The following is a 72,089-nucleotide window of genomic DNA, read 5'->3' as shown; positions in this document are numbered from 1 at the left end:
TTCATACATGCCAAATAAAAAATTCATAACATATATATACATAAATAAATATGAAAAACATGAACAATATTTCATTAACAAGAATAAAGTAAAAAAGTTATAAGTAGCTCATAAAAAAAAAAGAAAGAAAAAATAACAACATAAAATAATTATCTTATTCTAATTATATGTTTAAGAAAAGATTTCCTAAACTTATTTTTAAGGTCAACCGTAAGAAAAATTTTGCTTGTTTTAGGTAAAGGGACACCAATAATTTTATAATGTCTTTTTCTTGTGGACACCTCTATTGAAGCAGTAGTTATCTTTCTAGCACCCCAATTAACATATTCCTCGATACATTTATTAATTGTGAGTTTATATGCTTATTCTTCATCCTAATAAAGCTCAAGCAAGCCTCAATAACTAGGGATTTGTAAGCTTCCCTTAAGAGCATCATACTTTTCTTTATTTTTTAAAAGACCTCATTTCTATACAATTTTTTCAATCTTTACATTAATTTTAGTAATATGGTTTACTAAAAGTTCAACTTCAATTTGTCTTCCACTCTCCTCCATATAAATATTTTTTAACTCGTATATCATACAATTATCTCTTTCTCTCTATTAAGGAGTCCTAATAGCCACATGAGTTCTTATCATTCTCACAATTAATTTTTCTGTAACATATACAAAAAATAAAAATGAAATAATAAACTATATCTATAAGTTAATTAACTAATAACTAATTCATATAAAGTAGCTATTATAATAAATACATCAATTAATAATTAATCTATTTAAATATAAAAAATTAATTAATTAATAATTAATGTATTTAAAATGACTATTATAATAAATTAATTAACTAATAACTAATTTATATAACAAGACCTGTCAAAATTGTTTGATAGTTAAATATCAAATTATCATGGTGGATTAATTTTTAAAACTTTACTTAAAAGATTTTTAAGTCTTAGTTTAAAATCCTTGGACATGCAAAATTAATTAATTTTTTTATTATATTGTTCTGAAGGTAAAACAAGAATTTTCCCTATCTTATCTTATACAAAAAAATTGGTGGATCAAATCTTAAACTTTTAGTGTAAGTAAAGTGTCAAAAGATAAAATAGAGAAAAAGATAAAAAAAGCCTTTATCTTCAACCTTTATACGATGGGTAAAAGAAAAACATGAAGAATAAAAAAAAATATTTTTCTTTAAACAAAATCAACTTTAAAAAAATGTATTACTCTTTCATTTTTTGTCCAAAATATCAAATTAAAGCTTTTGGTCTCTACTTTTATTTAAGATGAATAGTGCACCTATTTGAATAATAAAATACAAAATTATTTAGCACAAAAATTAAAAACAAAATTTACATAAAAATTCAATAAAGTATAAATTTAAATAAAATTAAACCTGCAATTAACCAACCTGCCTCTCGTATTAATGTTAAGAATTCATGGAATTAACATATAATCTACAAATAAACCTAATTTTTAAAGATGACTGTGCATAACAATACATACAATCACATTATCAAATAATGAACTATATGAAAATATTCATAATATAAATACCTCTTGTAGATACCCAAGCTCTTGAAGAAAAAATCAATAGAAATTCCTTATTATTCACATAAATCACATAAGAAGAACTTCAGAAAGAGAAAGAGAGAGAAAGCTATTTTTCTTTTTTTGTACTTGCATTCCAAAAAAACATATTATATTAAATAGTGATAACTAACCACTTATCCGATATACTATGGTAAGTATCAGGCAGTTACCACTACTAATTAATAATTAATAATCAATTATTATTAATCTAAACTGAGTCGGATCCCATCATGGGTGACCTATCCGATTAAATTTAATAGTTTACAAAAAAAAATATCATAGAAAAATAAGATTACTCATTGAGTGATAAAAAATGTCTCTCATTATTTGAAAAATATTCAAAGAAATCAAACCAAAGGAGTGATATCGAAAATTGGTCTTGCTTCTCGGGAGTCATAGGTGAAAAACAAAGAACAACATCTATTAAAATGATTTGAAGAATTTCATGTCAAGGGAGTTTGGTGAATTAAAAAAGAGAAAACAAAAAAAAAAAGAAAAAGAGGGAAAATTAAAAAATATAAAAAAAATGAGAAAGAACAAAAATAACAAAAATGAAGAGGCAAAAGAAAAATTCATATAAATAGGACCAAAAAAATTATCTATAGAATTTAACGAAAAATAAATATCACTTAAAGAGGTTCCAAGAATTAGAAAGAAAAGATACACAAGATGGAATAGGGTGACTTAATTGTATTATGGATATCTCAAAAGTATTTTCAAACAAGTGGCAAAATTTGAGGCCTAAAGCAACCCAATCCTTTTACTCATTTTGATGAATGAGTATTCTTGATCAATTTCTTATTTTGATCATTTACTGAGTGTTTCTCAACTAAAAATCTCATGAAATTTTTTTCTGAAATCTAATCATTTAATCCTACATATTTTCCATCGCAAAAGTGTCTTGTTCATAATGATGCCTCTACATTATGTGTAACGGCTCCAGAATTTTAAAATAAAATATGTGTATTAAAAATGTCAAATGCGGAAGCGTAATAAAAATTTTGATTAACATCCCTTACACTAAAACCAAAAACGTGCTCAAAGTATGAAAGAACAAACTAACTAAAAGAGAAACTCGAAAATAAAAGCTATAAATATAACTGCGGAGTCTTCAGGCGTCCCTTTCGTCGTCTTCCTGCGGAACGGGCTCGAGAACCACGTCTTCCTGATCTGAAATGGTTAAGTAAGGAGTGAGCTACACTAGCCTAGTAAAGACATCACTCTACCTCACTGCCACAGGAGTAAGGGTGGGTAGAAAACAAAAACGACCAATGGAGCATAATTTGTAATAAACCCATTTGTTCGTAAAAACGTTTACTTTCCATTTACCTGGTGAGATCCATAAAACAATACACAAGCAACACATTATCATCATCACGTTATCACATAGATTTTATAATACAACATTTATCATGCGTTTGCATTTCAATCTTTAAACAGCATAATTCCTCTTTACCAGCCTAGTATCTATGGGGATCCATAGGGGTCTCGCTACCCGTGAACCCTTAACATTTATAACCTGATTCCAGGGCCGTCCCCATACCCCGTCCGGTATGGGTGCCAAAACCATGAACCTCAATACCTCGTCCGGTATGAGGGTGAAACGGGCCGTCCCCATACCCCATCCGGTATGGGCGCTAAAACACATAAGGTCTCCATACCCCGTCTGGTATGACAGACCACGTTCCCGGTAGGGTTCCCTACGGACCCGGTCCGTCCACCATCTCTCAGGATACCTAGTCAGGCTGTCCACATTATTCGTTTGCCAATTCACATAACTTTTTATCCCTTTTTCTTTAGTCACCATCATCAAGTCACACACAAACATGCAAACCGATAGTTCACGCCAATAAGACAACACACAACATCGGGTTCTCAGTTATTCAGTCCATAATCAATGAAACAGTGATACATGCACACGAAACTATGAAATAAAAACATCAGACATCATACTGCATTTAAAACGGTAAAATAGAACAAACAACAACTGACCGACAAATACACTAGACTCGGGCTCCATTAGCAACTTTAAACAATTTCACACAGCTATTGATTCATGAAATACCATTTTATCATTTATTGCACTTTAATACCGTGATAGGAAATAGGGTGAGGAATCCTTACCTATTTTCGGGACCCGAAATAGGCTTTTCTGAGCGCCTACGGGTTATCCCTAAATTTTCTGGATTTTTTTCCGAAAAACTGAAACACGCTACTGGTACCTGCACATGTCCCAAAAATCTCAGAATCAGACCTAGGGCCCCTTTCGGCCAATATCGCAATTCCGGCACGGCGGCTCTGTCGTGCTCCGGCGAAGGCGCCGCCGCTTGTGCCGGCGATTCACCTAGGGTTGGCCGTTTTCAGCCGTTTCTGGCTGAATTCAGCCACACTTGCATCGGTCCCTGCGATAAAACAACCCTAGGGCCCTCGGGGGGCCAAAAAATTATGAAAAACTGAAGCTTACCGGCGGCCGCGCTCTCGGGTGCGGCGGCTCTCCTGCATGGTCCGTGTTTTGGTGATTTGGCTCCAATCAACCTGTAGAGAAAAGAATGGTGATCACGGTGATATAAAAATTGTATCAAACGGAGGCCGGGAAGGGCCTCATCGGAGGCAAAAATCGAGGAGGGACGCGGCGGCGCCGCTGGGTTTCGGCCGTGTTTTCTGACCGTTTGGCCGGGAGTTTGGCTCCGATTTGGCCACAGGGGAACTCAGCATTGAAAAACGAGCTGGGGGTATGAAATTTACCTCGATTGGCAATCAGAAAACTCCCCGGTGCGGCGGTGGGTGGCGGCGGCCAGCTCCTCCAGCGTCTGGTTCGTCTTCTCCGGCGAGGGCTGGCGGCTAGGGTTTTTGTGGTCAGGTATGGGGGGTTTATTTATATCCTTTTCCTTTTAATCACAGCCGTCCATCTTGATTTAATCTGGGCCGTTCGATCGCGATTTAATTTGGATTAAATCTGGGCCATCCATCTTGATTAAATCTAGACTGTCCGTACTTGATTGAATCTGGGCCATCCGTGCGCATGCATCTGGGCCGTCTGTGCGCGTGCATCTGGGCCGTCCGTGCGCACGCCTGATCTGGGCCGTCCATGCGCGCGGGGACGCATCTGGGCCGTCCGATCACGCGCACGCGGATCGCCCACGTGGCCCGTTCCCGGGTCGGCGTGGCCTTACCACGCGGCAGGTCCTGGTTGGCCAGGGCTGCTGACTGGGCCGCTGACGTGGCTATTGACGTGGTGCTGACGGGGTACAACTTTTTTAAATTACGTTTTGACCCCCGGTTTTCGATTTTCTTTTCAAAAATACCCCCAGAATCCAAATTTTTACCCATTTTTCCCAAAATCAATTTCAATTAAATCCAAATAATATTTTTACCCAATTTTATCATTATTATCAGTTTTATTTTTATTAAATTAAATTGAATTAAATTAAATAAATCAATTAAAATTCAATAATTACAAAATAAACTAAATAAAATAAATTAAAAATTAATAATAATAATAATAAAAATGATAAAATTAATGGGTGTTACATTATGCATTTTTGGTAAGTCTAAAATTTATGAATTAATAAGGTTTTAGAAATATTTATGGTCTAATATTCAAGGTCATTTACACATATGGGTAAATACAAATAGTTTTGCTTATAATTAAATGACAAGTGCACCTATAAATTCATTGGATAAGCTAGATTTTTTAATATCAATTATGGTAGAAATCCTTTTGGACACCTTAATTAGTAGGTGGTAACCTGAACATAAATAAAAAAACGACATAAGGGGAACATGGGATGTAAAAAAAACAAAAAAAGAAAAGGAAAAGTAGAAAAAATAGAAAGAAAAAGGAAAAATTCAAAAAAAATAGAAAAATGAAGGGAATAAGCAATTGCAGTTGCAAGCTTAAAGGTAAAAATTTTATAAATAATAAACATACATGAAAAATTGTCAATTGAAACCAAAAAATTGTGACAAAAAAGTTATTTAGACAAGATGAGTTCCTCTTGTGCAAGCATGATCTATTGAGAACTCCAAGTCTCAAGTGATAAATAAAAGCATTAAGAGAAACATAAGACCTAGTAAAACTCTCATTCTTTTTAAATATGAAAGATGTCCTATGGAAAAATTATTGCAAAAATTTAGTTATTCAAAAAATAAAATTTAATTTTCTAAAAAATGTGTTTTGAAGTATAGAGCTATAAATTCATGTTAATCCCTTTTATTGAGTGTGTAATGACCCCAAAAATTCCAAAGGAAATAGATTATAAATTAAGTGCAGAAGCGAAATAAATAGTTAGGGTTTACATTCCTTAAACAATAACTTAAAGTATTAGATAGGGCTACGGGAATGACCATTTGAGAGAAATACGAGAAATTAAAGAAATAACCAGAAAATAAATAAAATTGACATTCTACTTGTAACCCTCTTGTGGATTGGGTTTTGGATCCTGGTCATCTTGATCTGAAATGGTTAATAAAGGAATGAGTTACACTACCCCAGCAAGAATATCATGCTACTCACCAACACATAAATGAAGGTTGGTAGAAATAATAAAAATAACTAATTGAGCTCTTAATTTAGCAAAATCGTTTATCATAAATAAAATAATTTACCGTCTACTTATCGTAACGAGATTTACAAAACAACTTATAGAGACAATAACATAACACAACTTAGGATTTCATATGTAATTAATTGGAACAACAATTTTCTCTTTTATCAGCCTACTGGTATCAATGGGGGTTCATAGGGATGTCCCTACAACGCGTGAACCATTTTCTTTAACATTTTCAATTAACGAGCCGTCCCCATACCCCGTCCAGTATGAGCGCTAAATTACAAAACTTCGATATCCTGTCCGGTATGAGAGTGAAACGGGTCATCCCCATGCCCCATCCGGTATGAGCACTGAATTACTAAGCCTCGATATCCCGTCCGATATGAGGCAACATTCACGGTAGGGTTCCCTATGCACCCGGTCCGTCCGCCATCTCCCAGGATATCCAGTAAGGCTGTTGTTTCGTCCATTTACTTAATCACACAAATTTTCATTTACCTTTAATCTCTAATTTTCTAATTCAACTGTAATCACATAAAATAAACACACCATGCATAAGGAAATGCAATCACATCTTGGTTTCCCAATTTAACAATAGTCACATAAGGTAGCAATACATACATTCAAAATCATCAAATCGATCAATCAGATATTATCATACATTCAAACTGTAAAATAAATTAACAGAGAATAATTTCTGATTCTGGCCCATTAATAGCCCGTAATTAATTATAGATATTTTTCTAAATTACATAAGATACTGTATTATTATTAATTAGACTTCAATTCCATAACAGAGAATAAGGTGAGGGATTTTTACTCAAATTGATACCCGAAAAGCTAAACTTGTTGACTGCGCCTACTAGCGGTTCCCAGGTTCCTTAAATTTTTCTTCGGGGATTAAAACGCGTTACAAGTACCTACAAATATCCTAAAAAATTCAAAATCGGTGTTAGGACCCCTTTTTGGCTAATTCAAGAATTCCGACGCGGCGACTCTGTCGTGCTCTGGTGACAGTGGTGGTTTGCCTCAGATCGGCCATTTTCAACCGAATTTGGCAAGTTTTGCATCAATTCCTGCAAGAAAATACGTTAAGGGGTCTCGATTGATCGAAAAAAAATAAAAAATTGAAACTCACTGGCGACGGGGTTCTCCGGTGCGGCGGCTCTTCCAGCTCACCTTTGTAGTTGGGTGTTTTGCTTCAGTCAAACTGTAGATGAAGAAATGGTGGTTACAATGGTGAAAGAATCACACCGAATGAGAATCGAAAAGAGCTTCATCGGAGGCAGTTTTTAAAATTTCCCGCAGCGGCGCCGTAGGGTTTTGCCTGCAGTTTTGCGATAATCTGCCAGTCTTTTGGCTCCAATTGGGGGTGTTTAAAATTGAATTCCGAGTAAAGAATTTTTTTTTTACCTCTTTTGGCAGTCGGAAGTGGCTCCGGCGCGGCGACGACTCTCCTTCCTGGCGGCTGGGTCTTCTTCTCCGGCAAGAGTGTCTGGCGGCTAGGGTTAGGGTTTGGTGTGAAGAGAGTTATTTATATTTGTTCTCTGTTAATTTAGGTCGTCCATCACGTTTGATCTGGACCTTCCGATCGGGATAAAATAAGAAGTAGATCTACACCGTTGATCGCGTCTGGGGAGTGCTCGCATCTGAGCCGTCCGTGCACAGGGAGCAGATCTGGGCCGTCCGATCGTGAGCACGCGAATTGCTTGCATGGCCTCCCGCATGACATCGTGTCAGTGTCCCTTACCACGCGGCACGTTCTGCTTCACCGGGGCTGCTGATTAGGCGTCCTACATGGCACAACTTTCTTAAATTATGTTTTGACCTCTTATTTTTAATTCTTCTTTCAAAAATACCCTCAGAACCCAAATTTTCACCCCTTTTCTTAAAATTATATTTACAAATTAGTTTTAAATTACATAAAAATTAATTGGGCATTACAGAGTGATCATTTTCAATTGTGCAAGTTCTTTGATTTTAAATTAACGTAAAAAACCAAAGAGGAAGGATAAAAAAGGCAGGCACTCATTGAAGAATGAACTGAAAATCATGGTGAAGATCATTTAAACCGACTTGAAATATGCCCATGTGTAAGACATAACAATCTAAAACAATAAAGTCACTCCAACTTGTTCAAAATATGATTTTCAATATTTCTCTCAACAGTTAGGTCAACATCAAGTGCTTGTCTTCATCCTTTAACTTTAGTTCACTTTGTTTTCATATTGTAATATTTACTTCCGTTAGAGCATTGTTTCCATTTCCTTCCTTCTTCGAGTAGAGCATGATCATCAAAATGATCTTTGATCCACTCCTATATACATTTATTTCTTTGGTGCAAGAAAATCTGAGCAGTAAGTGACTAGCTTTTTTGTTTTACAAAATAAAAAGATGAGATAAAAAGTGTGACATCCCAAATGCTAATTAAGGCATGTGGGTGTCAGATACAAAAATAGAATTACGAGTACATGATAAAAATTATATGTAGCAGAATAAATTAATACCAAATCTCTTACAAATATATGTGTGATATTCCAAGTGCTAATTAAAGCAAATAGGTGTCAGATACAGATTCAAAATAACGAGTGCATGATAAAATCTATGCAGTGAAATTAAACCATAATAAATCCCTTACAAATATATATAATGTTCCAATACATACATAAACTAAGGCCAGAAGTGGCTACAAAATATAAAACATAAGAGCCACTTATTTTACTATGTTACTGATTCATCAGAGTGCAGGGACAGTCATGCACTTAGACTTGTGGATCCATGGAATCCTCATAAACTTCCAATGGTAGGTCTACCTACGGTTCCTCATTTTCTTCCTTATCTAGGGGGGAGGGCATGGAAAGAGTGAGTTCCATATGCTCAGTAAGGAAAATAGTATTAAATTAACATCGTAAGATTTCAAAATTTTATTATTTTATCTTACCGTTTAGCTTCCTTGTTTACCTAACTCACCATTATGAAAACCAATTATTTGAATACGAAAATGGTACGTTAGCACAGAAAATCAAATATACATCATGCCAAATAATTGAGAAAATCAAATAAATCATAAAATGCACAGATTTTTTGTGTCATGCTTCGCGAAATCATTACAAACTTCCATCTCTGAGAGTAGATACAGATTTCGAACTACCCAAGTGGAGTGACCCGATCAGATAAAGATACGACAATTTGTTCATGCCCACTTCCGGTTGGCCAAACCATGGTATGATCTATGACCACGGTCGTACCAACCATAGTGGGCCTAACATAAATCTATAGTCATGATATTACTTAGCCACGAGTGACTCCTACAGATAATGCGATACCACTCTCCTCAGAGGGCATGCCGTCATCCACTAGGAGTTGTCCTTTTACATCTTTTTAGACTAGATAGGGGAGGAAAAAATAGGTATCCTAAAGGATAAAGGGAACAGATTCCCCTCAGAGATAAAAAACCTAACAAGACACTTAATGTAATATGCATGTCAATACAGATACACTTCAAACCATACAGGCTTCATTCAACTTTTCTTTTTTTTTCTCTTTTCTTTTATGTTTTTTACATTTACCGATTATATATTATATTTATTAAATGTAAATTTATCAAGTGTCTGTAATTCACATAGCATGCTTGAAAATCAGAACAATTCAACTCATTTTAACACAGAGGCATCCAAAATAGGCAAAATAACAATCACATTAAATTTACTAATATAAAAATATTCCTTAAGACATCGAAAGTAATACTAGATTCCTTACCAAAACCTTGATGTTTTCTTCTTCACCATTTTCCTCTCTTTCTCTTCTTCTCGTACTAATTTAGTACCTCTATCTCTCTCTCTCTCTTTAAACCTTTGAAAAATAGAAGAAATGGAAGTATTTAGAGGAAAGGAAAGGGAATGGCGATTTATAAAATTTTAGAATCATTGGATTCACGCCAAGTGGCAAAATTTGGTAAAGAGAGAGGAGAAAAAGATTTTTGGCACAAAAAACAAGGGATGGCGCATAGTCCTTCACTTAAGATTACATAACCGATAAAAGAAACTCTATCCAACCAAAAAAAAAACACTTACTTAGTTTTGCATACAGTCGATTTTGGTGGAGATTCTCCAACACTTCAGCCAAATGCACAATGTGTTCCTCATGACTTTTAGAATACACTAGAATGACATCAATAAAGACGATGACGTACCGATCTAATGCATGTCGAAAAACTCAGTTCATTAGGTCCATGAAAGCTACTAGGGCATTGGTTAATCCAAACGGCATCACCCTGAACTCGTACAATCCATATCTATACTGAAAGGTAATTTTTGGAATATCTTCTTCTTTAACTCTCAACTGGTGATACCCAGTTCTAAGATCGATCTACAAAAGACCGTGATTCCTTGCAATTGAACGAAGATATCGTCGATCTGGCATAAGGGATACTTACTTTTAATAGTCACTTGGTTAAGTTCTCCATAGTCTATGCAGTGTCGGAGAGTACTATCCTTTTTTTTTTAGAAACAACACTGGAGCGCCCCAAGGAGAATGGCCAGGGCAAATGAATTTTCAGGTGATAAGATCATAAAGTTGATGTTCCAGCTCTGTTAGCTCAGTGCGGCCCATACGATACATGGGCTTCGAGATCAGCTGGGTCCTAGGCAATAATTCGATCAGGAACTCTACCTCACGTGGGGGAGGTAGACTAGGAAGTTCGATGGGAAAGACATCAAGAAAATTACAAACAATATGTATGAAACACACACCAGGATCAACGTCAATATTTATATTCATTCAATTGTTAGAAAAATGATAACAACAACTTTTATTTCTTTTTTGGGGATCGTAAAATTATAATTTTACTTTACAGTCTATTATACCTCTATACTTTTCAGCCAATCCATTCCTAATATTATATCAAATCCTATAAAATCTAATAGTATCAGGTTTACACATACCTCTATCCCTGAAGTTTTTATCCTACAGTTATTATATACACAATGAGCCTCTAGTAGTTCTTTATAGGGAGTTTCCACTACTAGTATTTTTTCTAAAGCTTATGGTCTAAATTCTAGGTTACAAGTAAACGTATAGGAAATAAAAGAGTGAGTTGCACCAGTATCGATCAAAGCCTTAGTAGAAGTATTATGAATAGAAAGCATACTCTAGATGAGAAAATGAGTAGAAAAGACATTAGATTCATCTAAGTGGTACACTCGACCTTGTACTATGGGTCAGGCTACATCCTTTGATTGCTGAGAGCAATCTTTTATAAGGTGTTGGGTGATTCTGCACTGATAATAGACGTTACTGATACGCCGATAAGGCAGGTCACCATGCGAGCAACCATAAAATTGATAAGGTTGGTTAGCTCGGACAGGTGGAGTTGTAGGTGGGGGCAGGGCAGGAGGAATGGCAATTATGGTTTATTTGTCAGGAGGGTTACTTACTGGGTTAGGTAATTTTTTTCTAAGCTATTGGGGTTGTTGTTGGGTATGAACTTGGGCAAAGTGTTGGTGCTTAGCCGAGATAAGATCTTTGGCCAACTGGGCATGTTTAAACATCTCTGCATACGAGTTGGGTCTTAGCATCATGACCCAATCATAAATATCGGCACAAAGGCCTTTGAGAAATTTTTTAGCTTTTTAACTTTCGAGGTGACCATTAAAGGGGCAAACCTAGACAATTGAATAAATCAGGCTGCATATTGGGCTACAGATAAGCTTCCTTGGCAGAGGTCCTAGAATTCCTCCTCTTTATTTTCTCAAACATAAGCAGGGAAAAAGTTCAAAAAGAAAGCAACCATGAAAACTTCCCAAGTAGTAGGGGTAGGCAAAACTTCTTTCTTAAGTTGCCACTAGTGTTCGGCTTTATCGTTTAACATGAAAGCTGCAAGAGGGACTTTTGTTCTTCGATCAAGTCTAGTACAGAGAAGAGCTTTTCTATTTGTAAGATCCAAACTTTAGCTACTAAAGGATCAGGACCACCCTCAAAGTATGGGGTGTTAAATTTCCTAAAATCCGTTATATTGTGGGAGATAGACTGATCTGTGTTTCAGAATTCAAGGGCAGGGGGTGGATAAGGGTTGGTCTAGTTTTGTCTTACAATTGCAGTTAATCCTTGAATGACTCGAAAAAGTTCTGCAAATTGAGCCCTGGTCGAATGATCTGGGGCTTCATGTCATTCAGCACGCTCTACAGATGGTCTTCCCTGCATCATTCTTACAAAAGAATGGAAGACACGAGTTGGAAGTTTAATCTTTGAAAAGAGGACATTTTTCTTTCCTAGGTACTCTAAAAGATTTATCTACCCTATGCCTTAGTGCAAGGGATTTGTTCCACAAAATTGTGCTCTGATACCATCTGTGACATTTCAAGTGCTAATTAAGGCAAATGGGTATCAGATACAGATTCAGAATAACGAGTGCATGATAAAATTTATGCAACGGAATCAAACCATAACAAATCCCTTATAAATATATATAATGTTCCAATACATACATAAACTGAGGCCAGAAGTGGATATAAAATACAAAAGATAAGGGCCATTCTTTTTCTATGCTATTGGATTCATCAGAGTGCGGGAATAGTCATACACTCAAACTTGTGAATCTACGGATCTTCATAGACTTTCAAGGGTAGATATGCTTGCGGTTCCTCATTTTCTTCCTCATCTGGGGGGGGGGGGAGCATGGAAAGAGTGAATTCCATCTGTTCAGTAAGGAAAACAGTATTAAATTAATATCATAAGATTTTAAAATTTTATTCTTTTATCTTATCGTTTACCTAACTCACCATTATAAAAACTATTTATTTGAATACGAAAATGGTACATTAGCATATAAAATCAAATATACATCATGCCGAATAATAGAGAAAATCAAATAAATCATGAAATGCACAGTTTTTTATGTCATGCTTCACAAAGTCGTTACAAACTTCCATCTCTGAGGGCAGATATAGATTTCTAACTACCCAAGTGGAGTAATCAGATCAAATACAGATACGACAATTTGCTCAGACCCACTTCCAGCTGGCTAAACCATGGTACGATCTATGACCACGGTCGTATCAACCAAGTGGCCCTAACAGATATCTACAGTCACAATATTACTTAGCCACAAGTAACTCTTACAGATAATGCGATACCATTTTCCTCATAGGGCATGCAGTCATCTACTGAGAGTGGTTCTCTTACGTCTTTCTAGACCAAATAGGAGAGGGAGAAACAAATACCTAGAAAGGTAAGGAGAACAGATACTCCTCAGAGATAAAAAGCCTAATGAGACACTTGATGCAATATGCATGTCAATACAAATACACTTCGGACCATATAGGCTTCATTCCACTTTTCTTTTTTTTTCTTTTTTTTTATACTTTTTACTTTTACTGATTATATATTATATTTATTACATGCAAATTCATCAAGTGTTTATAATTCATATAACATACTTGAAAATCATAACAACTCAACTCATTTTAACACAGGGGCATACAAAATAGGCAAAATAACAATCACATTAAATTTGCTTATCTAAAAATACTCCTTAAGACGTTAAAAGTAATATTAGATTCCTTACCGAAACCTTAATATTTTCTTCTTCATTGTTTTCATCTCTTTCTCTTCTTCTCTCACTAATTTACTATCTCTCTCTCTCTCTCTCTCTCTCTCTCTCTCTCTCTAAACCTTTAAAAAATGGAAGAAGTGGAAGTGTGGAGAGGAAGAGAAGGGGAAGGACAATTTATAGATTTTCATAATCGTTGGATTCGTGTCAAGTGACCAAATTCGGTGAAGAGAGAGGAGAAAAATATTTTTGGCATGAAAAATGAGGGACGACGCACAATCATTCACTTGAGATTACATGACCGAGAAAAGAAACTATATCCAACCAAAAAGAGAACTTACTTAGTTTCGCATACAGTTTGCTTTGGCAGAGTGTCTCCAACACTTCGGCCAAATGCACAATGTGTTCCCCATGGCTTTTAGAATACACTAGAATGTCATCAATAAAGATAATGACGTACCGATCCAGTGCATGTCAGAAAACTCAGTTCATTAGGTCCATGAAAGCTGCTGGGCCATTGGTCAATTCGAACGACATCACCCTAATCTTGTACAGTCCATATCTACACTGAAAGGTAGTTTTTAGAATATCTTCTGCTTTAACTCTCAACTGGTGATACCCAGTTCTAAGATCGATCTTACAAAAGTTCATGACTCCTTGTAGTTGATTGAAGAGATCGTTGATCTGGGGTAAGGGATACTTATTTTTAACAGTCACTTGGTTGAGTTCTCTATAATTCACGTAGTGTTGAAGGGTACTCTCCTTTTTTTACAAACAACACCGGAGTGCCTAAAGGAGAATGGCTAAGGCGAATGAATTTTTAGGTGATAAGATCAAAAAGCTGATGTTCCAACTCTGTTAGCTTAGTGCGGCTCATACGATACATAGGCTTCGAGATCGGCCGGGTCTCAGGCAATAATTCAATCAGGAACTCTACCTCACGTGGGGGAGGTAGACTAGGAAGTTCGATTGAAAAAAATCAAGAAAATTGCAAACAATATGTATGGAATACACAGTAGGATCAACGTCAATATTCTTATTCATTTAATTGTTAGAAAAATGATAACAACAACTTTTATTTCTTTTTCAGAGATCGTAAAGTTATAATTTTACTTTCACAGTCTATTATACCTATATATTTTTTCAACCAATCCATTCCTAATATTACATCAAATCCTACAAAATCTAATAGTATCAGGTTTACACATACCTTTATCCCTGAAGTTTTTATCCTACAGTGCTTATATACACAATGAGCCTCTAGTAGTTCTTTAGAGGGAGTTTCCACCACTAGTGTTTTTCCTAAAGCTTCTGATATAAATTCTAGGTTATAAACAAATGTATAGGAAATAAAAGAGTGAGTTACACCAGTATCAGTCAAAGCCTTAGCAAAAGTATTATGAATAGAAAGCATATCTTAGATGATAAAGGGAGTAGGAAGGACATCAGATTCATCTAAATGGTACACTCAACCTTGTGCTATAGGTCGGGCTACATCCTTTAGTCGCTGAGGGCAGTTTTTTATAAGGTGTTGGGTGGGTTGCACCAATAACAGACATTATTGATACGCCGACAGGGCAGTTCCCATGCGAGCGACCATAAAGTTGACAAGGTTGGTTAGCTAGGATAGGTGGAGCTGTAGGTAGGGGAAGGGTAGGAGGAAGGGCAATTTTGGTTCGTTTGTCTGGAGGGTTACTTACTGGGCCTGACAATTTTTTTTAAGCTATTGGGGTTATTATTGGGCTCGAACTCGGGCAAAGTGTTTGTGCTTAGTCGAGATAAGATCTTCAGCCAACTGGGCATGTTAAAAAACCTCTGCATACGAGCTAGGTCTTAACATCGCTACTCGATCGTAAATGTCAGCGCAAAGGTCTGAGAAACTTCCTACCTTTTCAACGTTCGGGGGTGACATCAGAGGGGTAAACTAGGTAATTGAACAAATCGGGCTACATATTGGGCTACAGACAAACTTCCTTGGCAGAGGTCCTAGAATTCCTTATTATTCTTTTCCTGAACATAAGCAAGGAAGAAATTATAAAAAAAAAGTGTCCATGAAAACTTCCCAAGTAGTAGGGCAGGCAGGACTTCTTTTTTAAGTCACCACAAATATTCGATTCGGCTTCACCATTTAACATGAAAGCTACAAGAGGGATTTTTGTTCTTCGGTCAAGTATAGTACAAAGAAGAACTTTTCTATTTGTAGGATCCAGGCTTCGGCTACTAAATGATCAGGACCACCTTCAAAGTGTGGGGGTTAAATTTCTAAACTCTACTATATTGTGGGAGATAGACCGATCTGTGTTTCGTAATTTAAGAGCAGGTGGTGAACAAGGGTTGACCTGGTTTTGTCCTACGGCTGTAGTTAATCCTTGAATGACTTGAAAAAGTTATGTAAATTCAGCCCTGGTCGGATGATCCAGGGTTTCAGATTGTTCAACACGTTCTACGGATGGTCTTCCCTGCGTCATTCCTACAAAAGAATGGAAGACACGAGTTGGAGATTTAATCTTTGAAAATATGACATTTTTCTTCCCCAGGTACTCTAAAAGATTTATCTACCCTAGACCTTACTGTAAAGAATTTGTTCTGCAAAATTCTGCTCTGATACCATCTTTAACATCCTAAGTGCTAATTAAGGTAAATGAGTGTCAGATACAGATTCAGAATAACGAGTGCATGATAAAATTTATGCAACGGAATCAAACCATTTCAAATCCTTTATAAATATATATAATGTTCCAATACATACATAAATTGAGGTCAGAAGTGGGTACAAAATACAAAACATAAAGACCACTTTTTTTACTATGCTACTAGCTTCATCAGAGTGCGGGAACAGTCATGCACTCAAACTTGTAGATCCACGGGATCCTCATAGACTTCTAAGGGTAGGTCTATTTGTGGTTCCTCATTTCTTTCTCATCTGGGTAAGGGGCACAGAAAGAGTGAGTTCCGTATGCTTAGTAAGAAAAATAGTATTAAATTAACATCATAAAATTTCAAAAGTTTATTATCATACCGTTTAGTTTCCTCATCTACCTAACTCACCATTATGAAAACCATTTATTTGAATACAAAAATGGTACATTAGCACAGAAAATCAAATATATATCATGCCAAATAATAGAAAAAATCAAATAAATCATGAAATACATAGATTTTTTGCGTCATACTTTGTGAACTTGTTACAAACTTCCATCTTTGATGGCAGATACAGATTTTCAACTACCTAAGTTGAGTAACCAGATCAGATACTGATATAGCAATTTGCTCAGACCCACTTTCGGCTAGCCAAACCATGGTACGATCTATGACCACGGTCGTACCAACCATATGGTCTTAACAGATATCTATAGTCACGATAATACTTAGTTACGAGTGACCCCTACAGATAGTGCGATACTACTCTCCTTAGAGGGCACATCGTCATCCACTAGAAGCGATTCTCTTACGCCTTTCCACACCAAATATAGGAGGGAGAAATAGATACCCCGAAGGATAAGGAGAACAGATACTCCTCAGAGATAAAAAGTCTAACAAGACACTTAATGCAACATGCATGTCAATATAGATACACTTCGGACCATACAGGCTTTATTCAACTTTTTTCTTTTTTTCTCTTTTCTTTTATGCTTTTTACTTTTACCGATTATATATTATATTTATTACATATAAATTCATCAAGTATCTGTAATTCACATAGCATGCTTGAAAATCAGAACAATTTAACTCATTTTAATAAAGGAGCATGCAAAACAGGCAAAATAATAATCACATTAAATTTGCTTATCTAAGAATACTTCTTAAGACGTTGAAAGTAATATTAGATTCCTTAACGAAACCTTGATGTTTTCTTCTTAATCGTTTTCATCTCTTTCTTTTCTTCTCTCACTAATTTACATTCTCTTTCTCTTTCTCTCTCTCTAAACTTTTAAAAAATTGAAGAAATAGAAGTGTAGAGAGGAATGGAAGGGGAAAGACAATTTATAATATTCTAGAATCGTTTTATTCGCGCCAAGTGGCAAAATTTGGTGAAGAAAGAGGAGAAAAAGATTCTTGGCACGAAAAACGAAAGAGGCGGGCTTCCTCCATCGACAGTGCTCTACCCAAGGTAGCGGCAACGCACTGCCCTAGGTGGCAGTGCTCCGGCCAGCATGCTACATGCCATGCACGCAAGCCTACTGCGCGCATGCCCTAGGCGCACAGGTCTTATTCACGCAGGCCTACTTCGTGACGGCGCGCGCACAATGTGTGGCGCTAGTCCGTGTGCAAGGGGACGCATGGACAACCCGCCTTTGCGCGACAGAACGCGTGCGTAGGTCCTGACCCTGCGCTGTGCCCATGGAAGGGATGTGTATGCTGCGTTATGGCGTGCGGATGGGGCGTGCGCACCATAGCCAATGTGCACACGCACAATTCCCATCACCCGCGAGGGCCAAGTGTATTATTATTATTATTTTTTTTCAAATTATTTTATTTATTTTATTTTGTAATTATTAGAATTTTATTTGATTTTTAATTTAATTTAATTTAATTTGATTTAATTTAATGAAAATAAAAATAAAAATAATGATAAACTTGGGTAAAAATATTATTTGGATTTAATTGAAATTGATTTTGGGAAAAAGGGGTGAAAATTTGAATTCTGGGGGTGTTTTTGAAAAGAAAATCGGAAACCGATGGTCAAAACACAATTTAGAAAAGTTGTACCACGTCAGCACCACGTCAGCAGCCACGTTAGCGGCCCGGTCAGCAGCCCCGGCCAACCAGGACGCGCCGCGTGGCAAGGAAACGCTAACCCGGGGATGGGCCACGTGGACGATCCGCGTGCGCACGATCGAACAGCCAAGATCCGTTCCCGCGCGCACGGATGGCCCACATCAAACGTGCGCACGGACGGTCCATATTGTATCGCGATGGACGGCCCAGATTTAATCCCAATTAAATCGCGATCAAACGGTCCAGATTTAATCTTGATGGATGGTTGAGATTAAAAGGCAAAGGGTATAAAAACCCCCACCCACACCTGACCAAAGAAACCTTAGCCGCCAGTGCTCGCCGGAGAAGAAGAACTAGACGCCGGAGGAGCCAGCCGCTGCCACCCGCCGCCGCACCGGGGAAGTTTTCGACCGCCGATCGAGGTAAATTTTCTCCTCCTTGCTCGTTTTTCGATGCTGAGTCTGCCTATGGCCAAACCGGAGCCAAACCACCGTCCAAACGGCTAAAAAACCCAGTCGAAACCCAGCGGCGCCGCCGCGTCCCTCCTCAGTCTTTGCCTCCGTTGAGGCCTTTCCCGGCCTCTGTTTGATGCAAATTTTATACCACTGTGATCACCGTTCTTTTCTCTACAGGTTGATCAGAGCCAAACATCAAAACACGAGTCACGCCGGAGGAGCCGCCGCACCCGAGAGAACTGCCGCCGGTAAGTTTCGATTTTTCATAATTTTTCAGCCCATCGAGGGCCCTAGGGTTGTTCTATCGTAGGGACCGATGCAAGCGTGGCCGAATTCGGTCGAAAATGGCTAACCCGAGGCGAATCGCCCCCGCAAGCGGCGGCGCCGTCGCCGGAGCACGGCGGAGCTGCCGTACCAAAATTGCGATATTGACCGAAAGGGACCCTAGGTCTAATTTGGGATTTTTTTTGGGATACGTGTAGGTATCAGTAGTGCGTTTTAGTTTCCCAAAAAAAATTCAAGAAAAATTAGGGACCGCCTGTAGGCACACTGTAGAGTCGAATTCAGACCCCGAAACAGGTAAGGACCCCTCACCCTATTTCCTATCACGGTATTAAAGTTCAATAAATGATAAAATAGTATTTTATGAATCAATAGATGTGTGAAATTATTTAAGGTCGCTAATGGAGCCCAAGTCTGGTGTATTTGTCGGTCAGTTTTTGTTTGTTCTATTTTATAATTTTAAATGCAGTATGATGTCTGATGTTTTCATTTCATAGTTTCGTGTGCATATATCACTGTTTTATTGATTATGGGTTGAATGACTAAGAACCCGATGTTGTGTGTTGTCTTATTTGGCATAAACTACTGGTTTGCATGTTTGTGTGTGATTTGATAATGGTGACTGAGGAAAAAAAGGAATAAAAGGTTACGTGAATTGATAAATGGATAATGTGGACAGCCTGACTAGATATCCTAGGAGATGGTGGACGGACCGGGTCCGTAGGGAACCCTACCGGGAACGTGGTCTCTCATACCGGACGGGGTATAGAGACCTTTTGTGTTTTGGCGCCCATACCGGACGGGGTATTGGGACGACTCGTTTCACCCTCATACCAGACGGGGTATTGAGGTTCATGGTTTTGGTGCCCATACCGGACGGGGTATGGGGACGGCTCTGGAATCAGGTTATAAATGTTAAGGGTTCACGGGTAGCGGGACCCCTATGGATACTAGTAGGCTGGTAAATGAGGAAAATGTGTTGTTTAATTATTGAAATGCAAAGGCGTGGTAAGTATTATGTTATATAGTTCATATGATTTCATGATGATGATAATGTTATTGCTTTCATATGTTGTTTTATGGATCTCATTGAGGTAAGTGGACAGTAAGGTTTTTATGTTAATAAACGAGTTTATTATAAATTATGCTCCATTGGTCTTTTTTGTGTTTTCTACCCACTTTTACCTCCGTGGCGGTGAGATAGTGTGATGTCTTTACTGGGCTGGTGTAGCTCATTCCTTATTTAACCATTTCAGATCAGGAAGACATTGTTTCCGAGCCCGTTCCGCAGGAAGACGGCGAAGGGGACGCCTAAAGACTCCGTAGTTATATTTATAGTTCTTATTTTCGAGTATCTCTTTTAGTTAGTTTGTTCTTTTATATTTTGAGCACGTTTTTAGTTTTTGTGTAAGGAATGTTAATCAAAATTTTTATTACGCTTCCGCATTTGACATTTTTAATACACATATTTCATTCTAAATTTCCAGGGCCGTTACATCCTGACCCTGCGCTGTGCCCATGGAAGGGATGTGTATGCTGCGTTATGGCATGCGGATGGGGCGTGCGCACCATAGCCAATGTGCACACGCACAATTCCCATCACCCGCGGGGGCAAACTGCCCTCTCGCGGGATTTTTCCTGCAAGTAGTTTTTTCCTGTTTCGCCGTTTTTCGATTTTTTTCTAAATTTTTCTTTTAATTTAAAAATAAAATAAAATAATTTAAAATATATAAAATAATTTAAAATAAATAAAATAAAAATAAAGATAAATCAAAGTCACGAATCATAAAAAATGTTAAACAATGTAAATTAATTAAATTTAAGGCAGCTAAAAGCCAGAATAAATAAAGTTTCGAAATCATTTTAGCACAGTGATGGGCGAGGTATTACAATATGAGTTCCAATTACATATATAACTGAGGTCAGAAGTGACTGTAAAATACAAAAGATGATCACTTCTTTTACTATACTACTTGACTCATCAGAGTGCGAGAATGATCATACACTGAAGTTTTGTGGATCCATGAGATCCTCATAAACTTCAATAGGTAGGTCAGCTGGGGGTTCCTCATTTTCTTCCTTATTTTGGGGAAAGGGCATGGAAAGAGTGAGTTTCATATGCTCAGTAAGAAAAATAATATTTAAATACCATTTGATTACTTCGTAGACCAATCTTATCTTGTAAAAATAATTTATTTATTAGAAAAAACATCACGTTAATAAAATCAAAATAAACACACATCATACCAGATAATAGAGAAAATCAAATAAATCATGAAATGCTCAAATTTTCGTATCATGCTTCACGAAATCGTTACAACTTCCATATCTTAAGGCAGATATAGATTTCCGACTACTCATGTGAAATGACCATATCAGATACAATTAACGACAATTTGCTCATGTACATTTTCGGCTTACCAAATCATGATATGATCTATGACCACAACCGTACAAACCACAGTGGTCCTATCAAATATTTTATACTTACGATAATACTTAGTCAAAGGTGACCCCTAACAGATATTTGCACCACCACTCTCGTAAAAAAGTATGTTATCATCCATATATAGTGATTCTCTTACGTCTTTTTAGACCAAATTAGGAGGAAAAAACAAATACTCTGGATGAGGTTAGGGGAATATATACCCCTTAGAGATAAAAAGTCTAACAAGACACTTGATGCATTACGAATGTCAATACATATACATACCCGGACCATTCATGCTTCATTCCACATTTCTCTTTTTTTTTGTTTCTTTTATTTTCTAGATAACTTTATCGGTTTCATATTATTTTAATTATATGCAAATCATCAAGTGTCTATAAATCACATAACATACTTGAAGTCAAGAACAGTTCAACTTATTAAACCTATAAACACAAAAGCATGTAAAACAAGCAAAATTACAAATTATTAATTTCATCCTTTTTTTATCTAAAAATACATCTTAAGACGTTTTAAAAAATACTAGATTCCTTATTGAAATCTTGATAATTTCTTCTACATCGTTATGCTTTTCTTCATTTCCTTCTCTCTCTCTTTCTCTCTCTCTCTCTCTCTCTCTCTCTAATTCTTGAAAAGTGGAAGAATGAAAGTGTGGGAAAAATAGGAAGGAAAGACCCCTATTTATAGAAATTGGAAGCTGTTGGATTTGCACCAAGTAGCAAAATCTGGTGAAGAGAGAGAGAAAAAAATGCTCGTCATGAAAAATAGAGGAAGAAGATCTCCTCCACTGGCAGCAATGATGCGCCCCCCGAAGTGGGCGACGACACACTACCCGAGGCGGCAGTGGCTCGCCCGACACACTGCAAGCTAGCCTACAGGCGCACGGCCCACCCTGCTACGCGTAGACCTGCTGCATGGACGACGCGTGCACAATGTGCGACGCTTATCTACGCACGAGGTGATGTGCAGACAGGCCGCCTGTGCGCGACATGACATGCGGAGGTTAACCCTGCTCCGCCTCGCACGCACAGTGCACGCGCGCCCACGTGGACAACCTTTTCATGCGGGATTTTCTCCCGTTTTTTCATTTTTCTGAAATTTGTTTTTAAAAAATAATTAGATTAAAATAAAATTAATTAAAATTAACTAAAATTAAATTAAATTAAATCAAAATAAATAAAAATAGGTATAATTTATGAATTACGATAATAATTTGCAGAGTAAATTAAATGAATTCAATGTGATCTAAACACCCAAATAAAATAGAGTTTTCCAAATAAATTAAGCACAGTGATAGGCAGGGTGTTACAGAAAGAGGAAAGAAAAAAGAAAATAGAGTAAGAAACATTAAAATCGAGAGTTTGTTATTTTGAAAAATATTAAAAATTTTGGGACAAATTTAATAAAAAATATATTTAGGACTAAAATAGTAAATAAATAAAAATTTAGAGATTAAAATAATAGTTTATCTCAAAATTAATAATAAATATTGAAATAATAAATAAATTACATAACAATAAGAATTTTAGTTATTAATCTTTTTTAGTAATTTAAATATTCTTTGAAAAGTATTTCAATTTAATTATTTTATCTCTTTTATGCAATATAACTATTAAGTAGATTAGAAATATTAAGTTTTAAAGTAAATTTATTGTGACAATTATAACAAATATAAAATCTTTAAGAACAAATTAGTATTATATTTCATTTTAAAGTATAAAATCACTCAATTATTAATATATAAACTGAAAAATATACTCAAATATTATTGACCTTCTATGGTAAAAATTATTTTTCTAAAAATATTTATATTTAGTTTTTGACTTGAACTTTTTTACAAGTTAAAAAAGTAGATTCTAATTTTAATTAGAATTACTTTTGTTTGATTATCTTGCGAAATTTTCTATTTTAATAGTAAAGATATAGACAAAGTTCTTGTCAAACAAATGCTTATTCATCGTCCAATTATTTTTATGATAATAATTTTGTAGTTTCTATAAGTACTTTATTAAATATGGAAGGTTAATTAAAATGTAAAAATGATATACTAGTATAATAAAAAGATATTAGTTTATTTAAAAATAAAATATTAAAAAGTCCTTTGTCTAAAATAAGATCTAATTGATATTGTAGTTCATTCTTTATATTGTGATGTAGAAATTTTATTTTATTTTTTTGAGATATGGATTATTAATTTTAATTAAATTTTATCATTCAAAAAATGATTGATATTATATGAAATTTAAAATTTTTTTATGACGATAAAATTTTAAATTTGAGATATGTTTAGGAGCGATAATTTTATGTTTAATAGATATTACACTTATAAAATATATAATTAATCAATGATTATCAAATTTAGATAGTTTTACATCATATTATATTTAATGAATATTTTTTACTATATTTTATCTATTTTGATTCATAGATTGTGTAATCAAGTACCATACATATTAACTAGAGAGACCAATAATTTGTCTAAAGCTGCCATTAGTTCTAGTTTCCATGTTTATATTTCATGCATGTTTTTTTGCATATTTTCTTGTAATTTTTTTTTATAAAATGGATGATAGAGGAAAGAACATAATAAATAGAAAAATGTTCTCTTTTTGTTTGGTTTCCAAGGTGGAGTGATCATGTGTTACACAACAAAATTAAAGGTATAAAATATAATTTTGCCTTATACTTCTATTATTAAATGTAATAAGCATGAAAAGGTTCAATTTTCCAATAATAAAAACAACGTAAGTTATAATAATTTGGTCACATATGAGTATTATAATCAATTAAAAGTTTATTAATAAAAAAGTAAAATTGTAATGTAGTTTATGTATCATTTTAATTTTATTAGATTTCTTCTAATAAAATTATTGTAGATTGTAAATTAATTTATCATAGTATATTGTAATGTTCAGCCGCCAAACTCCGGCCGGTCCGGTCGGCCTCTAATTGAAACTTACGGACCGTTTCGGCTGAACCCGGAAAACCCCATTTCAAACACAAAAACTAGGTTGTTTCGGAGCCAGCGAGGGAAAGAGAAATCAAACGCAGAAACAATGTCAGGTTTTTCGCTCCCATCTCAGTCATCCTCTTCATCACCGTTGGCATTCGGATCTTCCACAGCCAGCAGCGGATTGTCATTCGGATCTTCGTCTTCGTCAAACCCTAGTTCGTCCTCCTCCTCGTCTTCTTTCACATTTTCCTTTGGCACCTCCTCAAACCCTATCTCGGCCCAGTCTCCCTCTTTTGGGTTGGGATCATCTTCCTCTTCATTTTCTTTCGGGTTTGGTTCCACCCCCGCCGCGGCCGGTTCCGCTCCATCTGGCTCATCTTTGTCAACTGCTAGTCCCGCTTCTGCTCTGTTTGGGGCGTCTTCTTTGGCGTCAAGTTCATCTTCGACTCTGTCCAGCTCTGCTTCATCCGCGGCGAGTTTTCCTTCGCCCTCGTTTGGCACATCTAGTTCTTCTCCCTTGTTTGGAACAGCTTTGTCCACTGCAACATCTACGTCGTCTTTGTTTGGGACGGGATCGTTCACCGCGAGCTTTTCTTCGACCTTATTCGGGAATTCTTCGTCCGCGGTGAGTTCGGGTACGTCATCTTTTGGGGCCACTTCATCTTCATCCTCTAGAGGTTCGTTGTTATTCACGGCGGCGAGTTCTCCGGTATCGTTTGGGGCATCATCTTCTGTTTCTGCACAGTCTTCTGCAGCCACTTCCGCACCGTCTCTATCTGGCAGAACTTCCTCTGCTGTGAGTTCAGGTGCATCCTTGTTTGGAACATCTTCTACTACGAGCACTGGGCCTTCTGGTAGTTCCTCTGCATTCTCTACATCAACAACTGCTACATCTACTACTAGTTCTTCGTTTGGCTTTTCAGTTTCTACTACAACTGCTACTCCTCCATTCGGAAATATATTCTCGTCAGCATCGAGTACGGGTTCTGCTTTCTCGGCTTCTACGGGTTTTACTTTCACCAGTACTTCAGCGTTTAATGTTAGCACTGCAAGCTCTTCTTTGACTACTGCATCTACTGCAGTCCCTTCCTTGACACAATCTTCTTCATCGGCTACTTCGGCATTCTCTTTAGGGACGTCCCTCTCTTCCGCTCCTCAATCTTCTTTCGGGGGCAATGCAGCCTCATCTGCATCGGCAGCCTCTATCACGCCTGCTGCTGCGAAGCCCACGTCCCTTTCATTCGGGACATCTTCTGCCTCGTTGTTTTCAACTGTCACCACGACTAGCAGCGCGTCGGCTCCGTCTGCTAGCGGTACATCTGCTTCTTCTGCTGCAGCTTCTGCACCAGCTTTTCCTTCTTTTGGTGTGACTCCTGCTTCGTCCTCTGTAAGCGCTGTTGCAACAGCGGGAATTGGTAATTCTTCTTCATCATCTGGCACTGTTGGTTCTTTTACTGGTATTGGGGTGACAAGCTCGTCTGCTTCCTCTGGGACTACAAGCTCTTTTACTGGGTTTTCTTTGTCCACTAAGACATCAACTCCCACATCGTCACAAGCACAATCGACTACACCTGCTCCTGCTTTTGGTGTGTATCTATCATTGATTTTGGTTTATTGTCAGTTATAATTTTTTTTTTGAGTATAAGTTGCAACTGATGTTTCATACCTGGAATAGTTCATAATCTTCACTTGCTTCTGCAATCAAGTTTTAGGGATGGATGAATTGGGTATTTGTCACGTTACCTATGTTACTAATAGTCAATTAAGATGTTTGGTGGCTTATTGAGTTCCAATGGGGAGGGATTGGGGACTATTAGTTGAGTTCACATGTTAGATGAAGTTTTGTTTGCAGTTGGCCTATGATTGTATTTTACGAATTAAATTACTTGGTGGTACTTGATTGGATTACATTAGCTTTATTAACATACAACTAGCGTGTAGGTTGTAGAGAATCTGTAGAAGTCACCTCTTCCAGTGAAGCAATCCCTGATGCACCTTACTTTGCTGAAAGTTTGTTTGGGCTGTTCTGCTGTGCTTCTCAGGTTTGTGTAAGTGGCACAGAACAAAGGGATCTGGGGAAGGCTGAGCAGAAGAGTCTGTCCCAAATGTAAGGCATTCTCGAGATTATAGGAGGAAGTTTATGCGGGGACAAATTTGCAGATTTGGAGGAGATTTTTACTCTATAGAAGTGATTCCTTTGGGTTTTCTCCCTGGACTAAATATTGTTTAGTCAATTGTCTCTTCCTAGATGATAGTCCTAGATTCGCTGGCTGGTTTTATAGACTTTAGACAATCATTAACTTGGAGAGCCTTGATGCTGAGGAACTGCATATAATCGAGGCATACTCACCTGATGCAGCTGCTATTGGGTTTAACTTGGAATGTTTGGCGAAAATAGTTGACAAATTTTGATAAGTTGAATTCACAAATTGAGCATGAAAAGAAGTCTGATAGAGATGGAACAATGCTACAAGATTTTGGAAAGTGAAGCTGCTTCCATGAAAGCTAGAATAATAGAATGAAAGAAATTATTGATGGATCCAGGTTAGATGAAAGGCTAGCGTTTTATGTCTTGAAGCTTAGTATTGTCTTTCAGTGATTCTAAATATTGATTCCTTTCTCCTTTTAGGCTATCTATTTTGCATTTGTACTGTTTGTGTTTGAACTACTGCAATATTGCATACTCATTCAAGCACAAAGTCGTTCACCAGAAGTCATGTAGTTCATAGTTATTTATTTTCTCAATGGGAGGGAGAGCAAATTGTAGTTTATTGTTGCCTGCTTGTTGAATGTTTCTCACTCTTCACATATAATCGCTTAGGGCCTTGTGCTTCTAAAATGAATTTCTACTTTAATGGTTATTTCTATCTAATGCCTTATACTTCACAAATATGCTACTCTGTCTAGATGGAAAGCATTTGGTGGTAGGGGTTTTTAGTGGTTTTTGTATTTAGATCCCCAGTAGTTAGCTAATTTGATCATATGCAAGTAGATTATTTCAAATTCCTTGACTGAGAAACTTGCAGGCATCTCAAAATTTTAACAGAGAAATTATGTGCTTGTCTTACTTTTTTTTGTCTACTAAAGGACTCTTATTTCTCCTTAGTAGCATCTATTCTCAAAATGATTATGGTAGTAAATCAAGCGGTATGTTATTCCTGCTGAAGTGTTGCAATATATTTTGCAGGTCTCCCTTTGTCTAGTTCTGCAGCTACAGTACCTTCCATTTTCAGCACCACTGTAGCCCAAACCTCATCATCTCTTGTTGTAGCTTCAAGTAGTGGGTCTGTACACTTCTTTTTGGGCATTGGTTGAGTATACTTATTTCTTGGTTATTTTAAATTACAGTTTAACTATCTTTGAAGATTAGATCTTTACATCAGTTATCTCTATTTTTCTTTTCTTGAAGTGAATACTCTGTTTCTGATAATTTTTGTGTTATAAACAAGTTCCAACATTATAGTATGTCATTCTTGGTAGCTCTCTGCTCATGCCCACTTTCTTTTTTTTTTCCAGGGAACTGCATATGCTCACTTATGCTTGTTTGAGTTGCCATTTACTATTATTTAGGATATTGAATTTATCTTTGTCATCTCTCTTCCTTCATTCTTCATCATTCTCCTAATAAATGAATGCTTTTTTTCCTTCCTGAGAGATTTTAATGTACAATACAGATTTTGCACACTGTAAATATATCATTGCCGCTTTTACTTTGACATAATGCAAAGTTTTGTGTTGACAATTTACGAGGTTTCCCACCGCAGAAGATATGAAGCAAAGTCATAGTTTTTAACCAGTCGGTTCTACTATTTCATGTGTTGATGTAGGACAAGTGCGATTGTTACCACTGCAGTGTCTACCACACCAAAATTACCATCTGAGATCACTGGGAAGACTGTTGAAGAGGTATTATCACCTTTTTCTTCCCTGTCACCGGTTTTCTTTTTATTGAGGTTTATGACTTCATTTTTTAGGATTCAGTTAAAACTGGGCAGTTTATAGGATGACATTGACATTGAATATTTGAAAAGAAGATGCTGATCTATCCCAAAAATATTGAATCTAACCTTGGAGGGGATGAATGCCCGTTAAGCTTTCTGATAATGTATTGTTAGAAAATTCACATACCGCCTTGAAGGCGAAAAGGGTAGTAAACTCCATGGAGAAGATCTACCTTCCCTTTTATGACTCCTGCAAATTTATTGTAGTCACGGAACTTTCTTTTTTAATAATCCCATTTATCCATCTGAAAATTTTATGTTTTTATTGTGTTTGAAGATCATAAAGGAGTGGAATGCAGAGCTACAGGCGTGTACTGGGAAATTCCGAAAGCAAGCTACTGCAATAGCTGAGTGGGATAAACGTATCTTGCAGAATCGAGATGTTCTTCTGAGGCTTGAGGTGAAGTTTATTTTCATGATACCTTTTTGTATGAACGTCATTTTCTTTTTAACAATAAAATTTAGAAAGCATTACTTTCTATATCCTCTTAGTGTATTTAAAGGAAAAACAAAGATTGTATTCACTCTCTTAAAAAGGTAATTTTGAATTGATTATAATGTCATATGCTTTCTTTTATTGGTATAACAGAAAATGCCTATCTACTCTTTTTCACATTATAGTTTACGCCTCAGGCTGGTTTTTCCTTGACTATTCTTTTATATTTTTATTAATCATTATGTTACTTCAGATTGAAGTGGCAAAAGTAGTGGAGACCCAAGCCAGCCTGGAGCGGCAGCTAGAGTTAATTGAGACTCATCAACAAGAGGTAGTTAAAGGAAATTGTTTGCCTCTATGAGCATTCCCCTTTTGGATATTTATGCAGACTCTTTGTTGGCGTATTCAAAAAGCATGTGCTTAGTTTTAACAATGACTGAACTATCTTGATTTTTTCTCATGCAAGCTACATCCAAGTTTCCTCAAAAGCATTTGCTTTTAAACAATCATCTTGATTTTTTCTGCTCATGCAAGCCATGCCCAAGTTTTCTTAAAAGCATTTGCTTTTAAACAGCAACTTATGCATCTATATAAACAAAAGGCATCGTGGTGGTTCTTTCTGTCTTTACAATGACTGTTTTTATCTCTTTTTCTTTCAGGACAGCAACTTATCCATAATTTCACTTCATAATGGATGCACTTAAAACAAAGTAAAAAAATCAATATCTAAAGTCAATACTTACGTTCTTTTCTTTTGTTTTTGGAAGATCATGCTTTAGTTTTCTCCATACAAGATGGCCATATTAAAATTTCAAAAGGACAACATCCATTTGGCCCCGAACTGTCATCCTAGGAGTCAGTACAAGGATCAACATTAAGCTAAAATTCTTAAGGACAAATCCAATGAACCGTATGGTGCCATCTGTATGGGTCCATCGCATCAATTGCGTCTCTTCTAGAAAATGCCAATTTACTAGTTAACTTTTTTCATGGTCTTGGTGCATGGAAGTACTGCTTTCTTATTATCACACATGGAACTATTCCTTTCATTAGTAACTTGATAAGAGAGAGGCTTATGAATCAGCATGTGCCAACAAAAAGCTTTCTCCAAAAGAAGAATTTAATACTTGCATGTCACAAAACCTATTTGTTTGGGCATTGATGAGTCCAACTTGTTAAAGATCACATGTACATATATATGAACATCATAAATAAGCTTTGTTATTGTAGAAGCTTGTTACTGTCCCACAACTAGGATTTGATCATGGGTTTATCAATGGTAAAATTTTGTAACAAGTGTGAAGCTTGCTTAAGTTACTTGCGACCTGGTTGTCTATGATTGGGTTCGTTAGAGAGAATCCACAAGCTCAAGAGAAAAAATTTTTAAGTTGAATTGTCAAATACTGTCTCCTATATTTTCTTAGTGAAAGAAAAACAGTGTAATAGCAAGTTCTAAGCCAACGAAATTTTAGAATAACAATAATATGAAGAAAAAAATAATATCAATAATATCTTTTTGTATTGGGTTTCACACCCTTGGTGTTCTTTGGTAGAATATTTTTTCTCTGAAACAGACATAATAGCAAGAAAAATAAGAACATCCAACTATCATGCTGAAGTCCTAATTAGAATTTGTTGCTGTAGTCTAAGTTGCTGTTGCTTCTGGATTATCATCTGAAGTCAATTCACTTCTGCTTTATGTTTCTTGTGGGTCCGATGGTCATACACAAAACCAGTAAACCGGTTTTTAGTTGTGGACATATCATAGTTGTTTCTCATAGTAATGCGAATAATGATTTTCTTTTAACTGTACTAAAAACATGTGTGCATATGTAATATTTGAGGGCTATACAGGTATTTTCTTGGTGTTCTTGTGATAGACTGCCTATAGTTTGTTTATGTGGTTAGGTTAACAAGGCATTGCAAAGTATGGAAGAAGAAGCTGAGCGTATCTACAAGGGTGAACGTGGATTACTTCTTGATGATGAAGCTGCATCAACAAGAGATGCAATGTAGGAATTCAGTTCTTTGATTGTACATGACTCTCCTGCTGCTTAGCTTTAGTAAATCTCATATCTTATGTTTAGAACATGCCTTGTTTTTGAGATTTGTGTGCATTAAAATTGTCATAAAAGTGTTTGTATTGAAGTAGTTATGTCTCAGAGGCCTCGAATGGCATGTTTGGTAGGCTAGGATTGGGTTGGGTATTTGGAAGGTATGGGTAAGGTAGGGTAAGATAGGTTACTTATGATACTTGTTACGGTACACAAAAAGGAGGACGTGGGACCAATTGAAACAGCAAAGAAAGGAGTTTTAGTCTATAGGTAGCTAGGAAGTTGGTTTATTAAGGAACTAATAAGAGTTAGAACTCTTAAGTATATAGACTTAGATTTAGAGTAGAAAATTGGGATAATACGTGGACTATGATTTCTAGAACTATAATTAGATTTAGATTAGGAATTGGAATAAAAGAGGGACTATGGTTCTTGGAATTGTAAGAGGAATCTAATTCAATTAACTTCCCTATAAATACGTGTATTATCATGAATAAAGCATCAACTATTAATCTGAAGAATTTTTCTCTAAACAGTTGGAGGTTTTCTTAGATGAGCCTCACCATAGGCTGGCGAGGTTGGAAAACTGAGAAGCAAGCAGGTTACTTCCTTCGGACTTCATATTAGAAGGCAACCTGACCAAATCCAAAGCCTAGGACTCCAATAAATTGGTACCAAAGCTGATGGTTATGGATGACTTTAAAAGTTTCCAACACAATTTGAGATGTTCATAAAGCAACACCAGAAGTATCGTGTGTGCTCAAGAAAGAGGCAGCACGTGCTCGCCACTCAAGTTGAAAGCTGCTCCCAAGAACTGTCGGGCACAAGGAGAGAGACTGTCAACGCTACTAACTCAACAGAAAGAAAAGACAAGGAGCTAGCTTACTCCAGCAACAACGCAGAAGGAGGACGTATGGTTCCGCAATACACAAGGTTAGACTTTTTTACATATGATAGTTCAGCTGATCCATTAGGATGGATTTACTGCTACAAGCATTCCTTCTGACATTGAAGGACAACCAAAGAAGACAAGGTGGGCTTCGTCTCTTTTCACCTTGAAGACGGTCCCCAGCTGTGGTTCATATCACACTGTTAACCTTAGATTCGGTCAGCAAAAACACAAAAAAGAATTGTGAGAATTTGTTAAATTGAAAAGGAGGGAACAATTGCAGCGTACCGGAGGCGTTTCAAGCAGTTTTTTCTGTGTGTATTAGAAAGAAGTTGGGATCTTCAACAGTGGCCTTTAATCACCTGACATCACTTCTGCTATGAGTTTGGCAAGACTATATGAGAGTAGGCCTATCCCAAGAAACTGGAGGACAAGAACGACCAACGAGCATCCAACTAGCTGCTGTCTCTGCTTCAACTGTCATGGATTGTTTATTCGAGGCATATATGTAAAATGCTATTTTGGTCAGAATTTTAGAGTGATGAGGCGAGAGATAAAGAGAAAGCAAGGGATGAGAGAGGATTAATCAATTCACCTTGGCACTTGCGAACAAGCTTCATTTCAAAGAGAGGAGAAATGTTCCAATACACAAAAGAAGGGCATGGGACCCATGGAAGCAGCAAAGGAGCGAGTTTGAGTCTATAGTTGGATTGGAAATTTGTTTATTTAAAGAACTAATAAATGTTAGATTCTTTAAATATTTAGATTTAGATTTGGATTAGGAAATTGGAATATACCAGAAATGTGATTTATAGAATTATAATTAGGTTTAGATTCGGAAATAGAATAAAAGAAAGATATGATCTTGAAATAATATTAGGAATTGCTTTTCCAGAAATACGTATATTATCATGAGTAAAAACATCAATTTATTACTCGAAAGAGTTTCTCTAAAAGATCCATTCTCTTAATCAAGCCTCACCTTAGGTAAGCAAGGTCGGGAGAACTTGGAAGCAAACAGCTTCCTTACTTTGGGACTTCACATTATAAGTCTATGTGACCAGATCCAAAGCTCTCTTTGATTGAGTTCATGGTGGGATGTAGAACTTTTTTGTTAAGGACATCCTTGACATGTGGTTTGCTATCAGGTTTGTCCATTTGACATATGGTAGACTTCAATTATTTTAGAAACCTACAAATTAGAAGTGTTCAGTGTTTCTGGTATCTGATTTACCAATTTTTAGTTTATTAAGTAGCGATAATATTTGACTTACCATTTGCTTAGTTTACTGCAAGCTGCTGAATTTTTAAGTTCTACATTTAACTTTTACCTTAGGACTTATATTGCAAGAGAATGGTTTAGGGTTGCTGGCATGCTTTATGTTCCTCACCTACCTGTGTTTTCTTTTCAGGTATGAACAGGCTGAATTTGTAGAGAGGGAAATAGAACAGATGACGGAGCAGATCAAATCAATTATCCAGACCTTAAATGCCAACCAGGTGGGCCCTGTCATTCAATGGCTATTCTTCTTATGATTAGCTTTTGCTATGTGATAAAAGATACTATTTGTCTTTTACTTTGTTTAGGGTGGAGAACTTGAAGCAATTGATGGCATGACTCCATTAGATGTGATTGTTCGGATCTTGAACAATCAACTGAGTTCTCTAATGTGGATAGATGAGAAGGTGCATATTCTTCTTCACCAACAATAACTTTTTCCTTGAAAGACTTGTTAACCAACAATATTATTAGGAATTGTTATTTATGCCTTTGAATTCAATGTTATCAAGTGCGATTATCAACTCATAATTTTACTAGGATTTTTAATTGTGTACCTAAGGCATATTTTTTAATAAGATTCTTAATGATATGTGTACAAGGAGCTTTATCTTCAAGGAGTTTTCTGTTTTTTTGAGATAAAACTATCTTCAAGGAGTTTTCTTTTCTCACATTTCTTCTCCCTATAAATATCTCCGCTGCATCAATAAGATAGATTCATGTGAGAAAATTCTAGTGAATGTTTCAGTGCAAAATTAGGTATAAAGGGATTTGTATGGTAGCATAGGATTGAAAAAGTTTCATAGAGGTGAATTTGGCATGCTTAAGAGCTTGGAACTTGACTTTTGAGTCTAGTGAGCGACAACCTTCTTTCTTGTCTTCCTTGGTTTCTGAATCTTTCTCTTTGTTGGTTGGTTTTGCTTTTGTTGCAGGCCATTTCTTTAACCAAGAAGTTCTTGGTGATATCTTGATTTTTGTTCCTCCGAAAAAGAAAATGCCTAGTGATAGAACGTTCGTCCTTTTTTTTTAAAAAAAATTTTAGATGTTAAATTTTTAATGTGGTTCTGGAAGGAAAAGTATGAGACATTCTCTGGCTTGTTGGGAATGATTTTGGGAATAGATTCTCCTATTTTTTCACTAAACCTTCGCGAGCTTTTCAGTGTTATTCTAGACTTAGGTTGTAGACTGTGGACATAGATTCCTCTGGGGCCTGTATGTATTTCCATTCTTTAATTCCATACTTACCTTCCTATTAGTAAAAATGGAGTCTTCATTACCTCTTTTTAGAAGGTGAAAGCTCTTCCTAAAGTTAAGATATTCTTTTGGACTGCTATCTTAACTTGGATTAACGTCAATGATATGCTTTTCGATATAGTGTAAGGGAATATGAATTAGATAGATTGAAAGAGGAAAATAAAGAAAGATAAATTTTGTCCACTATCACATGATTGTGCCAGCTACAATCACATGTTTGTTACAAGTAAAATTACATGATTGTCGCAACCACAATCACATAGTTTAACTCTCAATTCAATGAGACAGTAGTTTTTTGTTCATAAACACTCTATTTAAATAATGATGAACCACCTATATATTTATAGAACTTTTGCGTTGCCTAATATGATTAATATCCTGACAAAGGAGACTGATAAAATAACACTACTAACTAAATAAGAAATAAAATTTCTAAACCAATAAAGAGCCTATTTTAAAAGTCGCTTAAATAAGCTAAATAAGCCTTGATAATTACATAAAGATCATAATTATCTAAATCTCGTGCTATTGAGATGTCTACCGTAGAATTTCCCTTTTCTGCGTCATTCTTTCCCCCCTTAGTTAAGACTCAAAGTTGAGTTTTAAAATGTCAAAGCAGCAAGAATGAAAACTTTAACGTGTCCTTGAAAATAATTGAAACCTGCAGAACTTGAGATCATTGTGAAAAAACAATAAGACTTCCAAAAAAGGATTCAAGGAGAAATGAACTAAGTAGGCATGACAAAACACACAAGGAAAAATTACCCAACTTTGCTTATTTCTTGTAGTAGCCAAAAAACTTTCTTTCTGTTGTCGTTGTAGGTGGGGCCCCATTGTTCATAAGATTAATTCAAAAATTATTGTTCTCAACTTGACAAACGTCATTGCTTATCATAACATTGAGATGTTCATCACTAGGTGAATTAATTTGTTCAGTGGGATTGGCAACATCCTCTGAGTCTCCTCAATTATCTTATTTACAAATTTACTTTCATTAGCTGGATGGCCAATGAATGTGATATCATCTTGCTTCATGGGAAGAAGTAGGTCCGAACTTATGGTGGTTACTATATTACGGTAGTCTTGTAGGAGAATGGCTGAATATTTCATTGCTTGCATTGCAGGTGGTTTAAGCTTAGTAACACAACTTTCAATAATTGTCTCTACTAATCTTGAGTAGCTTTTTTTTTTTTTTTTAAATTCTCTGAATGTAAGAGTGCAGAGGACAACTCTATGGAGATGTAATCACTTATAAATGAATGGTTGTAATTGCTTCCACATATGAGAGAAAATCCTTCCATTGGAGAATCCTTGTTGGTGTCTCTGCCCAATGTCTATGCTTGAGAATCGAGCTTCCAGCCTCTCCCCTTTTGGTGTATGGAATCTAGGTTCTGGTGTATAACTTTGTCTCCTAAACTAATATTGGGTTGTCTGACACGTTAATAGATAGGATTTTGGCTTGGGGTGGTATTAGGTCTGGCAAGTCCAGGAAGCTTCTTTCCCCTCCTTCCTCTGGCTACTTTAGGTGATATAGAAAGAAGGGAAGAATCAAATCTTTAGGGCATTTTCCATTTTGAAAGGACTAAAAACCTTTGATTTCACATATTGAGTACTTTGTATAAAGATATCCAGTTCATAATGGACAAGATTTAGGGAACCGTGGATATGTTTGGTCCTTTGCTGCTACACAAGTAAATTGGTACATACGTATATTTTCTACAAAAAAAAAGTATATTGATACATAGGACACATCCCCTCGTTCATTGGCAGTGATATATTTTCCTCTCTAAAGGAAATAAAATCTTCACACTAATGTTTCTCTTGCTCTCTCCTGTTGATACAGGTTTATTAGCTAAAATCATGTACATCTTTATGTCTGTGTCAATTGATTTCTCTATACTTTCTTTCTGTGGTTAAATTACACAACAGGATAATAGCAAAAGACCTATAGTGTCTATATCTAAGAATATGAGTAAGTTCATTCCAGAAACCAACTAGAAGCTACTAAGCCTGCATGCCTTTATCTCTGAAACAACAATACCCAATGAGTAAGTGAAGTTCAGGGCTGAATTGTGTGAAAAATAGAAGCTTTGGAGCTTATTATGATAATTGAAGTTGAAGGGGTAAATTGCATCCCTTTAGGTGGGTCGCATTCCGGCAGTTATTTACAAGTATATTCTTAATTCGATGAAACTGATTCAACTGGAAAGCAGGAAGCACCCTGAATGAAGAGCGTCTTTATTCTGTTAGATCTAAGAAGATTTATACAAATAAAATGAATATTTCAATGGATTTGCTCCTTGCTGCCTCTTTTGCAAGTAGTTTTATGCATTCTCTACCTGTAGCAAGCAGACTGACATTATTTACAGTTAGAAAGAAGGCTGACATTGTTTATGGTTGATAGGCTGAGGAATTCTCTTCAAGGATCCAAAAACTGGCCACTCAAGGTTCCACCATTGATCGTGAAATGGGAGGTCCTAGATTTTGGATGTCTTGAATATCTGAATATTTACATCATACTACCTCTTTGAGATCTGTTCTGTGAGTGCTGAAGACAATTGTTAGAAACACTTCTATCCCCTTGGTACCAATTGATTTGGTTGCTGGAGGGGGAAGCTCATCTGTGCTGTAGGTTGGTCAAGTTTTCCTCAATGATGTTTAGCGTTTTAAAATGTGTAATTTGTGCTGATATTTAAGTCTACATATTGCATTCACTACTTTTTGTAGCTAATTTCCTCCAGCTATATTGTCAATTCGTTTTCTGTCTCAGCTCATTTTTGAAATGAAGTTTCTTAATTCATTCTCTGGTGAAGGGAAATTGAACCCAAATCATAGCCTCATTAAAGAGGACTTTATGCCAATTGAGCCAAGAGGCTCATGCATTCATGTAACTTTTATGTTATTTTATTTATTTGTTTTAAACGAAAAAAGGATTAGTTAAATTCTTTTAACTCTTTATGGTTATCTTAACTAAGATAATTTAGCTGTTCAAAATGTTAATTTTATTTAAAAACGTAATAGTCTCGTTTGGATTAATTCTAACTTTTCACATTGAATATATATATATTTATTCTTAACTCGATTCTTAATTCTGTCTTCTCTTGGAATAAGTTCGTATATTGTTGTCTAAAAATGTTTATTTGATTTTGACCTGTTTCTCTGTTTAGGGTTGCCAATCGTTTGCATGATGTAATTGACTCAATTCAACCACAAGGTTATCAAGAGAAATTTGAGTGTAATATGAATTTTGCTTGCTAAGATAATGTGTATATATATGCAAGAAAAGTTTTGATATGATTTATTTTCTTTTTCTGGAAAAAACAATGTTTTGATGTTTAACATGCACACTTACACACTTTGAGCCCTAGAAATGATGACAATCAAAAGAGTAATGACTGACAGAAGCAACAATAATGTGAGCTTTTCCTCCAATTTCTCTCCGCTTGCAGCACCTTTTCTTTCTACCTTTGCTACTTGTGCTTGGAACAACTCATTGACAAGTATCTGAAATTTCGCCATCAGCTCTGTAATTTTACACATTGTTATGCTCCAAATCCACCTTACGATGTCTCTGCCTACTGATTTGCCTTCTTTGAAAGAGCCTTCAACCCTTTCACTTTCACCTACATTCGTTTCAAAAGATTTAGAAATAACCTTGTACCTCACGCAGATTAGATTCCAACCTAATTAGTTCTCTTCATTTTTCTTTTCTACTGTTTATGTCGATCCAGCCAGTAGAAATCCAAATGGTATGTTACAATGTGTTTGACTGTGCGAAGTTTTTGACACGAGAAGTTTTTGAGGCAGGTATTTACACTTCAATATATATGCATCTAATCTTTTATTCTATTTACATTCAAAATTTATTATAAGACTACAGTTGAAAAATAACGTGAAATCTATCTGTAAGTTTATATTTAATTTATGAGAAGATTTAAATTGTATTATAACAAAAAAAGGAATTCATATATAAGATTTCACGTGGAATTGTTCCACATTGAAGGAGTTTGAAATGTATCAGTTTCAGTTTCACACAGTATTCCATATATACTTGTGTTTTATCGTTTTAAATATAACTCTCAATCATATTCTAATTGAAGTGTGAATAGATTTTAAATCTATTCCACGTATAGTTTAGATATGCGTCTAATCTACCAAAAGCCAGCAATATGAAATTGACAATATAAAACTTCAATGCGTCTTTCATAGACCAACTCTCTGTGGATGCAGCAAATGTTTAGATATATATCGATGAAAAGGAACTCCTGTTTCAACAAGGCAAAGAAAAAGAGAGTTTAGATTAGCAACCTAGGCAGGCAGACTGGCGGAGCTCCCGAACTAATTCATTGTTTGTAATCGCATCCCACACAGCTTTATCAGATGCTAGTGAAATCACCACTCTCTGCAAAAACCCAAAATTGAACAGATTGAAATTAAGCTGCAAGATTTATATATATTTTAAAATTTTATTTTAAAAAAGAAAAAACAGAAGGCACCTTGATGGATGGTTCTGTCTGTAACAAGCGAAAGGCATTAAAAATCTTCTTCTCATAAATCCACGACTCAATTATTGGATGCACCCATCTCAACACACCTCCACATAAATTCATCCACTGGATAAAACTAGTTAAGAAGCCAATTAATTTGGATCATCTTACCCAGCTCACCAAACAGAGAATTAACTATATAGAAGAAAAACAAAATTAATTAGGCTCACTTTTGGAGAGCATCCACAGCGCATTTGATTTCGAGCTGAGATGGAACTGAATCGAAAGAGGAGGTGTTCAAAGACACAGTAGCTGTTTTATGTAGGGTTTGGGTGCGAGATGAATAGGATGAAGCAGGTGTAGCAGAAATTGGTGATGGTTGCAGGTTAAGATAAGAGGAAGAGAGTGTTTTTAGTTCGTGGTGTAAGTTCATGTCTCCACCTCCCATCCTTGTTTGCTACTCTTTAAAATTTAGAACAATTAATGGTTTTACCTTGTCTCTTTGTTTATGGCAAGCAAAAAAAATAAAAAGAAGAATGCACAGAGTCACATACCCAGACAGTAGGATAACATAGTATTATTTAATGTTTCTTTTGCTCAGAATTTTATGATATTTTGCTCAATTTATCATCATAATTTTACTAAATCAAATATTATTGACCGCTCACTATTAGACCTTAATATACATACAAGTAGCATGCTCTACATTTTTAATGATGTTCCGGTTTATGATTTTTAAGTGAAATCTAAAGATACTACCTACTAAACAACTACTTTTTAAATACTTTTTTATAATAGGTAAAACGATTAATTCTCCAATCTTTTTATATACACATGGGTGATAGGCTCAAGTTAGTATTTTTTATAGTAATAATAATACGAAACTATTAACTTTTTGATTTTATAATTAAATAAATAAATAAAAGAAATGTTTTGAGTTAAATGACATTTTCAACCCTTGGAATCTAGAACATGTGTCTTAGATGTTAAAATTGAAACATAATAGTTAAAGCCTAATAAATGACAAATTCTTCTTTTTCTTGTTTCACATGTGTTATTATGTATTATAAATATTTTTTCCCACATATGATCTTCAATAAATCTTCTTTTTGTAAATAATTATTGGTTATTTATTACAGTTTCATAAAAAAAAATATCAGTTTTGATATGCATAAAGAAAATAAAGCAATGAAGCTCGATTGGATATAGATTGTATATAATTGGTTGTGATATAGAAAGATATTCTAACTTTAACAATTATAATTGATACTCTTCCATAAAGATAAATTAGATACATTGGCACTCTAAAATCATAGTATATATACTGTGTACCAAATGAAATAATTGATTATGATGGAGTTTAGAAAAATTCACAATGTACCTGTATATTATATATATACATACATAATTATTATGAAATCTTGAGCATCCGAAGATTTTGCAATTAAATTTACTTTATTGATAATAGAGTTTTTGGAGAGTCAAGTTTATAAAAGAAATTAAAAAATGAAGAAAAATCAATATTAATTTTGAGGATTATCATACATTTTTCTCATAAATAAATTTATCTTACAAATTAAAAAATGAATATCTAGAGTGATGGATTAGAGTAAATTCAAGAAAAAATAATATATCTATATGGTTTCTGCATTTTCTTTTTTAAAAACCTAAAAACTAAAATGGTGTTACGTGGAGGAGATCAAGACATATAATTAAGTTGGATTTGGAAGGTGGTGGACCTATTAGTTGATGGTTAATAAATAATATCTATGAGTTAAAGGGGAATATTTTCTCAATTTTTGTTACAGCAATTGCAGCTGTTGAAGCAGCTATTGGATCAGCTGTTGTTTCGTCAATTTATCGTAACAGAAAATCAACTTGTATCAACCAATCAATTTTGTTGAATAAGTAGCATTAATCATAGAATGATAATATTCATTAATTTAAGAATTAACATGTATAATACGTTATAACCTAATAGATTAGATTTGTGAAAACGTAAGAAATCAAAGTATCTTGGCCTTCTCTTATTAGTTGATCCAGAAATACATCGATTAGAAAATTTCTGGTAAAGCTCAGTACCAATCAAGAATCCCCAAGGAATTCCAAAAATTATTGTTATATGCTTGTTCCAACCCTCAACTCTCTTTTCTAGGTTTAGAGATATTGAATCAATTGAGTGCACTTCTAACACTTGTTCCACTTTTGAAAGACCTTGTGTTATATCACCAGATCTCGATTTTTCATATATAAATATAACTAATGTATCTCCTTCATAAAGGATTTCTCCATAATGCCCATGAACAGTTGCTCCTGGAGTAGCCAAATAAGGCTTAGCTGATCTTATTACTATAGAGTCAACTTGAATTAGATCATATACTAATTCTCGTTCTCTGAAAATATAGAAAAAGGGAGTCTGTGCACCAATATCTGCCATAAAAGGGCCAAGCCATAACAGATGAGAATTTTAATTTACTAGCTACTTGTTTCATAGCTTTAATTTGAGTTACGGATCCTACTCTGGAGATGAAAATACCTACATTAATGGCGGGTCTGATTCCAGCATTGAATAGATCGGCATATAAGAATATTTATCCATTTGTAATGGAAATTACATTAGTAGGAATATAAGTTGAAACATCTCTCGATTGGGTCTCAACTATTGTTAAAACAGTCATACTTCCTTCAACTAACTGAGAGCTTAATATAGCCGCTCTTTCTAAAAGACGTGAATACAAATAAAAAACATCTTCTGGATAAGCTTCACGACCAGGCTGTCTTCGTAATAGAAGAGACATTTGGCGATAAGCCTGTGCTTGTTTAGAAGGATCATCATAAATGATTAAAACTCCAAAGAACAACTCTTCTCAAAAGGTGCCGAGTTGGAATCCCATTATAACTAAGGATTCTTGTGGTTCTGGAGGATCCAGCTACAGGAGACCAGGATCGAAGAGCTTTCCCCCCTTTTTCGACCCGACTCTTTCGAATGTTGGTTTTAAGAATGAGTGATTGCCCTTCTCTGACCCTTACTGCCTAACTTGAGAGTAGACAACTAATGCATTCCACTTACTGAATAGGGTTCTATGGTCGATCCGCAACCCCTGGATACCGGAGGCATCCTTGGGGTGATCTCGTAGTTCCTACAGGGTGGAGACGATGGGGTCGGTCCATGGATTTTCCTTCTTTTTGCCACATTTCTCTTAAAGGGTTGAAGGGAGATAGTGCATCAAGCTATTCGCAAGGGCCAACTTGATTCTTTGGCGATTTAAATTTTGTTAGCAATTTAATTTACTGATAATTCATTTTATGATGATTTAAATGATTTTTATTTATTTTTCAAAAAATATTTTCCACTAACACTTTTAGGTGAAAAATGGTAAAAAAAATCAATGATGCAGGAAGCTGAGCCTACAAACCGCGAGCCCACAACCAGCGAGCCCGCGGTCCGGTCTGCGTTCAGCCTGCGCTAGTTCATTGAGCATGCCCCGCATGCAACTGTGTGTGTGGCAGGGCTGCATACAGTGCGTAGTAAGGTTGCGCCTGTGCATGGCAAATAGCCTGTGTGCACACAGTACGTGGCATGGCTGCCTGCGCACGCGCACAACGTGTTACATGGCACGTATAGAGCACTGTTGCGCGCTGATGACTGCAGCTGATGGGACAACTACTTTATCATATCGGTCATGAATGGCCTTGCTTGGCCATGCTTTATGGGTCCCATTTCCACCCTTTCACTCTATTTCTCTGATTTTTATTAAATGGCACAATTTGACCTTCCTTTCCCTTTATAAAGCCTCTTTCCCTCTTTATTTTCTCAACACTTTCTTCTTCAATTTAACAAGATTAGAGAGAGAGAAAATAGATTTTTAGAGAGAGAAAAGAGCAAAAAAAAAGAAGAGAGTAAGAGTTTTTGCAAGCTTATCAAGAAATTTCTAAAAGCTTTCCTTCACTTCAAAAAGACTAAGTCGAATTAGTTACGGTAAGAGATTCTTTAGTATTTTCATCAACATTTCTAAGTTCTCTTTTTAGATAATTAAATTGGAAAAATTGAAGATTTTTTAAAATGGACTTTCATATTTGTTTTGGGTGATTTATTTTAACGTATGAAATTTTATTCTCGAAAATATAATAGAATGATGATTTGAATATCTATGATTTTGGTGCATGAACTCATGGGTTTGTGTTATTCAAATGAAAATTTTGTGATTCATGAATTTCTACAAGGGTTGATATGAAACATGGTTTTATTTAGCATGACGCATAAAGGTGTGATGATTGGTAAAGTGCATATGGGTTCGACCCTTTGCTTTGCCTTAGCAATAGCAAAGAGGGTTCTTCTAGTGGGCTCAAGAGGATGACCTGAAGGTCAAATTCAAATAAATGAGCCCTTAGGCTAGATATGTGAAAAAGGGGCCTACGAGCTAAATAAGTTATGAAATCCCTGTGGATTTAGAAGTGGTTGCATTGAACATGCAGTAGGCATATGAAAAGGATATGAAATTGTTGTGAGCATGATGTAAACAAGTGAAAAGAATGGAAAAATCCGTTCAACGATTATTTTTATGGGGCTTCTATTTCTCCATCATCTAAAAAGGTATCAGTGAACTGCTCCCTGTGATGATTGGCGGTCCCTCTGATGAGAGAGGATACACATTAGGTACATGTAGGGCCACAAAGGTGAAGTACAACCATGGTCATAGTTTAGATGGAAAAATAAAATGAGAATGGCCCAAGAATGGGTCAATGATTCACAGTGATAGTCGGGAATCCCTTCTGCCCTCAGTGGATATATGTTGTAATGGTTTCATGCAAATGTTAGTAAAAGACTTAATAAACCTAGAAGTGATTTAGAATGCTAGTCATAGTTTGCATGATGATCTCTTTGTTTGTAAAATGAGCTGCTAGTGTTATTACTTTCCCTATGATGATTTGTATGATTGACTTTTCTATTTATCGAGTATACCATTGGTTTAAATGTATGTAAGGCAACTTGTTCACATAAAATTTGAGAAATGATTCTTCTTAACATGGTTGAATAATCGTTTCACCAGATTTCTTAATAAAAACAAGGGCTTTCTAAATATTTAAATGATTCCATTCCGCAAAGGTTCCCTAAGGAAAGAGGCATAAGAGTTATTGCTTATGTTGTTTATCTTTTAAACCTTAGTCGTGTGATTTAAATATTGTTTCTCTTACTGAGTTTATGTGAAACTCATCCTTAATCCATGCCCCCATGAGTCATCCCTTCGAGTTTGACTAGACCATTTACAGATCCTCGGTGATTTCTCTAAGACATAATTCAAGTGTAGTAGTTATTCTGCACTCTGATGTAAATTTCCCATAAAGACTCTCTACTATGTGTTTTATACCTAAGTTTGCCACCTCATGGCCTCAATGTAAGAATTAAACCTTATATTATCTGTAAGGAATTTTCTATTTCTGCTTAAATGTCAAATTTTTGTTTTAGCACTTATATTTACTTAAGTAGTTGGCTCCCTTTTTACCCCCATAGGTATTTGGTATGTCACAATTCCCATGTCTGATTGATTTCAAATGTGAATGGATAATGCAGGAGAGAGTAGAAATATACATGCATTACAGTGAAGCATTAGCTTTTGATGACCCTTAGAGTTTGCTGTTGATGATCATGTTTTTCTCAAAGTCTTTCCATGCAAGAAGGGATCATGATCTGGACAGAAGGGGCAACTAAGCTCTCATTTCGTTGGATCTTTGAAGATTGTTGAACGTGTAGGCCTAGTGGCGTACTACCTCACTTTAACTCCCAAGAACATTTACTTACATAATGTCTTCCATGTTTCTGTGATCCGAAAACATCTCTACGATCCTTCGCATGTTATTCCCCACCTAAGAGCCCCTATCTGCATAGGCAACACTTATGCGACATATCCTATGGAGGTTATCTATTAGATGGAGAAGATCCTTCGTGACTAGAGGATTCCCATGGTTAGAGTATGCTGGCAGGATCACAGTTCGAAAGAGGTGACATGGTAAGAAGAAAAAGAGACACAAGATTTATATCCTAACTTGTTTTAAAAGACTCCACCAAATTCAGAGGACTAAATTTTTATTAGATTGGGGGAATGTGACATCCCAAGAATCCCTTGCATTTAACAAGCATCGAACTCCAAGTATTTCAGACCTTTGGATATTTAAATTTTGTTAGCATTTTAATTTACTGATAGTTCATTTTACGATGATTTAAATGATTTTTATTTATTTTCTCAAAAATATTTCACACTAACACTTTTAGGTGAAAAAGGGCAAAAAAATCAACGGTGCGAGAAGCTGAGCCTGCAAACTGCGAGCTTGCGATAGCCCGCATGCAACTTTGCATGAAGTACGCATGCGCAGTGCGTGGCTGGGTGCACCAGTGTGTGGCAAGCAACATACATGCACACAGTGCGCGGTATGGCTGCCTGTGTATACGAATAGTGCACAACATGGTGCGTACAGTGTGTTGCTGCGTGCTGACGACCACAGCTGATGGGATAGCTGCCTTGTCCCGTCGATAATGAATGGCCTTGCTTTGCCATGCTTTATGGGCCCTATTTCCACACTTTCACTCTATTTCTCTGATTTTTTCCAAGTGGCACAAATTCAGCCCTCATTGCTCCTTTATAAAGCCTCTTTCCCTCTTCATTATCTCAACACTTTCTTCTTCAATTTAACAAGATTAAAGGGAGAGAAAGGAGCAAGAAAGAAAGAGGAGAGTACAAGTTTTTGCAAGCTTATCAAGAAATTTCTTGAAGCTTTCATTCACTTAAAAAAGACTAAGTCAACTTGGTTACGGTAAATGATTCTTTAGTATTTTCATCTACATTTCTAAGTGCTCTTTTTAGGTAACTAAAATTGGAAAAATTGAAGATTTATTGAAATGGACTTTCGTATTTGTTTTGGGTGATTTATTTTGACATATGAAATTTTATTCTCGAAAATATGATAGAATGAAATTTAAATATCTATGATTTTGGTGCATGAACTCAGGGTTTGTGTTATTTAAACGAGAATTTTTTCAGGCATGAAATTATACAAGGGTTGATATGAAACATGGTTTTATTGAGCATGACGCATAAAGGTGTGATGATTGATAAAGTGAATGCGGGTTTGGCCCTTTGCTTTTCCTTGGCAATAACGAAGAGGGTTATTTTAGTGGGTCTCGGCTCAAGAGGATGACCTGAAGGTCAAATCCGGGTAGACGAGCCATTGGGCCGGATATGTGAAAAAGGGGCCTATAGGGCCAGATAAATTATTATGAGTATAAAGTAAACAAGTGAAAAGAATGGAAAAATTCCTGTGGATTCATAGTGGTAGTCAAGGATCCCTTCTGCTCTTAGTGGCTATATGTTGTAATGACTTCGTGCGAAGATCAGTAAAAAACTTAATAAATCTAGAAGTGATTTAGAATACTAGTCATAGCCTCCATGATGATCTTTTTGTTTGTAAAATGATCTGCTTGTGTTATTGCCTTCCCTATGATGATTTGTATGATTGACTTTTCTGTTTACTGAGTGTGCCATTGGTTTAAATGTATATAAGGCAACTTGTCCGCATAAAAGTTGAGAAATGGTACTTTTTAACATGGTTGAATAATTGTTTCACCGAGTTTTTTTTTTTAATAAAGACAAGGGCTTTCTAAATGTTTAAATGATTCCGTTATGCAAAAGTTCCCCAAAGTAAGAGGCATAAGAGTTATTGCTTATGTTGTTTACCTTTTATACCTTAGTCGTGTGGTTTAAATACTGTTTTCCTTATTAAGTTTACATGGAACTCACCCCTAATCTGTACCCCCTTGGTGTTGAAAAGGTTGAGGGGTTGCTCTATGAGTCATCCCTTGGAGTTCGATTGGACCATTTACAGATCCTTGGTGATTTCTCTATGACATAATTCGAGTGCAATCGTTATTCTACACTCTGATATAAATTTCCTGTATGGACTCTCTACTATGTGTTTTATACTGAAGTTTGCCACCTCATGGCCTCAATTTAAGAATTGAATCTTAGATTATTTGTAAGGAATTTTCTATTTTTGCTTCAATGTCAAATTTTTGTTTTAACACTCGTATTTACTTAAGTAGTTGGCTCCCTTTTTACCCACAGATATTTGGGATGTCACAATTCCCATGTATGATTGATTTTAAGTGTGAATGGACAATGCAAGAGAGAGTAGATATATACATGCATTACAGTGAAGCATTAGCTTTTAATTAAAAGGGACATTCAGGATTGAATGATTTTGTATAAGTGCAACCATAGAATAATGCACTAATTAAATTTTATGAATTATATTATCTTAAATCACAAGACTTTTCCATATCCCCTATTAAAGACATAATATTTCTAGAGATGATTTTAGCACTCCACTTGCAGTTTTAGAATACACCGCATCAACCTCAGATGATATATTCAATATTCCACTCCCCATCCATTACTAAAAACTTTTCAACACTTGCCTCATTCTATGTATACCCCTCATACTCCTTAGCTAGATACAATAAAACACCATGACTAGAAAGAAGGTTAAGCTTGCCTATATCATTAACGACTTTGCAAGAAAAGCCAATTTTAAGAAAAAGAATAAGGTACTAATGAAGAAAGTGAGTGAACTTGGCACTCTTTATAATGTCAAAGCTTGTGCAATCATTTACAGCATCCTTTTAAAGTTGGCTAGCATGCGTTGTACTCCAAGAGGGGAAGGCCCCCATAAAAGTCTCCAAAAGTGATTGAGGAACTTAATGTCCCGGTCACTCACAATAATTTTAGGTATACCGTGAAGTTTGTCGACGTCCCTAAAAAACAGATTGGCAATATTTGTGCCATCATCTGTTTTGTGGCATTCAATAAAATGGGCCATCTTACTAAAATGGTCTACCACAAAAAATACACTATCATGACCTCTCCTTGTCTTAGGTAGCCCTAGTACAAAGTCCATAGAGATGTCTACCCATGGGGTAGTGGGTACAGGTAGCGGGGTGTACAAACCATGAGGCAACACTCTAGATTTGGCTTGCTTACAAGCGATAAACTAGCTATAAATACTCTTGACATCCCTCTTCATATTTGGCCAATAGAAACGCTCTTGTAACACGTTTAGGGTTTTTGCTATCCCAAAATGTCCCATGGGTCCCCCACTATGTGCTTCCTGCACTAACAGCTCCCTAATGGAATAACTTGGTACACAAAGTCTGTTTTCCCTTAGGAGGAATCCATTGATTTGGTAATATTTTTGGAAAACACAGTGCTCACTAGCTTGGTAAATAGAAGAAAAATCTGTATCATCGGTGTTCATCTCCTTTATGTACTCCAACCCTAAGAATTTGGAGCTTAAAATGGAGAGGAGCACATACCTTCGAGATAACGCATCCACAATGACGTTGTCTTTCCCTTGCTTATACTTGATTACATAAGGGAACATGTCTATGAACTCTACCCACTTACTGTGTCATTGGTTGAGCTTACCTTAGCCTTTCAAGTGCTTAAGGGACTTGTGATCAGTGTGGATTACAAATTCCTTTAGCAGTAAATAGTGTTGCCACACTTCCAAGGCATACAACTCTTTATCTAGGTCGAGTAATTTAGCGATGCACCGCTGAGTTTCTCACTGAAGTAGGTTATTGGGCGCCCTCCTTATATCAGCACAACTCCTATACCTATTCCTGAAACATCACATTCAAGTTCAAAGGTTTTTTTAAAGTCAAGTAAAACAAGTATAGGGGTAGAGCATAGTTTTTCCTATAACAGGGTAAAGGCATATTCTTACTTGTCAGTCCATACAAATTTGACATCTTTTTTAACTAACTCATTTAAGGGTTCCGCGATGGAACTGAAGTCTTTGACAAACCTGCGATAGAAACTAGTTAACCCATGAAAACTTCTCACCTCACTCGCAGTTGTTGGTGTGGGCCACTCCTTAATGGCCTTTATCTTTTTGTCATCAATCTTGATATTGTGGGCATTTACCACGAATCCTAAGAAGATCAGCTTGTCGTTAGAGAAGGTACATTTCTTCACATTAGCATATAACCGTTCCCTTCGTAGAACCTCGAGAACATAACAAATATGCTGGATATAGTCATCTAGATTCCTACTGTAGATTAGGATATCGTCGAAGTACACAACTACAAATTTTCCTAGGAAAGGTTGTAAGACATGGTTCCTAAGTCTCCTAAAGGTACTGGGGCTGTTTGAAAGGCCAAAATGCATTACGAGACATCAATAAAGGCTGTAATTTGTTTTAAAAGCTATTTTCCACTCGTATCTGGGGTTTATCCTAATTTTGTGGTACCCACTTTTGAGATCAATTTTAGTGAAGATAGTTGTCCCACTAAATTCATCTAGCATGTCGTCTAACCAGAGAATAAGGTGTCTATATTTTACAGCAATTTTGTTGACAGTCCGGCAATCAACACACACTCTTCAGGAACTGTCCTTTTTGGGTACTAACAGGACAGGTACAGCACACGGGCTCAAACTTTCCCTAACATGCCCCTTGGCCAGCAGCTCTTCCACTTAGTGCTGGAGTTCCGTAGTTTCTTCCGGATTACTCTTATAGGGAGGGCGATTGGGAATGATGGCTTTGGGGACAAAATCAATTTGATGTTTAATTCCCCCCGTAGTGGTGGAAGTCCGTCTGGGATTTCCTCTAGCAGGACATCCTTGAATTCTTGAAGGAGGGAAACTATAGCTTGAGGTAGGGCTAGGTCTAGGTTGGATAGGTTTAGGTTAACTTCCCTATATCGCAATACTACGAGGTTTTTTCTCTCATAAATTGCTGGTCTCATCTGTTGTCCCCTCATGTAAAGACTCACTTTCCCCTTTTCTTTCTCTCGGGTCTTTACTAGGATAGGTTTACTCCTTTTCAAGGACTCCCAACTTTTCTCTCCCTTTCTAACTCTAAGTGTTCCTCAAAGGCTCTTTTGACCTTCACTTGATCCTCATGCATCTCTTGGGGTGAAAGGGGTGTGAGGACATATGTAAGGTCGTCCTTCCACAAAGAATAGTGGTTGGCTCGACCATAGTGTTGGACTCATCTATCAAATTTTCAAGGCCGACCAAGTATCACATGACTAGTATGCATAGGAACAACATCACAACAAACCTCATCTTTGTACTTATGGATGGAGAAGGGTACCATGACCTGATGCGTTAACTTTAGTTCACCGCTCTCATTCAACCATTGCAATCGGTAGTGGTTGGGGTGGGCGATGCATGCTAGTCCCAATCTTGCCACGAAAAGGGCGCTTGCCACGTTGGCGCAACTTCCTCCATCGACGATCATACTACACACCTTACCATTGACCAGACAGTAGGTGTGGAACATATTCTCCTGTTGTTCATGGTCCTCATCCTTGACATGCAAGTTGAGGGCCCTCCACAGAACAAGGTTACAACTCTAATTGGGAGTTTCTTTGACGAGCTGAAACATGCTGAAGTACCTGTGAGATGACGCTAATGAAGATAAAAACTCTCCCTTACCTTTGCTCGTGTTTACCTTACAATCCTTTGATTAACAGCTTCATCTGTCAGAGTTGAGTGTTCAAAATTGGAATCACTTCATTGCACATTAGTCCTTATGTCACAACAAGGAATCCTAAATGATTTTGACTTCTACTGAAGCACCAAAACAAACAAACAGAAAAATGAATAGTGTGCTCCTTATGCATTAAGCAACTAGTAATAATTAGTTGCTTAATTATGTAATAGAACAATCGTAAAATAAAGAAAACAAAAACATGAATCCCAAAGAATGACAATTCAGACTTATGTGTAGGGATCCGATCTATCTCGATGGATATAATCGGTAGGTATATTTTTCTATACTACCCCCAATTTATTAGCTATGCTCTACGATTGGTAAAGTTTCTTTATACAACGTTGATGTAGATTACAAAAATGCAATTTGAAAATTAAATTTGGATAGTGTGCAGAATGAAAACAAAAGTTTTTGCTCACACCAATTAGGCAACGTACTTTGCCTTCGATTTTTCAAAGGATTTCCAATCACCAATTAGGCGGCTATTATGCTTTTGTGATGCAAAATGTAAACAACATGCCAATTGTCTCATGGGGTGCAACTGGGATATTTTTGATATTTTTTTTTATATATATAATTTTTATTTTTGAATAACAACACGAACTACTTGAATTAGACGAATAGATATGAATTCAAGCAGGATGCAATACAACTTAACAACCAAATAAATTTGGTAGTTAATTTAAGAACAAAATGCTAAAGCAAATAAAGATATATTTGGGTTTCTAGGAGTCAAAGCTCTGATACCAGATGATGCGGGAGGGTATGAAGAGGATCAAATCTACTCCTGAAACCCACTCAACGTATGCAATACCGAAACAATAACCACCTAGAATTAAACCCCTCCCTCTAATTGAATCCAATCCTAAAGGAAAGTAAAAAAAAAGACTAGGAAAAAATAAACAAGGAAAGAAAAAATGTCATGGACTTACCGATAAGTTAATCCCCGCTCTTTGGCTCAACAATATTTTCGAATACTCCTGCTTTCTGAAAAACTTGAAGAAGCTGATTTTAGCAAAAATACTAAAAGAAGAAAAGCTGAAGCTCTCAAGAATACTCCCAAACTTATTATCAAAGGTTTTATTTACATTCTAGGGGCAAATACCTATTTATACCCTTTCCTAACAATCTAAATGAGTACAAAATCTTGAGATAATTAATAAAATAATAACCTATATAAAATTCTCTCTTAATATAGAATAATTACATAATAAAATAATTATTCTACCAAAGTAAATTAATTAAATAATCCTAAGGGATAGACTTACATTAAAATAATAATTAATTTAAATCCATATTTATCCCATGTGAAATCCATTTAAAACACGTGAAAATTAATTTTAACACATGAATATTTTGAAAAGTGGGTCCCCAGCCTTTTTAAAAGATTTTAAAATAATAAAATAAATAATTATTAAGTAATTTAAATATTTTAAAGAGGGAAAAAGAGGGGTTGACCGGTTTGGGTTACTCGGATGAGCTGGGCCGGCCAGTCCACCTCAATTGCGTGGGAGCAGGCCTACGATAGTCACGAGCGGGTGGGCTTGGGTCATTTTGTTGGGCCATCCACGGGTTGTCCATGTAGAGTGTCCAATGGTTGCGGGTGGAGCGTGCGATCCTAGGTCTGGGCACATGCGCACGGCCGCGTGCATGATGCTCAAGTCTTGCGCGCATGTGGCATATTGGGCGTGCGGGCTGTTCTGACCGCATGCTCGCTTGTTACTTCACGCGTGCGAGTTATCCACCTATATGGTGGATCGCATGCTTGTTATTCACGTGCCAAAGGTAGTTTACGCATGCCACATATGTCTTCCATCTTTGTGCTGGGCTTTGGACCTCCCTTTTTGCTCTGTCATTGATCATATTACTTACTTAATATTGGACAAGAAAATTAAAGATTTGTTGAAGCTTGCGGGCCTGGCTTCAGGTAATTGGGCCTACGGGCAACTGGGCTTGTTTTCCCATTGGACTTAATTCGTCAAGGCCTTCAGAGTCCTGTGTGTTCTCTTCTTTTATCGAGATATCCTTCGTGACGACTTTCGCATCACATGACCTATCTAAAAGCAGGTGTCCTATTTGCATGGGAACGACATCGCATAATATCTTATCCTTGTAGTCACCAATAAAAAATAGAACACATACCTGCTGGGTGACATTAATATCTTTACTGCCATCCAACTAGTGTAATTTGTAAGGGGAGGATGTTGTTTGCAAGTTAATCTTGCCCGATCCACTAGCAAGGTGCAAGCAACGTTAGCATAGCTAGCTCCATCAATTATCACACTATAAATCTTTTCATTGACAAGACATCTGAAGGGGAAAATAGTTTCCTTCTGATAATTGTCTTTAGGCTTAACTTATATGTTTAGTATTTATTTTGCCACAAACACATCTTCCTGTACTGGTTGAGCGATACTTTCTCTATCTATGTCCACTGACGGTAGATCTTTCTGCTCATTACTACTCTCGTGGTCACTGACGATATCTCTATCATCTTGGATAATCATGGCGTACTGATTGGGACATTAGGATGTAATATGCCCAACTCCTAAGCACTTGAAACACTTTACAATGCTTTGGTGTTATGATTAGCTGCTGTCCATCTTCTTACCTTGATCCCTTTGAGCCCATCTCCGATTTCCCTAGAGAGTGTTAGTTAGTTCCTCTACCTTTCAATTTCCTTTCAATCTTAGTTGCTTTGTGCACCATTTCATCTAGGTCGACATAGTTCTACAGTTCAAGAATATTGGCTATATCCTTGTTTAGGCCCTCCAAGAACCAAGCTATGATGGCTTCCGGTCGTTCATCGACTCAGGCCCTAATTATGGTTATCTCCATTTCCTTATAGTACTCTTCACCAACTTAGAACCTTGGGTCAGGCATTGCAATTTCAGGTAATGTGGTAGCATAAACTGCTTCCTCATATGGATCTTAATTCTCTCCATGTGGTGATTGGCAAGTCCCCATCCTATTTTTTGAGATGGGCTAATTGATCCCACCATACTAAGGCATAGTCGGTGAACTCAAGGGTGGCCAACTTGAGTTTTTTCTCTTCACTATAATTTGCTATAGCTGAAGATGCGATCGACCTTCCGCTCCCACTTGAAGTAGGCCTCAAGGTCATTCTTTCCTTGAAAGGCTAGTATCTGGAACTTGAAGTCATGGAGGTCCCCATCCACCTCTTCACGACAACCTCCTTATCTATCACCAACATCATCGCAACAAGATCCTGTCACGTTTTGCACTATTTTGTGTCAGGCACAACTACGGTGTTCACCTCGCTTCTTTTAATCCATGGGGGCAACCATGTTTCCCAATTGGACAGTTAACTAGGTGAACATGTCCAAGACCCTTTCTCTCGTAGTGGTTAGTCGGTCGTCACTGCTTTGATGAGACATTGCGTAGTTCTTACAAAAATAAAAGTTAGTGAAAACAATAACTCTCCTTCACCTTCGCTTGTGTTTACCTCATAATCTCTTAATTGGCAACTTTGTCAATCAAATTAAGCGTCCGGAATTAGAATGACTTGAATTGGGTCTATACATTACGTCTTATGACACAACAAGGAACCCTAAAGGATTTTGATTTCTATTGAAGTTTAGAAATAAGCATACAAAAAAAGGAACGGTGTGCCTTTCATGTGTTAAACAATTAGTATCGATTAATTGCTTAATTTTATAATGGAACAAACATAAAATGAAAGACAAAAACGTAGATCATAAAGATTTACAATACGGACTGATGCGTAGGGATCCAATCATTCCCGATGCATATAACTAGAAGGTGTACCTATGTATACTACCCCCAAGTTGTTAACTACGCTCTACGATCGAACAAGTTTCTTTATGCAATGTTGATGCAAGATTATAGAAATGCAATTCGAAAATTAAACGTGGATAATGTGCGGAATGAAAACAAAAATTATTGCTCACACCCGCTAGGTGAGATACTCTGCCTTTGATTTCTCAAAGGTTCTCTAGTCACCAATCAGGTGGTTATTATGCTTTTGTTATGCAAAAATGTAAATAGCGTACCAATTGCCTTATTGGGTGCAATTGTAATTTTTTTTGAATAATAGAATAAACAAAAAATTAATTGAAACGAACGGATAAAATGGATTTAAGTAATATGCAAATGAATTAACAATCAAATAATTTTTTTTGAATGTTAACTTAGGAACAAAAATGCTAAAATCAATAAAGATAGTTTTGAATTTTAAGAGCCTAAACTCTAATACCATGTGACAAGAGAGGGTATAGGTAGGACCGAATCAACTCTTATAACACACTCAACGTATTCAATACCAAAACTTAACTGCCTAAAAAACTCATCCCACTAATTAAATCTACAATTCTAAAAGGAATGCAGAAACAAAAACTATGAAAAATAAAACAAGAAAAGGCAAAATATCACGAACTTACCGATAAGTTGATCCCAACTCCTTGACTTAATAAGACTTCTAAAAACTCTTGCTTCTTGAAAAACTTGAAAAAGCTAAAAATTAATAAAAATGCTAATTGAAGAAAAGCCTAAGCTTTCAATAATATTTTTTTCAAATTGATTGTAATTGTGTTTTATAACCTATGGACAATTGCCTATTTATATTCTTTTCCGGGATAGTTCTAGATGATCACAATTATTTAAAAAAATTAATAAAATAATATCTTAAATAAAATTATATCTAATTCTAAGATAATTAGATAATAAAATATTTATTTTATCGCATCTAACTACAAGATAATTAACTAAATAATTATAAGAATAGAATTGACATTAAAATAATAATTAAAATAAGATAAACTTTATCCCCTTAGATTTCCATGTAAAACACATAGGGAAATTAATTAATACATATGACAACTAATTTTAAAAACATGAGAAATGAAAAATGGGATCAAATTTAAAAATAAAAATAAAAAATTTAATTAAAAGGTGGGGAAGGGTCAACCGGGTCACAAGTTGGGCAACCCATTCAGGTTGAGCCGGCTGTTCCACGTAGGTCGCGCAAAGCAGGCTCGCTGGTCGGCTCGCGGGCTGCGTATTGGACCAGCTGGGCTGGTTCCTGGCTCGGCCACGTGGGGTGTGCATGTTCTGCTGCATGGGCCTGTGCGCGCGACAGATTCTGTGCGCAGGGCCAACGGGCCCAGGGCGTGGGCACTATTGTGCGCTTGGGCACGCGGTCCGTGCGGGCGCACCTGTGCTCGGGCACACGTGGGGCATGCAGGTTGGGCCGCACGCGTGGGGGTAGCCTCGTTCATGCGTTGGCCTCCATATCCACATGTCAAGGAATTTGCCTGCCTCTTGTTTTCCTGCGGGCAAAAAAGTCTTTTCGATTGATTCATTACGGGACCTTGGAATACAAGAAGACATGGGGACTAAACATCCTGTATGTGCATTGCGACACATGTATACCCCACGGATACCCATACCCAGACAACAACTGGTCCTTCTTGGGTCGAGATTTTCGAGCCTAGTCGTTCTTTAGCAGTGAGGTCTGTTACTCTTTGGATTTTTAGTACCTTTTGGTGTCCTTCCTAGGTCGGGGTTTCTGCTTGGTGGATTCGGTCTCACTATTTTATACTTGATCAGGGATAAAGTACCCTTGAGTGTTGTCACTTCACAACTGTTTTTTCGTTTGCCGAAAGATCATCAGTACTAACCCGCCTCCTGCCTTCTACTGGTTTAAACATGTCTTCGGCTACTATCACGTCACCTCTATTGACGCTCCCCTTCGATTTTCTTCCCGTATTTTGTTATGCGATCACTTTAAAACTATTCAAACATGTTATGAAACATTTTCATTCATTAATCATAAAAACATAGATTAATCACAAAAACATGCATAAACACATGTGCACACTTCTACTTTAATTAAAACAACATGCACAAGCCACTTTCATGTAATTCTCGCCTTCTAAATATATCTATAAAACCCCATGTTTGTGTAAACCAAATTACTATCTTTCTTACCGTTTGAACGACCCCCACGGAAGCCGAAACGCATGCAGGAATCGCTCCCAAAGTGAAGGAACGCATCTGCAGTGCATCTGCAGCAACTAGTGCAAGGTGAGGAGCTGTTTGCGATAATTCCATGAATTTCAGAAGTGTTTCTATTTCTGGGACTCTTCTAACCCAAACTAGAGGACCCTAACAAGCTCCAAGCAACGCAGGAGTTCCCAGCATCATGAAACAGAAGCTACAGAAAGAAGCAAAGTCGGTTTACCTGTCTCAGCCTCACGGGTTGATAGCAACAGAGGAGGAAGCTTCTATTCAAAGGTTGTTGCACATTTTGAGTGCCTTAATTACGTTAAGAGAGACGATAGGAAGCAAGTAAAGGAAGAGACAAAACATCAGAAAGAAAAGGAGCTCACCTCAAATCTGAAGGAAGCTGGACTCATCTCGGCAGAGGCGCACGGGACGCACTCCCATATTTTTCTGGTTTCTCTCTCTCTCTCTCTTCTGTTTCTCTCTTAATGCTTTTTGTTTCTCTCTGTTTTTCTCTCTCAACACGAGCTTTTTCTCTCTCTCTCTCTCTTAAACGAAATGAGAAACAGAACGAATATGGGAAGCCTCTGAAGCGGTGGTCTCCATCCATTTTCTTCCTTAATTTACTTACCATTTCGTCCAGATTCATGATATTATATATAGATATAATTGTATGTATATATAGCTAGATATATTTTTGTTACATGGCCCTTATATCCCCAAATTTCGCCACCTTGATTCTCACTCTCTCTTCATTTTCTATATTATAATATGTATATATAAACCATTAATTTATATATATTTTATAGTATATTTTCATATATTATAATATTATATTATTATATGTTTTAGTACATATACAAATTAGTGGCCACACCATCCCCACACATGACACCTCACTTTCCATTTTCTTCCCTTCATTTCCAACGTCACGCGTGTTTTCTTTTTCTTAATTTAATATATATGTATATGTATGTATCTAAGTATCTATATATATATATATATATACATAAATGCAGATTAACGGTCACCTATTTTCTCTTCATATATTTATACATTTATATATATATATATAACCTTAATTAATATATAATACTAATTATTTTATATAATTCTCATAATTTCATATTATATTATTTTTTTTATAGTACTCATTTCTCTCTCTTCTTATTTTATAATATATACACCATCGATTAAACAATTAAGTTATATCTATCTTGACCCCAAAAAAGCCACCTCATGCTTGGTATTCTCTCTTAGGGTACCCAATGCCACTTATTAATTTTTTTCGTTTAATTTATTTGATGACCCTCTTCTTATTTCTTACATATATATATGTGCGTATATATATTAATTCGCATATAGATATATGTAACCTTAATTAATTAATTTATATATTGTATATGCAATATTAAATAATTCATGTGGTCTTCTATCTTCTACCTTCATATATATATATTTCTATATTATCTAACCTTAATACTAATTTAATTAACTTGTAATAATGTATGTTTGTTTATACTTTCATTAATTAACATATATATATAATTATATATGTAACATTAATTAATTTATATATATTAATATTTTATGCTGTATACATAATATTAAATAATTCTTTCTAAACCTAATTTCTTCTTTGTTTTCTTTTCTCGTTTTCTAACTTCTACCCGTATCATGCATTCCTATAAACATACCCATGCTTAACACCCTTATCGTGTATAAATATAGACATAAAAAAATTTCAGAATATTATATTCTCCATTCCTTTAAATAAATTTAGTCCTCCAAATTTAATCTTAGTGGGGATTCACAAACAAATATCATCTTTTTTAACTCCCAAAAGTAAATATATTTTTATTAGTGGCTTGTCTTCCCATCTAAAAGATTTTTAAATCAAAGGTATTTGATAGTATTTCATTATAAATCTTTTATGAAAATTGTATCTTCATAAAAGGATATTATCTTGGATTGTGTTGATTCTTAAAATTCATTAAATCTCTTATGAACATTCTATCTTCATAAAGAATATCTCTCAATAATAACTTATGCAGTTGTCATTATTATCTAACACCACTTGAAAATATCGTATTTTGCTTTATTATCAATCCAAAAAGTCTCTTAACAATATATATTGCATTCTCTATTTACCACAAGGTAAGTTCTCCATTACCTAAGTAACCTCGATACGATTGGTATCTTTGATATTCTTCTGAATCTCATATATCTAAGTAAAAATCATTTGTTTTCTGATTCTCAAAAATTAGTATGAAAGATATTTGGTTGCACTGTTGATATACTTATTAGGTTTCACATTTTCTTTCTAATCCTGATTAGACTTAAAAGTGCTACTACGAAGTATATTTAACTGGAGAAAAAACAGGTTATTTCCCACTTGGAAAATCTTCCCTCCCAAGATGTCTCTTAGCATTTGCTATGTGGAGTATTGAATATCAATTATCTATCAAGGCTTGTTGGCTTCAAAATGAGATTCTACCACCTTGATCACGAAAACTCATCATATCTACTCTATGCGATCGGGATTATAGGATCCTAAGACTGAAATGAAAGCCTAGAATTTTACTCTCCTAATTGATCTGGATAGACAACCCTAAACATGTGACACCCCTTAACCTTTTTAAATATTAATTTTGTAATTTTGCTCAGTTATATTTTGATTTATTTTTAAATTTGGTGTTTAAATTATTTTAGAGGTATTTTAATGGTTATTTTCTCTTGAAATATGTTTAGAATTTTTAAAAATAAAAAATAAAAAAATTGACCCACGAAAAAGCCTGCGGGGGAGACACGTCCGGTCCACATGCCTGCGCGCCTGTGCGCAAGTCACATTGTGCGTGTGTCTGTGCACGTTGCATCGCACACTTACACACCTTACACACGTCGCGTCCACCTACCATGCATGTCATGCATGTCGCACGCCCACTAGCCCGTTGTCCTATCACATGCTGTAGCTGCCCGCACACCATGTCATGTCACCGTGCTGTCGATCACTGTCTGCCAGGTGGCATGCATACCAGTTGCCACATGGCACACATATATGCCCCTTTTTTGGCCATTTAAAGCCCTTCTACTATCCTCTCCCATTTTCTCAATTTTCCTTTTTTTCCTCCATTTGGCCAAAAAAGTGAGAGAGAGAAAAAGAGAGAGAGAGGTTAGAGATAGAAGTTAGAGAGAGAAAATAGAGAGAGAAAGTTAATGAGAGAAAGTTAGAGAGAGAAAGAGCTAAATAGAGAGAGATGGACTAAATGAGACCATAAAACTTTCCCATAAGGTTGCCAGATATAGAAACAAATACAACTGCATTTAAGATAATTATATATAGTGGAATAAAATATTATAATTTTTTAGAAAATACAATAGAGTTCCAAATCTTACAATACTGAGGTGAAATAAAATTAAACACAAATTATACACTCGTAACGGTTCATGGATCCACAGGATCTATAATTCCCTACAAACCTTTGTGCTGAATTTGTAATGTGAATCTATAATTATTTGAGCCCTAAGGCCATTCAAACTCTTTAAAATTTTCATGCTTTATTTCAGGATAAATTTAATATTCGAGACCACCAACTCGTGTCTTCCTTTTCTTTTGTAGGAATGATGAGAAGAAAACCTTCCGTAGAGCGAACTGAGAGACCTGAGGCCTAGGATCATCCGACCAGATCCGAGTTTATCGAGCTCTTTCAAGCCATCCAGGGTCTAATCGTAGCTGTAGGCCAAAACCAAGCAAACCAATGCCAACATCCCCTTTCCCCTGACTATCACCCAGCCGAGAGATTTATCTATTAAAACATAGCAGAGTTTAGGAAATTCAACCCACCCCACTTTGAATGAGGCCCTGACCCCTTATTAGAAGAAGCCTGGATCCTATAGATAGAAAATATTTTCTCTATCTTAGATCTAACCGAGGAACAAAAGGTTCCCCTAGCAACCTTCATGCTAATAGATGACGACAAACATTGGTGGCGGCTTAAGAAAGAAGTCCTACCTACGCATATCACTTAGAAGGTTTTCATGGATGCTTTCTTTGAAAACTTTTTCCCTGTCTATGTCCGGGATAAGAAAGAGGAGTAATTTCACGACCTCTCTCAAAGAAATTTAACAGTTGCCCAATATGCAGCCCGATTTGTCCAGCTGTTTTGGTTTACCCCAATAATGGTCACTCTTGAGAGTCGTCAGGGTAGAAAGTTTCTAAAGGGTCTTTGTACCGATATTTATGACCAGGTCACGATGCTAAAACCTAGCTTGTATGCTGAGGTACTAGAATAGGCCCAGTTGGCTGAAGATCTTATCTCGGCTGGGCACCAATGCATTATCCGAGTTTGTATGTAACACCCCAAAAACCTTTGCAATTAATTTGTAATGCGAACCCCATTTATTCAGGCCTTAAGATTGCTTAAACTCTTTAAATATTTTTTAATTTTAATTTTCAAATAAATATTGTATTTTGCATTTTAAATTTCATATTCTTATTTAACTAAATAATTCTTAAAATTTATTATTTTATTTCTTTGTAGAAAATTTTATTTTGTTATTATTTAAAAATAATTTTTAGGAAAAAATGGAGAAAAGATAGAAATCCTGCAGAAAAACACCTAGGGGAAGTGTCTCACCTATGAGGGAATCGCGCGCCGCTTGTATGTGCACGTGTGCGGCAAGCACTGGACGTGCACATTGTGCGCACGTCCCGTCCATGGGAGGTGCAAGGCCCAGTCTGCGCGTGCATCCCATCGTGCACAGATTGGCGCGACTCCATGAGCCCTATGCGTGCGCTGTCTGCACAATAGACATGTGCAGTAAGCTTGCACGCATGGGCCTACGCACAGTAGGCCTGTGCACAATGCCTTGTGAGCAAAAGTTCTGCATGCAGCACCCTAGGCGCTGTAGGTCCTATGCTCCTACAGGCTAGGTGTACAGCGCATGGCCGATTGTGGCAACACGCAGTTGCCTCGGGCAGTGCACGCCGGCCCCATGGTCGTCGTGCGTCGCCATGGGCAACGAACGTTACCGGCTTGGTGGGTGTGCCGTCGTCACTTGGGGGACGTGCCTTCATTTTTTGCACCGATGTCATGCCATGTGGTTCGTCCATTGGTCACAACCATCACTCGTCACATTACTTTTTTTCTCATTGACTTTATATCTTCTCACTAAATTTTGCTACTTGGTGCAAATTTGACAGTTTCCATTTTCTATAAATAGGGACTCTCCCTTAACCATTTTTTCATCACTTCCATTTCATTCTTCCATCCTCTAAGAGTTTAGAAAGAGAGGGAGAAGAAAAGAAGAAGAAAATGTGAGGAAACTTTAAAGTTTTAGTAAAGAATTTAGTATTTACTTTTAAACATCCTAAGGAGCATTTCTAGAATAAAAATAATGAAGTTTGAATCTATGATTGCATGGTTAAATTTGAAGTCTACACAAAGTAAATTTACATGATAATGCATGTTTTATAATCATATATGAGCTTGTTAATTTAAATGATTTAATGCTTGAAATTAATATTGATATGTGATGCAATTGTCGGTAGAGAAGCGATTAAGCATGAAATAATGTATAAACATGAGAAACATGTATCAGTATTGACATGCATAATTCATAAAGTATTTTGTTAGACTTTTTATTTACGAGTGGTTTCTATTTCTCCCTCATTTGGTCTAAAAATACGTAAGAGTACCGCTCCCTGTGGATAACGGCGTATCCTTTGATGAGAGTAGTAACGCGACGCGATATTACTGTAGGGGTCATCTTTGGCGAAGTACGGCCGTGGCCATAATTTTACTGCAGGACCATTGTGGTGGGCACGACTGTGGTCATAGATCATGTCATTATTTGACAAGCCGTAAATGTGTTGTTGGTTTGGCAAGCTGCAAATTATTGTTATAAATGAATTGGTCATTCCACATTGGTTGTTGAAAATTCATACTGCCCTCAGTAGATGAAAGTCGGAATGACTTTGTGAAGAATGACATGAAAAACTGTGCATATCATGACTTGCTTTATTTTCTCTACTATAAACATGATTGATTTGATTGATATGACCATGATATGATGGATTTGATGTTTTCTTTAATAAATAAATTATTTTTATAATTTAAATAAGAACCCTAACGTGACTCTTGATGGTAAGTATTGATGACGTAATTAATTATTTTTAAAATTTTATGATATTATTTTAATACTATTTTCTTTACTAAGTATATGAAACTCACCCCTTTCCATGCTCCCCTCCAGATGAAGAAGATAGTGAGGAATTGATCGCTGACCTATTCCTTGAAGTCTTTGAGGATCCTATGGATTCATAAACCTTTTTGAGTGTATGACTTGTCCCGCACCCTAATGAGTCCTTTTACATAACGATAGAAATGACCCTTTTTGTATTTTGACATTTTGTATTTTGTTGCCACTTCTGCCATCAGTTATATATGTAATTGGAACTCATATATTTTGTAAGGGATTTTGTAACACCCCACCCATCATTGTGCTTAATTAATTTAAAAAATCCTATTTATTGGGGTCTTTAGGCCGCATTGAAGTCATTTAATTTAACTCTGTATATTATTTATCGTAATTCGTGAATTTTACTGGTTTTAAATATTTTGATTTTATTTAATTTTATTTATTTATATTTAATTTCATTAATTTTATTTTAGTACAAAAAAATGATGAAATTTTGATAACATGGTGAAACGAGACAAATCTCGTGGACAAAAATCCCATAGGGAAAGGGGGGCTGCCTGCGCGCAATGCCTGCATATTTTGCCCGTGCGCACAGATGCATAAAAGGCGTGGGACATGCGCGCGTGGGATGAGCACATAGCGCGCAGTCCCATCTGTGCTCGTAGTGTAGGGTCAGACCCTGCGCGTAACATGTCGTAAGCAGGCGGGCCATCCACGCATCACATCATGTGCAGACAAGCGCCGCACATTGTGCACGTGTCCTCTGCAAAGTAGGCATGTGCGGATCGGCCTTAATGAGCCTGGGGCCTGCCATGTTGCACCCAGCGTGCCTAGGCCCAACGCTCGTGCAGGCTAGCCTCTGTGCGTGCGACAGGTGGCCTGTACGCCTACAAGCTAGATTGTAGCATGCTGGGTGAGCCACTGCCATTTCGGGGAGTGTGCCGCCATCATCTCGGGCAGTGCGCCACCGCGGCCAATGAAAGAGAACTTCCTCCCTCGTTTTTTGTGTCAATCATCTTTTTTTTCTCTATCTTCATCAAATTTTTCTACTTGGTGCAAACCCAACGGCTCCTAATTTTTATAAATAGGTCTTCCCTTGCCATTCTTTCCCATACTTCCATTTTTCCATTTTTCAAGACCTAGAGAGAGGAAAAGAGAGAGAAAGATCTAGAGAGAGGAGGGAAAGAAAAGAAGAACGATGAAGGAGAAAACATCAAGGTTTTGGTAAGAAATTTTGTATTTCTTTCGGTGTCTTACAGAGTATTATTAGATAAAAAAATTATTAAATATGAGAATTGTGATGTTGCTTGTTTTGCATGCTTTTATGTTTGTAAGTCCGATAAGTTGTATTGTTCTTTTTTCAAGCATACTATGTGATTTATAGACACTTGATGATTTGCATATAATAAAAATAATATGAAGTTAATATTGTTACCTAGAAAACAAAATAAAAGAAACAAAAAAAAAGTGGAATGAAGCATGAATGGTCCGAAGTATGTATCTGGATTGACATGCATAATGCATCAAGTGTCTCGTTAGACTTTTTATCTCTGAGGGATATCTATTTCCTCAACCCCATTCGAGGTATCATTTTCTCCCTCCCCCATCTGGTCTGGAAACACATAAGAGGACCGCTCCCTATGGATGACGATGTACCCTTTGTGACGTGAATATCTGTTAGAAGTCACATTTGGCTAAGTATTATTGTAACTGTAAATATCTAATAGGACTACTATAGTTGGTATGACCGTGGTTGTAGATCATACCATGGTTTGGCCAGCCAGAATTATGCCTAAGCAAATTGTCGTTATTTGTATTTGATCTAGTCATTCCACATGGGTAGTTGAAAATCTGTATCTGCCTTTAGAGATGGAAGTCATAACAACTTCGCGAAGCATGACATGAAAATCTGAACGTTTCATGATTTATTTGATTTTTTCTATTATCTGGCATGATGCATGTTTGTTTGATTATATTAATGTATTGTTTTCCTAATAAATAAATTATTTTCAAAATGTAAGATAGGCCCATGAAGTAGCCAAATGGTAAGTATTTATGTTAGAATAATTCACCTTTAAAACCTTATGATGTTATTTAAATACTGTTTTCCTTACTGAACATATTAAAGTTACTCTTTCCATGCCCCACCACATGAGAGAAAATGAGGAATGGCAAGCTGACCTACCCATTGAAGTCTATGAGGATCCCGTGGATCCACAAAACTTCAGTGCATAATTGTTCCTGCACTCTGATGAGTCCAATAACATAGTGAAAGAAGTGGTTTTCTTTTATATTTTAACCTTGTATTTTGTAGCCACATCTGCCCTCAATTATATGTATGTAATTGGAACTCGTATATATTTGTAAGAATTTGTATTAATTTGTTCCGCTACATAAATTTTATCATGCACTTGTTATTCTGTTTCTGTATCTGACACAGATTTGCCTTAATTAACATCTGGGATGTCACAGATTTGAAATAAATTTCTCTACTGCATATAATTAACTACTATGCACTCGTAATCTATTTCTGTATTTAGAATGTCACAAATGATATCAGAGTAGTTACATAGACCAATCTTTTATAATTGAGGCTGTAGGTAGAAAACCCTCTAGGATATTTGGAAAATATGTCATCTTTCAGAAACTAGACCACCAACTCGTGTCTTTTTTTTCTTTTGTATGACTAATGAGAGGAAGACATTCTGTAAAAAGTACCAAAAGACCTGAGGCCCAGGATCATTCGACCAGGGCCAAGTTTACCGAACTCTTTTGAGCTAACCAGGGTCTGACCATAGCCGTAGGACAAAACAAAGCCAACCCTTGCCAATATCCTACCTTAGAATATCGACCAGCCAAAAGATCTATCTCCCAAAACATAGCAGAGTTTAGGAAGATTAACTCACCCCACTTTGAAGGAAGGTCTGACCCCTTAGAAGCTGAAGCCTAGATTGTGCAGATAGAGAAACTTTTCTCTATCTTCGACTTAATCGAGGAATAAAAAGTCTCCCTAGCAGCTTTTATGCTAACCAGTGAAGCCAAACATTGGTGGCGACATAAAAAGAAAGTCCTATCTGCCTCTACCACTTGGGAGGTTTTTATGGACATGTTCTTTGAGAACTTTTTCTCAGCCTATGTCCGAGAGAAGAAGGAGGAGTTTCAAGACCTTCACCAGAGAAACTTGATGGTTGCCCAATATGCAACACAATTCGTTCAACTATTTAGGTTTGTCCCACTAATGGTCAACCCTGAAAGTCGTTAAAGGGTAGGTGAGCAATTGGTTCTTCACTATCTTCCTCATCTGGAAGGGGGCATGAAAAGGGGTGAGTTCCAAATACTCAGTAAGGAAAATAATATTTAAATAACATCATAAGATTTTAAGAGTGAGTAATTACGTCATCAACACTTACCATCAGCAATCACATCAGGGTCATTTCTTAAATTATAAAACCAAGTTAATTATTTAAGAAAACATCAAATGCATCATGTCATGGTCATATCAATCAATTCAATCATGCTGATAATAGAAAAAATCAAACAAATCATGTCATGGTCATTTCCTCACGAAGTCATTCCAACTTCCATCTACTAAGGGTAGATACGGATTTCTGACTACCCATATGGAACGACCAGTTAAGATATAATAGCAATTTGTGGCTTGCCAAACTATGACATAATCTATGACCACAGTCGTGCTAACCACAGTGGTCCTATCAAAAAATCTATGGCCACAGCTATACTTCACCAAAGGTGACCCCTACAGAAATATCATGTCACTACTCTCGTCAAAGGGTACACCGTCCTCCACAAGGAGCGGTCCTCTCACGTGTTTTCAGACTAGATGGGGGAGAAACAGAAACCCTTTAGAGATAGAAAGCCTAATGAAATACTTTATGAATTATGCATGTTAATACATATACATATTTCTCATACCATTTCATGCTTATTCACCTTTTCACATTTCAGTAATTGATCTAAAGAATTATAGCATTTAAATGACATGCAAATTATCAAGTTTATATACGATCATATAACATGCATTATCAAGTAAAATTTACTTCATTTAGGTATTTAAACATAATCATGCAGGTCATAAATTCAAACTTCATAATTTGGCTCTAGAAATGCTCCTTATGATGTTTGAAAGTAAATACTAAATTCTTTACCGAAACCTTGAAGTTTCCTACACCTTTTCTTTTCTTCTCCTCTCCTTCTCTCTCTAAGCTTTTAGAGGATAGAAGAATGGAATGGAGGGTCCCTATTTATAGAAAATAGGCACCATGAAATTTGTGCCAACTGGTAAAAATAAGCTTCTAGAGTGTGGTGCTGCCACGACACCTTTACCGTGGGGATCTTTTTGTTATGTAAAACCTTACCGGTCTAACTAAGGATATTTGCTGGGAGTTCCTCATACGTCATATTAACTTGCACCTGCATCTCTTCGTAAGGAATGATATGAGAAGGGTCAGGGTGGTACTTTTTAAGCATAGAGACATGGAAAACATCATGTAGACCCGCAAACTCTTGGGTAGAGTAAGGTGGTATACCACGGGTCCAACATGTTCCACGATTTAAAAAGGTCCCACATAACAGGGGCTCAACTTTCCTCTTTTTCTGAACTGCATTTATCCCTTGTAGGGGAAAATCTTGAGGAAGATTTGGTCACCAACGATAAATTTGAAAGGTCTTCTACGATTATCTACGTAACTTTGCTAGCGACTCTGGCGGTGGCCAAGTTCCTACGGATGATAGCAACCTTCTCAATAATCTCCTGAATGAAAAAACGTCTCAAACGATGCTGGTTTCTGACTTTGCTCTAGCAAATGAGAGAACAACAAGGCCTACCGTATATGGCTCTATACAGAGCCATGCCAACACTAGAATGATAACTATTATTATAAGCAAATTCATATAGGAGAAGATACTCATACCAGTTATCACCAAAATCGAGGACACAAGCACGCAATATAGCTTTTAATGTATTGATAGTGCGTTCAAATTGACCATCAGTCTGGGGATGATAAGCAGCTGAAGTACAATCTAGACCCAAGCCCTTCTTTGAAACTGTCCCAAAAGTGGGAGGTGAATCAAAGATCTTGATAAGACACAATGGATGAGGGGACGCCATAGAGTCAAATAATTTTATCGACGTACAGGCAGGCTAATATGCTAGTGGAGTTAGTGGTTCTGATGGGTAAAAAATTGGCAGTCTTTGTTAATTTATCAACGATGACCCATATACCATTACGACCAGAATAGGTCCTGGGCAAACTAGCGATAAATTTCATGGTTACGTGCTCCCATTTCCATTCCAAAATCTAGAGGCCTTGGAATAAGCCGTCGGGTCTCTAATTTTTTGCCTTAACTCATTGACAAATAAGGCATAGGGAGACATAGTTGATAATGTCCTTCTTCATTCCAGGCCACCAATATTGATGCTTCAGGTCCTGGTAGTTCTTGGTACTCCCAGGGTGGATAGAGGTATGGACACCCTTGAGAACATCCATCTTGACAGGAACAGGGACCCTGTCTCATGTTCAACTCCCTCTCTGAGAAAATATACTTTAAACTTTTGTAGTTAGTATAGATTTTAAATGTTTGATCAAGCAAATAATGGTGCCATATCTTCAAGGAAAAGATTATGGTCGCCAATTTTAGGTCGTGAGTAGGGTACTTACACTCATAGGGCTTTAATTGTTTGAATTCATAAGTGACCACTCCACCATGCTATATCAAAATATATCCCGAACCAATTTGAGAGCACACAGTAAACCTGAAATATTCCATTGTTGTCGGGGAGGATCAACACCAGAGCAGAGATGAGACGATACTTCAATTCCATAAAATTTTCACCACATTCATAGTCCCAAATAAATGGTACACCTTTCCTAGTGAGACGGGTCAATGGACTAGCAATCTTAAAGAATCTATCGATGAATCGTTAGTATAACCTGCTAAACCAAAGAAACTACATAGCTCAATTATGTTGGTTAACAAGTTCTAGTTGATCACTGTTTCAATTTTGGATGGAGCCACAAAAACTCCTTCACTCGAAATTACATGGCCAAGTCCCTAGTACTTGTGATAAGTGGACTGCATGTTCTTCCAGGCTCTTAGAGTACACTAGGATGTTATTAATGAATACGATGATGTATTGATCCAGTGAATGCTGAAAAACCCTATTCATAAGATCCATAAAGAAAACAGGGACATTAGTTAGTCTGAAAGGCATAACCTTGAACTCATACAAACCGTATTGACATCGGAAGGTGGTCTTCAGAATATCTTCTTCTTTGACTTGTAATTGGTAGGACCCCGATGTAAGATTGATATTGGAGAAGACCATGACTCCTTGCAATTGATTAAAACGATCATCGATATGAGGTAGAGGATACTTGCTTTTTATTGTCACTCAGTTGAATTCTCTATAATCTATGCATACTCCGAGGGAGCCATCCTTTATCTTCACGAATAACACAGGGGCAGCCCAAGGGGAATGACTAGGGCTGATGAAATTTTGACCAAGTAGTTTGGAAAGCTGGTTTTCTAATTCCGTGAGCTCAGTACGACTCGTGCAATAGGTAGGTTTTGAGATTGGTTGTATTCTAAGAACCTAAATAGTGAGACAACTGGATGAATTTGGCTGCATATTAGGCAACCGTCAAGTTTCCCTAGTGGAGGTCCTGAAATTCCTTCTCCTTCTCTCAGACATAGGCTGGGAAAAAGTTATCAAAGAATACGTCTATGAAAACTTTTCAAGTGGTAGGGGTAGGTAGGACTTCCTTTTTGAGTCACCACTAGTGTTTGGCTTCACCAGTTAGCATAAAGGCTGCTAGGGGGACTTTTTATTCCTCGGTTAGGTCTAAGATAGAGAAAAGTTTCTCTATCTGTTGAATCTAGGCTTCAGCTGCTAAGGGGTTGGGGCCTCCTTCGAAGTGAAGCTGGTTAAGTTCCTAAACTCTGCTATCTTATGAGAGATAAATCTTTTGATTGGTCAATATTTTGGGGCAGGAAATTGGCAAGAGTTGGCTTGGTTTTATCCTATAGCTGCAGTCAGTCCCTGGATAGCTTGAAAGAGTTCGGTAAACTCGGCCCTAGTCGGATGATCCTGAGCCTTGGGTGGTCTAGCTTTTAGAAAGATGACTCATTTTCTAAATATCTTGAAGAATTGTAAGGGATTTTGTTTCTGTAACTGCTCTAATACCATTTGACATCCCAAATGCTAACTAAGGCATAAGTATACCAGATACAAAAATAAATTACTAGTGCATAGTAGTTAATTATATGATGCAGAATAATTTATTACAAATCCCTTATAAAATATATCAGTTCCAATTACACATATAACTGAGGACAAAATTGACAATAAAATACAAAATATCAAAATACAAAAAGCTTACTATGTGTAAACAAATTGTAAAATAAAAACTTCAAAAGGAGAATTATTAGTAGATCTAATACTTTTAGATTTCTCAAGATTTGATGTTATTTTAGGAATAGATTGGTTAGAGAAATATAGGACAATAATTAATGGTAAAAGTAAAGTTGTAATATTACGATTACCAAAAATAAAATAAAAATCTATTTTTGTTATTTCCTAACCATTGAATAAACATGAATATGGATGTTGATCTAGCTGTGTACTCCATTCCTACTATTTGCAACTTTCCAGAAGTTTTTTCAAAAGAACTACCTGGTCTATCTCCCATGCGGGAGATAGAGTTTTTTATTAACCTGTTTTCTGAAACACAACCAATCTCAAAACTTGTTTAGTGCATGAGTCGTATTGAGCTTGCGGAGTTAAAAAATTAGCTTTCTGAACTTCTAGGTCAAAAATTCATTCACCTCAATCATTCCCTTGAGGTGCCCCGGTGTTATTTGTGAAGAAAAAGAACAACTCCCTCAGATTATACATAAATTATAGAGAACTCAACCGGGTAATGAAAAAGAGCAAGTATCCTCTATCTCGTATTGATGACTTTTTCAATCATTTGCAAGGACCTACGGTCTTCTCTAAGATCAACCTCAAATTAGATACTACCAATTGCAAGTTAAAGAATAAGATATTTCGAAGACCGCTTTCCGGTGTCGATACAGTCTGTACGAGTTCAAAGTTATGCCTTTCAGACTAACTAATGCCCCTGTTAACTTTATAGATCTTACGAATAGAGTTTTTTGGCATACACTGAATCAATACATCATCGTATTCATTGATGACATCTTAGTGTATTCTAAGAGCCCGTAAGAACATGCAATCCTTTATCTTAGGTATTGGGGACCCTTCATCGGAACCAGTTGTATGCTAAGCTCAGTAAGTGCTCTTTTTGATTGGATCGAGTCTCCTTCCTTGGCCATGTAATTTTGAGTGAAGGAGTTTCAATGGATTTATCCCAAGTTAAAATAGTGATCAACTGGAACCCACCACTAATGTAGTCGAAGTACGTAATTTCCTTAGTTTAGCAAGTTATTACTGATGATTCATCGATGGATTCTCCAAGATTACTGCTCCGTTGACCCGTCTCACTAGGAAAGGTGTATCTTTTGTTTGGGACTGTGAATGTCACAAAAATTTTATAGAATTGAAGTATCGTCTCACCTTTACTCCAGTGTTAATCCTCCCCAATAACATTAGAAGATTTTAGGTTTACTGCGATGCATCTCACATTGGTTTAGGATGCATTTTAATGCCGTATGGTAGGGTGGTTGCTTATGGATCCACACAATTGTAACCCCATGAGTGCAACTACCCTACTCACAACCTAGAATTGGTGGCCATAATCTTTGTCTTGAAGATATGGTGCTATTATTTATTTGGTCAGACATTTAAAATCTATACTGATTATAAAAGTTTGAAGTATATATTCTCGTAGAGGAAATTGAATATAAGACAGAGATGTTGGATGGATCTCTTGGAGGATTGTGAATGCAAGATCATTTATCACCTCGGTAGAGGAAATGTGGTCACAGATACACTGAGACGGAAGGAGTCCACTGTGTTGGCCCAAACTATGGCCTCTAGTTGAAAATTAGTTGATGCTATGCAGGCACTCTACCTCAACCACTATGGCAATGATGCCTATCTCAATAAGATCTGAGCTTTGCCTGATCTTTTTATAAAGATTTGGGAAGCTCAGTTCACAGACCAAAAAATCACAAAAAAATTGAGTAAGTTTACTTATAACGAGTTTTCTAATTTCAGGCTCACAGATGATGGGTTGTGCAGATTTCAAAACTATATTTGGGTCTTTATCACTATCAGTATGGACATTCTCAAGGCTGCCCATGCCTTTAAAATGTCTATCCACCCCAGGAGTACCAAGATATATTGGGACCTGAAGCATCAATATTGGTGGCTTGGAATGAAGAACATTATCAATTACGTCTCTTGATGCCTTACTTAC

At 36.4% G+C, this 72,089-nt stretch overlaps 2 protein-coding genes and 1 long non-coding RNA gene across 4 annotated transcripts; 1 reads left to right on the top strand and 2 right to left on the bottom strand.

Moving 5' to 3' along the window:
* The first annotated feature begins 24,607 nt into the window (after nucleotides 1–24,607).
* EMB2766 (structural constituent of nuclear pore) lies at nucleotides 24,608–37,277 on the top strand. Its single transcript, XM_088219570.1, has 9 exons — nucleotides 24,608–26,138; nucleotides 27,740–27,836; nucleotides 28,380–28,458; nucleotides 28,831–28,953; nucleotides 29,243–29,320; nucleotides 30,898–31,001; nucleotides 33,345–33,432; nucleotides 33,520–33,618; nucleotides 36,870–37,277. The coding sequence occupies exons 1-9, from the start codon at nucleotides 24,656–24,658 to the stop codon at nucleotides 36,960–36,962; spliced, it is 2,244 nt and encodes a 747-aa protein (XP_088075696.1). The 5' UTR covers nucleotides 24,608–24,655; the 3' UTR covers nucleotides 36,963–37,277.
* A 463-nt stretch (nucleotides 37,278–37,740) lies between these two features.
* LOC110818663 (uncharacterized) lies at nucleotides 37,741–39,494 on the bottom strand. 2 transcript variants are annotated; one of them, XM_022047608.2, is made up of 4 exons: nucleotides 39,183–39,494; nucleotides 38,962–39,088; nucleotides 38,774–38,867; nucleotides 37,741–38,088 (listed from the first exon to the last, which is right to left on the bottom strand). In XM_022047608.2, exons 1-4 carry the CDS (start codon nucleotides 39,398–39,400, stop codon nucleotides 37,814–37,816), a joined length of 714 nt encoding a protein of 237 aa, XP_021903300.1. In that variant the 5' UTR covers nucleotides 39,401–39,494; the 3' UTR covers nucleotides 37,741–37,813. The 2 variants fall into 2 exon arrangements, with proteins under 2 accessions (XP_021903300.1, XP_021903301.1); XM_022047609.2 differs by having other exon boundaries at nucleotides 38,962–39,078; nucleotides 39,183–39,352.
* A 15,775-nt stretch (nucleotides 39,495–55,269) lies between these two features.
* Nucleotides 55,270–57,211, bottom strand: LOC148255894 (uncharacterized). Its single transcript, XR_015819330.1, has 2 exons — nucleotides 56,473–57,211; nucleotides 55,270–56,274 (listed from the first exon to the last, which is right to left on the bottom strand). It is a non-coding gene; the product is annotated as an uncharacterized LOC148255894 (long non-coding RNA).
* Nucleotides 57,212–72,089: the final 14,878 nt, after the last annotated feature.

This window comes from Carica papaya, chromosome 5 (assembly GCF_054855325.1).
Source record: "Carica papaya isolate Zhongbai chromosome 5, ASM5485532v1, whole genome shotgun sequence".
Classification (NCBI taxonomy): Eukaryota; Viridiplantae; Streptophyta; class Magnoliopsida; order Brassicales; family Caricaceae; genus Carica; species Carica papaya.
This window is presented reverse-complemented; position numbering and strand designations above follow the sequence as displayed.

Excerpts from the sequence above, each read along its gene's own strand:
- EMB2766 (XM_088219570.1), top strand. The coding sequence starts at position 24,656 with ATGTCAGGTTTTTCGCTCCCATCTCAGTCATCCTCTTCATCACCGTTG. Across the intron at positions 28,954-29,242 it reads ATGTTCTTCTGAGGCTTGAG|ATTGAAGTGGCAAAAGTAGT; the intron begins GTGAAGTTTATT and ends ATGTTACTTCAG. Across the intron at positions 31,002-33,344 it reads GCATCAACAAGAGATGCAAT|GTATGAACAGGCTGAATTTG; the intron begins GTAGGAATTCAG and ends TTTTCTTTTCAG.
- LOC110818663 (XM_022047608.2), bottom strand. The coding sequence starts at position 39,400 with ATGGGAGGTGGAGACATGAACTTACACCACGAACTAAAAACACTCTCT. Across the intron at positions 39,089-39,182 it reads GCTGTGGATGCTCTCCAAAA|TTTTATCCAGTGGATGAATT; the intron begins GTGAGCCTAATT and ends CTTCTTAACTAG. Across the intron at positions 38,089-38,773 it reads CCGCCAGTCTGCCTGCCTAG|GTGAAAGTGAAAGGGTTGAA; the intron begins GTTGCTAATCTA and ends AAACGAATGTAG.